The sequence below is a fragment of the Mytilus trossulus genome, chromosome 13 (genome assembly GCF_036588685.1).
Source record: "Mytilus trossulus isolate FHL-02 chromosome 13, PNRI_Mtr1.1.1.hap1, whole genome shotgun sequence".
Taxonomy (NCBI): Eukaryota; Metazoa; Mollusca; class Bivalvia; order Mytilida; family Mytilidae; genus Mytilus; species Mytilus trossulus.
In genome coordinates, this window is record NC_086385.1 from 40,223,569 (window position 1) to 40,295,657 (window position 72,089).

Below are 72,089 nucleotides of genomic sequence, written 5' to 3' on the forward strand. Positions count from 1 at the left end.
TTTGTGTTAGTAGTCCGACGACTTGGTTGTCTCCAGTTTGCTTAAATTATAATGTTTTTAAATTTTGAAGAATATATCTGTTTTATTTATTATCAAGTAAACTATTAATATTATTAAATATGCTTCGTGATATGATTGTTTCTAATACTTATTCAATTTTGATCATTAGAACGAGTGTTATGATAATTTATTTCGTTATTACTATAATATAGACTTTTCTGTTTGATAATTTTTCGATAATCTTTAGCTTTTCGAGTCTATGAAGTATCTTGTCATCTCATTTGATATACATATCCGCTTTTATCTGAAAATTCAAATCAAATCTCCCTTTTCAATATCAATAGTTCTCACGAACAAAGAATATTAATGTACAATTCCATCGGACGCTAAAACTTCACCAAATGTATTTTCCCTAAATGACGGAACAGTGAGGCATTCTAGGAAAAAATATTATCATACAAATTGATACCATTATATACTATATTTATTTTTATATTATTTCCTGGTACTTCCAATGATTCTTTACGTATCCGTTGCATGTTCAATCAATATTTTTATGAAAATTTAATGTGCTGTCCAGGTGAACCGTCATTCAAGGACTATAGAACTGTTTTGCATTTGGCTTTATGTGTGATACCAAAATACTACTTGAGTAGATAGCTTGACTATTTTTGATGAAACGCTCAAATGAATGTAATTCTTTCGGCTTTTATAGTCAGTAATCCACCTCATTCGTGTTGCAGAACCATTTTTTATTTAGCGAAAACCTTTAAAAAATTTAACGAAGTAATTAAACCCACAATTGATCACCCCTCGAATTTACAAAGGTGCATATCTAGTCAATATGCAACACGTTGAAATGGCTGGTATAAAAAAAGTTATGTTATCTTTCAAATAAGGAACATAATGAAGTTTTTCATGTAAAAAAATCTAAAAAGTTGTTCCCATTTTTTCCTGGTCTCTTATTCATGGAACAAAAGGTCCCTAGTTTACTGCATGCGTTTAATGTCATATACACACTATTAGACTGTATAGCGTAATATGTTGCTCAAACCAGTTTGTGAAATCCCATATTTATAATTGTTTGCAGTCATCTGATTTATAGACTAGTACTGTGTCTCTTTAATAACGCCACAAAGTGTAATATTGTTACAATTTATCCTTAAATTTCTGAACGTCTCCATTTTTGAAAAATGCATCAATCTTTTTAAAGAAAATTCTAAAGTTTGTGCCTAAAAAATTGAAAACAAGTGATAGGGAGCGTAATGACATCACAATATTGTGTTTGAAAAAAAAAACCATACTGGGAAAAATCTGTTCAAACGCAGATGTTTTCATTAATGATGCTTATTGCTATTTCAAAAAATATTAAATCGTCATTTTGACTTATATATCATATTTTAATCAACGACAGAAAATATTAAAAGAGATCATTTTGTATTTGGACGATTTCCTGAATTTAAGAAATGTAAAAAAAACGTTGTCTGTCGACAGAGGACACACGCAAAAAAGTCAAAAATGACACAAGTTCAAAGTAGCTTGACAGAAATTTTAACCACAGTGATACTCAATATTTTTGATTGAACATTTTAATGTCTTTTATAAGTAATGTCAGCGGTGAAATAATGACTACTTAGCTGATAATAATTCCGGGAATTAGTCGCCATCAGGCAGCATAGATTTCCATCAAAATCTAGAAACAATACGATTGTCTGAAATCAAGTATTTAAAATGAGGAATGTTAATTTTTACGGAACTTTAATTCAAGTGTTTAAATATTTTTATAAAATAAACATTGTTTTACGCGATGCCTATATGTAGAAAGCCATTGATCATAAGTAAAATTTTGTTACTTTGTTATTTTGTGGTTTGAAATATTTATCATAACGTTAGGTTTTAGACGAGTGATATAACCAACCTACAAAATATTTAAATATTGTCACCAGTTCAATCTTACTGCCGTTGTTGACTATATATTTGTTATAAAAATTGCAAATTGAAGATTGATATACTTGTTTATCAATAACACTGTCATTTTAAATTGTTGCCCTGCATAACAAAATGCATTCTGGTAGAAAAAAGGAAGAACAACTTTATTTCATGGCACATTTGAATTACCATTTATAAATGTACTTTATAAAAGCGTCTTGTACTTATATTTGTCAATTCATTGCAAACAACAAGCAATGGATTGCCCGAACAGTTTAAATAATCTTTAATTTGGAGAACAAAAAAGGATATTTTACCGTATAATTATTTATGTTAGTTTAAAAGACATAACCATGGATTCAATCATAAAAAGTTTTCTTGAATCTTTGCTGGTTTGTTTTTAAATAAATATATTTGTTAAAAGCTGGTGACAGGGGAGCGATGAAATATTGAAATGTTGAAAACAAACATGACAAATTTAAAATATAGATTAATAGTAAGTTTTTGATTGCCGATAAGACAGGGGAACGATGAAATATTGTAATGTGGAAAACAAACATGACAAATCTAAATATAGATTAATATCATGTGTTTTGATCGCCGATGAGACAATTTTCCGGCTACCAAAAATAAAATGTCGCAGAAATGATCAAATATGGGTTAACAAGTTTTAACGTATCCACAAAATTGGGTGGTTGACAATACTCAATAAACATTTTATTATCGTTCAAAATGGTTGTGAATTGTTTAAAGAAACGGTAATTATTGCACAATCATTAAGGTAGTGCTTGATGCAAATTGCCTGATATATATTTCATATATACCCTTATTTGGGAGTCAACATTTCTTCGACCATCAACCAGGATGTCCACTATTATTACAAGACATGCATAGTGTATTTAATATCAATGTGTTCTCTTCCTAAACATGCATGATTTATTTTTAGTTTTAACTCTAATTTAATTTAACAGAAAACTCGTACAACAATAAAAAAAAAATTGGCGAGCCAGACGCATGTCTTGTAATATGAATTAGCATAACAATGGCTATGCCGAAGTCGTTGCTCTTGACACTTAATTGTAACTATATTCGAGTTACGCAACTTTACATAAGACCTGGTTAAACTGCTTTATGGTATCTTTTAAATGACGTGACTATCATGTTAGAACTTATACTTACATTTTGAAGGTCTAAATATTGGGCAAATGCATCTATCATTCTAAAGAAAAGGCATATTGGTGTTTTTGAATCATTGTAATAGAATGCATAATCTAATTGCTAAAATGTTGTAAATAGTGCACATGCTCATTAGGGAAGTCGCTTATATACTTAAGGTTGTTAAATTATAACATGTGGGTATCTGTACGCTGAAAGCAGTTATTTTTTTCCGGGTTTTCGTATCTCTCATGTTACTTCTATAACCGTATGTCGTTATCATTATTGTGTGCCTAAATTTAAAAAAAAAAATAGTGATAAGGAAGCGTTATGACATCATAACATTGTGTTTGAAAAAAGACATACTAGGACACATCTGTTAAAACGTAGGTACTCAAGTAATTACAATTTCAACAGATATTAAATTGTTAAACAGTTTTCATGTGAATGTTGTATTTCAACTCTTTCTGTATTATGTGTTATATTTATTTTCGCAGCTACAGTGTTGCATAATCGGGTGCATAATTGAAATTTAAGCTGAAATATCAGTCATTACAACTTACATTATCATATTTTAATGAACGACAGGAAAATTTAAATATAAAGTTTTCATTTGGGTCGATTTCCCGGTTTTTTGGAAATGTAAAAGCAACTTTGGTTGTAGAAAGAGTACACAAGCAAACTAATCAAACCTTCACAAATTCAACAAGGCTTGTGTTAATGTTAACCACAGTTTTATACTTATATTTTTATTTATGGACCTTTTTGGTGCTAATTATCTCATATAATTAACAAATGATTAATGTCAGTGGAAACATACTGACTACTCGGCTAATTATCGGGAACTAGTCGCCATCTGCTATAAATGTTTTCCGTCAAATGGTCGTAACAATATGACTGTTTGAATACCAGTATTCGAAATGACAAATGTTAAACCATACATAATTTAAATCGAAGAGTTCGATATTCCTTTTTTAATAAACATTTTGTATTTTAGGTAATACTTATATGTAGAAAACCATTCATCATATAAGTCATTTTTTACCTTGTTATTTTGATGTTTGAAATATATATTTAACGTTAGGTTTTACACACGTGATAAAATGAACCTACAAAATGTGTAAATATCGTTACGAATTCAATTTTGACTATATATTTGTTATAAAAGTTTTAAATTTACGATTTATTTACGTCTTTACCAATAACATTGTCATTTTGAATTGTCGATTTGTATAACAAAAATGCATTCAAGTAGAAACATAGTAGACCGACTTTATTCCATGGTACATTGGGTTTATCATTTATAAAATATACTTTATCAAATCGTCTTGCACATTATTTTTGTCAATTCATTGCATGCAACAAGCAATGGATTGCCCGTACACTTTAAATTATGTTCAATTTGGAAAACCAAAAGGGATCACCATACAATCATTATTTTTAGTTCAAAAGATATAAACACGGGTTTAATCATAAAACGTTTTCATATCTTTGATCTTATTTTTAATATATATTTTTGTTTAAGCTGCTGACAGGGGGCGATTAAAAAACGTAACGCTGAAAAATAAAAATGATAAATTTGTATATAGATTATAATGTGGTTGGATTGCCGATGAGACAACTTTCCAGCTACCAAAAATCAAATGACGCAAAAATGACCAAAAATGAATTTACAATTATGACGTATCTGCAAAACTGGCTGTTTGTTATTAATCAACCGACATTGTATTCTCATTCATAATGGTTGTGCACTATTTAAAGGGACGGTAATTAGGGCAGACTCAGTAAGGGGACGAGCGATTCAAATTCCCCTTTATAAATCATATAATTATATTGACTGTAAACAGTCAATTTGATAAGATAAATAATGCACACAAAATTACATTCATTTCTGATTAAACTGCAGGATTAAATGCAAAATATTACGAAAACAGACATACACAAATGTTTAACAGAAGACCACAGTGGTATAATTATTTTTTTGGAATTAAAGTAACCAATGTCTATTCCATCAGTAAATTCAGTAAAATCAGATGATGGAAAGGCTCTCCTGTAACATATTGCATTTGAATTACCCATGATTTCTTGTACATCAGATACAACCATTAGAACTAAAGTATTCATTTTAATAGCTTACACTAACACACCACAAAGCTTTTACAAACGTGATTTATTGTCAGCTTCTAAAACATGTTTTACAGATGATAGCGGAGGTGTTTCGTTTGTCGTTACTACAATCCTATTCCCTTTTCACTAATGTGACCTACAGAATTAGGCTGATAACCGGATTTGTACTTACATATAGAATCGACGGATGCAACATTTGGTGCAGATTCTGCTTTTCCTTCAAGAACCCTTCAGATCACCTCTGGTTTGGTGGGATTCGTGTTTCTAATTTTTCATTTTTTTTTGTTTTGTTTTGTTTTGTGTACTATTGTTTGTCTTTGTGTCTTTTTAATTTCTGGTTTATATTCGATTTATGAGTTTGAATGTTACTCTGGTATTATTTAACTCTCTTTTCTTAAATACCGTTAAAAAACATTCTTACATTTCAAGTATTTGTAATAAATCCCTGTATTTCAGGTTAGTGTAAAGATACCAATTACAAGTCTGCGTTTCTATAATAGCTATACGATCACTATTAATTAAGTGAGAGTCGTATCATTTACTAGATTAAAAGGTGCGAAATATCATCGATTTTATAAATAAGATAACTAGGTTTTGCATACCGATTCTGTCTGTTAATTGGTAATGGTATTCTTCGTATTTTATGAGTAACAAAGGAATACTGTGACATAACAAGGTTTAATCCGAAGCACATAAACTCAGAAAAAGTTCGTTTTAACGTTATTTTTCAGACAAATTGATTGACTGAATATTTTCAAAATAGATTATTGGATTTACTATCTGTGTCGTTCTGTATGAACCTGAATGCTTTCACATTATTGAATGTGTTTAAAGCTGTGTTGTATTTAATAGATATTGGAAGATGTGGTGTGAGTGCCAATGCGACAACTCTCCAATCAAACAACAATTTAAAAAAAGTAAATAATTATAGGTCAATGTACGGCCTTCAACACGGAGCCTTTGCTCACACCGAATAACAAGCTATTAAGGGCCCAAAAATTACTAGTGTGAAACCATTCCAACGGGAAGACCAACGGTCTAATCTATATAAAAAACGAGAAAGCATGTTTAAATTTTCTTGATTTATTTTGTTCTCAACATTTCATGACCTACAAATTAATACTTTTGTCTTTACTTGTAACATGTTTTGAATTGATCGTCGTGTTTGAATTGTATGGTACAATTCACAATGTCATCATATTTGAGAGATTTCATTAAAAGATAAGACCCTTAGTTGACAGTATGAAGGTTCTTAATATTTTGTAAATAAAGATATCTCAAGCATATGTTTATTTACCGGAAGTGTGGTTTGTAACCATACACTTCCTTTTGTTTTCATTTGTGTCAGCTGTATAACGAATTTCTCATACAGAATACTTTGCTTGCTAAGTTTTATATAAAAATAAAGCAAGAAATACAATCCGACTATAATAGTAATCAACGACCGCGGTATTTAGAACAAAACCTGACGTCACGAATCAGGTCAAAACCAAAATCTGACATCAATATGCAATCTATTGACCACATCCAAATCTATAGAGGTCATCATGAGACGGCTTTAAACCAATCATACTATAATCCTGTATCAAAAGTTCGATAAGTATTAAAGTTTGCATATGGTCTTGATACCTATCCGTCATCACGGTTAAATATATGTATACCAACGGCATCATACGCCAAACACGAGAAATGGCGATTATATGCAAAATAAATAAAGACTCACCTTATTTATGTTTGTCGCATTTAACGAAGAATGTCACGTGCTTGTGTTCTATTCAATGTCTATATGTTTTCTTGAAAGTTATTTCCCGTTCGAAATTTTTGTATTCATATGACTTTAAGGAATAAGAAAAGGACCATGTTTCACTTAATTGTTCACAGTCATTTATCGCCAAAATAGCAAGAAACAAAAAAAAAGCAATTATTTCCGTTACATTTGTTTTAAAGCAGATGGAGCTAGAACTATTATACATTGTTTTACAAATATATTGACTAAAACGCATTTGATTACCTGTTAGTTGTTTAAGAAAAACAACCAGTAGGCGTCGGTTCTGATTTGAGAAATACTTGAAATAACACTTGCAAGAATTAATGTATGCACCGTTTTATAAAAAAAAAAGTTAAACTAAAAATATACTGAACTCCGAGGACAATTCAGAACGGCAATGGCTTGATCGAACGGCAAAATCAAAGCTCAAACACATCAGACGAACGGACAGCAACTGACATATTTCTGATTTGTAACGTGCATTTTCTCATGTAGAAAATGATGAATTGAACCTGTTTGTATAGCTAGTTTGTACTTATTACATTTTTTGGAATAATTTAGATGAAACATTCTTAATGGAAAATAAATAAATTTGGTGTTTTTACTGTCTTCTGATTGGTTAAACTTATTAGTTTTATTTTCAATGTTGTCAATTTCGATGGCGACACGCCCACTAGCTCTGACATTGTGTATTCATACGCCAACATGTGTGTTCGTTGTTATTGTAAATATTACCAATATAGAAAAGTTCTTTGAGCCTTATTTTTGATAAAAAATTATTTATAATGAATGGCAATAATATATTTTGATTTTATTGAACCATAAAACGAATGTTTGACTCTTCACATTTTACATAATCCGCTTCGCGGATTATTCAATGTGAAGAGTCAAAAATTAGTTTTATGGTTCAATAAATTCAAAATAGATAATAGCCATTCATTAAATAATATTTTATAAAGGTCTTGCCTCTAAATATTTACTTTGCTGAAGGGGATTGAAAACTTAGTACATTTACCAAAGATATCTGGAAAACTCGTATTTTGTCCTAGTAAACTGACCACTGACGATCAAATCAAAAACGTTTTAAACATGCCAAATAAAATGAAAAGAGCATTTCGGGCTCAAAATTTATAAGGTTTCGCCAAATACAGCTAAGGGCATTTAATCCTAGGGCTGGATTATTCTAATCATTTTGTCAAAGTTTTGTAAAGAGTTGATTTAGTCATATAATTTTTCATAATGAACAATTCAGTTATATTTTTTTCATAAGCAATTTGTTCAATAAAAAAATACAAATGTACAAAAAGGAAAATGCTACATCTTTTATGTCAGTGTTTATGTAGGTTCTGTTCCAAGGTCTGTGCGATACAGTGTCGTCCTCAAACACACTACTGAAACCATAACATATCTATTTTTTACAGGAAGAAAATACCAAGATGGAATTTTATAACAATACAACGAAACATATGAATAACAGCAATGGAACAAGTTACAAATCAGAGCAGTACAAGGTTAGTTCAAACGAATATCAATAGTTTGTTCAAACACCCAAAAAATGTTTTAAACAAAACAAAATCTACAAAAGTTTCAATACTGTTAACATGGTTAAAACAAAAAATTGACTCCTCCGATGAGTTAATAATTAAGATATACCTGTATCGTGTTTTAAGCTTTAAGGACACCCATCGGTAGTTTTACTGTCGCAAATTAAGTTAACTTGGTGACGCGTAGGATAGACAGGTAAACGGGTATTTGAGTCAATAAAACTATCGATCGACGTCCGCAAAGCTTCTGACATGTCTGATACAATACAGTTATCTCTTTTTTTAATGCAAAACAAGTTCATAATTCAACTTCAATCATTATTTCAGTGTGACATCTTCATTACAGAAAATTCCGCGAAAAAATGTTTCTACACTAGCTGATGAGGTCATAGGTATGCTTCCGGCGTCAAACATAAACAACGGGCGTTTTCTGGCTTCTGTGTCGCTCAGAATGTAATAAAATTTTATAAAAAGAAGATTTTTAGGTGCAGCATGTGATTTCTTTTGGCTTATTGTTGTAGAAACTACATGTCAATACATTCAGCAATTCAAAATGACGGCTTCATTATTTCCAAAAAAGTAGATAGAAAATTTTACGTTAACTGTCATCAAAAAGAAGTTTCTACTTATTAACCTTGAATATTATTATTAAAAAAAATTCAAAGAGAGTCAAATAATCGAAATTGCCTGTTGTCTATTAATGTCCGAATGTCTACTAACATGATCAACACGACGATGTGTAACAAGATCTTCTAAATCCCTCAACATGCTCAAGGCACAGGAGGTTTCCGCTGTTTCGTGGTGGGCTTCACATTGCTATATATTTAGTTTTCTATCTTGAGTTATGTAGATTATTTTTTGCTTTCGATCATTTTTCTTATTCTCTAGCTGTCAACCAAGGCGTGATTCACCATCTTTTTAATAAAAAATGTCTGTACCAAGTCAGAAGGATGACAGTTGATATCCATTCGTTTGATTTGTTTGATTTTTTTTTATTTTGTCATTCAATTTCGGACTCTCAGTTTTGACTTTCGGTATGTTCATTGGTTTACTTTTTATTGTCTCTTGAATGCACATTATTCACTTAAACAATAAATCCAATACTGTTTCAAACATTATTGATTTTCTGTGTGCTTAAAAAAGATGTAAAAAAACGATTAATATGTTAAAATGATACAGTATAAGTTTAGCAATGACTTAATAGAGATATGTGAATTATTTGTTTTTTGCGGTTTTGGGGTACTCCTTTAGCTTTTATTTTTTTTATGGATTATATATTATATTTGATCTTGATTTTCAGCTATTTACAAATGTATATCAATGTATTCCTACGATATAGGTCACTACACTGATGTTACTTAAAGAAATCATCAATCAGTCAAACAAACAAAACGTCAGTTTGCCGTATAACTGTTTCTGTAAGTTTATCTTGTTCACGTATGGAACGACAAGTATCACTCCATCACTTGTTTTAATAAATGTCATTGAAAGATAGGGAACTGGTTTTCTTAAATTTAAAAGAGATCGATAGCTTTTCCATTGAATTATTAACCGATTATCCCAGATACGGAACATTTTAAACATTTAAGGAATGACTGTTATTAGTTTCTGTCTAAGAAAAAATGCCTTAAAAAATATAGTGCACATTGCATAACATTGCAGCGAAGAACAATTATTACAGCCATTTTTTTATAATTCTATTAAAAATTCTAATTTTAACCAGAGTAAATCATGTTCAACGTTGTTTAAATCACTATCACATGAGTAAATTGTGTATAAGAGCTGCATGATAGACTAAACACCGACTTCAAAAATGTGGTGTTCACTGAATAAGCAACGTAGAACAAATATTAAATTCATTTTTTATAATTCAATTATAAATTCCAATTCAAACCGGAGTAAATCATGCAAAACGTTAGTTAGGTCACGGTCGCATGACTAAATTATGTCTATGAGCTGATAGACCAAACACTGTTAGCCAATTAGCAGACTTATGTTGTTGTGATTTAAAACACATTGTTTTTGTGGTGTTGTATTGTACTTATAATTTTGAATTCAATTCATAATGGGAATCAATAATAACCAAAAAAAAAAAAAAAAATACTAAATAGTACATAATTCTCAAATCTTTACAAATGCAGACGTAAGGGAAATCAAATTTTATAAAACTTTGAAACGCAACCAAACTATCTTTTAAGTGATGCATGTTCAACACTTGTATTGAATTTCTACAAAACGTTGTCATTGACAAGATTGATTATTGCTTTGCAACAAATAACAAACTATCACGAAATTATCAGACATTCTGTTTTAATCATCCAACTTTGATTGAAATTGTTACAGTATTACAAACTGAATAGTTTTTCTGTTTTTTTTTAAATTTATTTATTAACAATTAGTCCATGTAGATTTGCCTTTTTTTATCATTATGAGATGAATATAATACATTTATTAATTTTTGAACATGCAATCGTTTTTTTGGGAATACATGCTAAATATTTGCCAGAACAGTTAATTTCTTAGGCTAATGTTGTTTACCTTGAACAAAAAAAAAATACGGAGAATGACGTTTTCAAAAGTCAAGTATTAATAACTTCGTGACAATTGTGTTTTTTTTTTTACCAAATTTTAAATATTTGTTTTTTAATTAATTCGTTTTAAAAAATCTATAATTTCGTGAATACTAAAAGCTGAATAATTCTAATTTTGAGACCAACCGCATTACCGTTTATCATATTTATCAGATTGATATATATTTATCCGAATGAATCAAAACGTAAACAATATATACGTCAATGACGATCAATCCATCAATCCATTAATACTAACATCCTAACATATTTAGAGGTCAAACACAATCACCACATACCTGTTTCTATTGCCGGTTAAGGTTAAGATTGGTGCCTAATAAAACCCCTAAACCCATTGTATTGTTATTTATCTGTCCTACGTCAGAAGCCTGTTATTTAGTTGTTGTCGTTAGTTGTTGTGGTTCATATGTTTTTATTGTTTCTTGGTTTCTCTCTTGATTATACTGTTTGTTTTCCTTTCTTACACCAGTCATCCAGAGACCTTTATGTCATGCTGTTCTGTGTGTATACGTAGTTTTTTTTTTTTTGCTTTTTGATGTTCATGTTGTTCCTTTGTTTTCATCGTACGGTTAATATGTTTTTATGGGTTTCGGTTTGTAACCCGAGCGGTTTTTTTCTCAACCGATTTATTTTTAACTTTTGATCAACGGTATTTTACTGTTGATTTTATGTATATCAGTATGTTTAAATCTTCCTCTCCCCATTTATCTTCGATTTAATTTCACAGGGCTTCACCAACATATATTATTGATATCAATTCTTCAAATTACTTACGAACAAGTACGGTATAATGAAAGGCAACCAATCAGAAGGTTATTCACTACGTATTTGCACAACAACATAGAGTAAACTATAGCGTTTTTAAATGTCATTCCTCTAAATTCAAAAGAGACTTATGTGATCTTCGGTGAAATTGAATAAATCAATAATTTAAAATTGACACTTTAAGCTGGAAGAGTATAAGATACGGACAAAAATAAGCTAAAACATTGAGAGGTCAAGGAAATTACATTCAGCGATTACACTTAAAACCGGCGCATTGTTATAATGTGATTAATGCAAGGATGAAACATATATTCATGGACAAGAAGCATCAGTGGGCTCGATTAAGTAATAGTTTCAAGTAACTAACTTGAGTACATGTATTCACTTCAAACAAACAAAACTAATACACACACGGCCAATGTTAAGCTCATTATTTTTTATTAATCTCCTTTTCTGGTATCAACTATTTAATTTTTCATCCGACCAGTTGTACCTTACATTTTGATAGTCAATACTTATTTCTTCCATCTGCCTATTACATTATTGACGATGAAAAGAGACACCTGTATTTATAATCAAATATTTTAATGTTTTAACCTTTTTTTTCAGTTTATATATTATGTTGGACGGCGATATTTAGAGATGCATATTTACAGTTTTATGTCGATATAAAAGCCGGATTGATTTACAATCTGTTGTATACATTTGCACCATTGAACAGTTTTGCAAACCCGTTAGTGTTTTTGATATTTAATTTCAAGATGTTTCGATCAAAAACGAAAAAAAACGGATTCTCAATTAATACACATGAATACAGTGAAAACGTCATTAGGTTCAAAACGTCATCATTAAAAGTTACATTTGAGTGAATTGTCATTTTACCAGGTTATATTTGAGTGAAACGACATCTTTAAAAAAAGATAGATTTAGGTGAAGTGTCTATTTAGCAATTAGGTAACTTTAAGGGAAAATGATCAACACGGAGTAATCTTGAAATAGTCATCTTTAAAAGTAATATTCGAGTGAAGTGACTATTTAGAATTCATGCATTAAGAAAGTGATTTACATCAATAAGGCCTTATTATTTCAACTGTGTTACTGTGGATACGTTTTTATTCGTTGGATACTAATTTTCGAGCATTTCGTTGGTACAGTGAATAACGATATTAATTTTTAACGAATGACAAATTTTCTATAGGCTTGTATGAAAACTTCGGCAAAACCAAAAATATAATATTACGAAAATGTACGGTTTCCCTAATCTACGAAAATTAGTACCCATGAACTCACATTATTTGACTCAAAGCTGAAGGGTCTATATTATTAAACTCATAAGTCGATCATTAACTAACAAGGTTTGGCAATAATAGATAAAAAAAACCAAACAAAAACAACCAGTCTCATGCAAAACAAAATAGAACAATAACTGAGATACACGAGTCCCTACAAACAACCGCTGGTGATCACAGGTGCTTTCGAAGACCTAGCATATCATAACTTTTCTACGCTCGATATTAAATGAATAGTATAGTGGTTATAATCGTGCGGCATGTTTTTAAAAGGAATTAGATAAAAGTGACAAAACATATCACTATAGATCATGGAGTTATCTCACGTTTTAGAAATGTTATGGTTAATATTATTTAAACATGGTTAAAGTGTACATCAACATAGGAGATGTTTACGTATACTTTTGTGTAACTTGCAGCTTGAACCAAAAAAAAAAAATGTAATATGTTTGTCCTTTAAACACCTTTTTGTAAATTTAAGCCGTAGTGAAACTTTCTTATTTCAGTACTAGATTGTCTGCACTACACGCAAGAAATTTGTGTCAACAATAACATTATTCAAGTTATAATATATCACTGTATATGGGAAATTGATATGTTTATGAATTTTAAAAGTCCGCCATCTTGATAAAGTTTAGGTTTTTTCACTTCAAACTACAATTTCCATGTTCTCGCACCCGATTGGAAGCGAAACAACCTTGTTTAAATTAATATAACAAATGAGATTACTGTCCACCAGAGACAAAATGATGTTTAAGCATCCTTATGCCACAACTCGTCCTATGAGTGATAAGTATATCGTGTAGCAAGTCACTAAATGCCCTTAAATGATTTAATTGATTTAAACTAGAAAAACCACAAACATGTGTCATTTAAAAAGATGAATGCAAGCAAATCTTGAATATATCAACAGACAATAAAAGATATACAGGCTATGCAAATACAGATTGCGACCGGATATAACCTGATTCACAAGCGTACAGCCCACTCGGACCTACATGGGACTGTGAAGCATAAGCATGATAATGTCCCTAAAACGGATAGACCATCAAATAAACACAGTTCGCACAAAAACCATCATAAAAACTTAAGATACAAAGTACAGATTTGAGAGTAGTCACAAATACTGCAAGCTACCGTCATAGAGAGAAAAAAAACAACACTAAGAAAATGTAGCAAAGACGTGCATCATTTATACTATACTAGTTCAATTGCTATAATGTAGGGAGCATATCACCATAAGTGTTCATTTGTGTTCAAAAGGATAACTACAAAGCGATAAGTCGAAGGAAAAAGAAGTATAATCCTCTATAGGTTCCTCAACACATAAGGTATGAACACGGGATTTCAAACTTGTTCTATCTTTCGCAATCTTTCTATCCGATTCCAGATGTCACCATGTTTTTGTGTGTCTCTGCTGCTATATCTCTCTCTTCTATCATGCTTTATTGTCCCTTGTGGTTTCAATGTAAGCACGTTTGTTTACTAAAATAACAAATATAGAAGAATTCGATGGAAGCGTATGGAAAAAAGTTAAAATCACAAAAATACTGAACTTAGAGGAACATCAAAAATGAAACTATCATTCAAATGGAAATACATATTAACTTCATTAATCATGGCGTATTACATTATCATTTTGATACCTTTGATAACTTTAGCGTCATTGCAGAATTCCGTTTATGAAAAAAAAAACATGTATTGCTTTTCGTTATTCCCTATATAACATATAAATTATGGAATAGCAAACAAATGCATCTGTAGTTTACTGTTTGGCATTTATAGAAGCTTCAAATAATTACTGTTTAATCGTATGATCTTAACAACAGGTTAAACATAAAGAATCATTTCATAACATAACAGTATTCACAGAAACAACTGGGTCACAGAAACAACTGGGATACCAATACTTCCATAGGACTCTGATCCATATGTATTGTATTTTCGATTATATTATCATCTTGTTTGGTTTCAGATGACTAGTATGAAAGCACTGATTCACAATCTGCAAAAGATGAGAAATAAAAATCAATCAATCTGACACAAAAAATGTAGTCTTAAAGTATCAAGAGCTCTTTTAATTAAAATAAATTATCTTGACAGTATTGCACTAAAAGATGGAAATTAATTTTTACATGTTGGCAATTTTGGTTTTCCTCTTGAAGCGTGTATTTCTTATGATGTCTTTTTTTTCTTTTTCTGATGTCAGACATTATATGATAATCGTATGATAATGTATTTGTACGGTGCGGAACGGGTATTATACACGAATGCCATTAAACAAATAATAATACAGAACCAAATTTGCAAATGTAATAAAAAATAACCTCTAATGTTTTTCAATAAAGGCTGAGAGAATAGTACTACTTGTATCAACAAAGTGTTACTATCATTGTAATTAATACCACCAATGTAGGTATGATATGTACACATCAATACAATCGACTGGGATTCATGCAGAGGATTAATACATTTGAAAGCAACCTTAGAGTGTTTGCCGAAGATAAAAAAAGGCTGACATTAATTTCCTGTTATTTGTGTTTGTAGTTATTGCAGCCTATACACTTTGTAAATAATTCGTTTGATGGATTTAAAAGAAATAAACAAGTGATTTTATATAAAAAAAAAAAAAACAGTATAACACTGATAGTACATTTGATCTTATGTCCCTGCTCATTTTGTTAATCCAAAATATATATTTCCCTCATTAGTTATATAACAACTTCTATTAGAGGCGGTATTTGCTAACTGTTGTTGATGATGAACATTTGCATCGTTTCTTTAGAAGTTATCAGATTTGTTGATTGCAGTGTTAATTGATGTAATGCTGTCAGTTATCAAAGGGTTATTATTGCATAAAATGCTCTAAATATACGTCAGATTGCAATATTTATCTACAAAAAGATGGAAAATTGCTAACATAACAAAATCAAACGAATATATCTAGAAAGATAAAAAATACAAGTTTAATTACAGTTAAAATATTTGACAATTTGATCAAAGTATGAATAATATTTAGAGAATAAAAACTTATACTTTCAAATTGTTTTGTTTTTTTTGTTGATTCGTACAAGCACAATGTATCATAATTTCTTTACTATAGTTCGGATAAAACATGTATAAAAAAGTGTTGTACATTTACTCAAAATGATGTTCGAAATAATGATTGCATTATTTCTATAATAACATCTGTTCATTATTTTTAATTATATAAATGTTAAATGCCTGCAGAAACTATGATGTTGGTTGATGAATAATTAACTAAAATGTGTTATGAGTTAAATTGTATTAAATCTGTTTTAAAATGCTTTTTTTGAGATGAAAGATGTTTTATGAAGTAGGATAATGATAAACACATTTTATCAATGTTAATAGACTTAACCATGCTTGAAAATAACGGGGATCCCTCTGTTACTGTTGCCTTTTTCAAAAGTTATCTCGTTCAAATGTAAAATGACAATCAAAATTAAATTTTAATACATAATGTAGACAAATTTCTGTTGGGAGCACCTATTGAAGTTTATTCCTATGACAATATATTAAAATAAATAAAAAAAACAATCAATAAGAGAGTAAATCTCATATCCCTTATAACCCACTTCTGGTATATGACAGTAGTATTATCTTTGATGATAAAGAGTTTTGTCAGAGGATAACAACTAACATGTAATGCTAGCTGTGACGTCAGACATAAAATAAGTAATAATATTTGTTCACGATGATTTGCTTCTTTAGTTGTCAATATTATTCTTAGCGTTAAGAAATATTTGTGAAATGGAAGATGAACAGCTAAATTCGTTACACTCGCTCGCAATTCGTCTGTAGTTACTGCAATTAGAGCTTAAGGCGTGATTCAGTAATTGAAACAGTTTGTTGATCACATTTCAGTTCCTTTATGTTGTCCTTTTGATTTGTCATTTGAGTTTCTTCCTACATTGAAGACCCATTGGAGGCCTTGGGCTGTTGTCTGCTCTATGGTCTGGTTGTTGTCGCTTTGACACGTTCCCTTTTTCCTTTCTCAATTTTATAGTGTAATCAAATAATCTCTGTGAACATAGTCAAGTTATCACACACTAAAACAAACATAACGAGACTAGCAAATTTCGGTCACAGAAACGTGGTCTAAAAGTCCATGATTCATATCCCATTTAATGTACTTTTCATAGGATCATAGTGCATTAAATGTTGAATATAATGCTTTACGTTTCTTGAAGGATCTTCAGACGAAAATATGTTATCAGATTAATGTTATAAAACAAAATTCACGCAATTAAATGATTGTATAATCTTTAAAGCACGTGTTACTCGAGGGAACTATCAGAGAAAGGTGTTTGTGGTAATTTTTGTCAATTATTTATAGTTGATGAATTTAAAACAGAATGTTTGATAACTGAAATCATGTTCAGGCGTTGTCCTCTCTTCGTTTTTAGTTGATCTAATTAAGGAGAATACGAAATGTAATATAGTAGATTTGCCTTTTTGTTGATATCCCATTCCAACTATATAAGATATATACTATCAGTAAAAATAGACAGACTTGGACATCTTACAATATCATTATCTGACCATTTTTCAAAGCGGTATACAGTCTTTTTGATATCGGCAAACATATTGATATCATAACATGATTACAAAAACATTGATAATGATCAAGACTTTTATGAATGGACACACATCAATGTTGTTATCACATAATTTGTATGGCTTATAATTGAATTACTTGACTTCATTTTTTAGTTAACCGTTCAATCCAGAAAAGGTGGCATCCTCGTGTTTCATGGAAGAAAGCGTTACACCACTGTAACGTCAACAATGACTGTACAGACACATATCAATAGTAAACGATTAATACGACATTCAAGGTCATGTATTTCCTATCATAATTTTTTCGGTAAAAGGTTGCTGCTAACAAAAAGTTATTATACCATGAGTTCTTAATCGTGAAGTTGAAGTTACCCCTTCGAAAATTTTAAGAACGCTACCACGAGTTAATATAGAATATCCAATTAACAGATGATATGTCCAAATTTAGAAAGTACAATCCCGTTCCCTTTTTTCAGGAATGTGACCTATCAATTCAGACTATCTACTTTTATTAAACAATATGTATTTTAAAATTGTTATGACTGTCTTTATATGCAAACAGATTAAACGATGGTATTAAAATAAAGCCCCTCATTGGGTTGTTCAAAAGATCCTCGTAGGCTGTTCAAAAGATCCTCATTAGGCTGTTCAAAAGATCCTCATTAGGCTGTTCAAAAGATCCTCATTGGGCTGTTTATAAGATCCCATAACCACAAATTGTTGGGCAATATAATCACATTATCATTAATTATTGATATAATCAAAACAATCAAATAATGAAAAAAAAGTTATGTATAGATAAATAAACTTGAAACATATGGTCAAGTTATCACACACTATAACAAACAGATCTCAGATCTGTTCATTGTGTCTTTTTGTGTCGGGATGTATTAGTACCCGGCCACGTCTACTTATATTTTTGTTCATCTGATGAGTTAAGCCTTTTTTAACAGATTTTTATAGTTCGTTCTTATGTTGTACTGGTATACCACTGTCCCAGGTTAGGGGGAGGGTTGGGATCCCGCTAACATGTGTAACTCTGCCACATTATTTATGTGTGTGCATGTCCCAAGTCAGGAGCCTATTAATTCAGTGGTTGTCGTTTGTTTAGGTGTTACATATTTTTTTCGTTTTTTTTTAAAATAAATAAGTCCGTTAGTTTTCTCGTTTGAATTGTTTTACATTGTCTTATCGAGGCCTTTTAAAGCTGACTATGCAGTATGGGCTTTGCTCATTATTGAAAGCCGTGCGGGGCCTATAATTGTTAATGTCTGTTTCATTTTGGTCTTTTGTGGATAGTGGTCTCATTGACAATCATACCACATCTTCTTTTTTTATATAACGCGGCTCACACATTTCGGTCACAGAAACATGGTCTAAAAGTACATGATGCATATCACTTTCAATGTATTTTTCCAAAGAACAAAGTACAAATGCATTAAATCTTAAATATAACGCTTTACGTTTCTAGAAGGATCTTCAGACGAAAATCTGTTATCAATTAAATGTTATAACAGAGATTAAAGCAAAGACAATGATTGTATAATATTAAAAGCATGTGTTACTCGAGGGATATATCAGAGCAAGGTATTTGTGGTAATTTTTGTCAATTATTTATAGCTGATGAATTTGAAACAGAATTTTCGATGACTGAAATCATGTTCAGGCGTTTTCTACACATCATTTGTATTTAATCTAATTAAGGAGAATACGAAATGTTATATTTTATATTTGCCTTTTTGTTGACTTCCTATTCCAACTGAATCATGTATATAACATCAGTAGAAATAGACAGACTTGGACATATTACAAAAGCATTATCTGACCTTTGTGCAAAGCGGTAGACATTATTCTTGATGTCGGGAAACATATTGATAATATAAGATGATTACAAATACATTGGTAACGATCAAGTTTTTAGTGAATGGACAAAAATCCATGTTCTTATCACAAAATTTTTATGGCTTATAATTGAATTACTTGACTTCAGTTTTTAGTTAACCGTTCAATCAAGAAAAAGTGACATCCTCGGGTTTCATGGTAGAAAGCGTTGCAATACTGTGACGTCAACAACGACTGCACAGACACGTGTCGATAATAAGCGAGTAATACGACATTCAAGGTCTTGTATTTTCTATCATAATTTCTACGGTAAAAGGTTGTTGCTCACAAGAAAGTTAAGAAATCTAAAAAGTGAAGGAGAAATTACCCGTTCGTAAATTTTAAGGACGCTACCACGAGTTAATATATGGCATATCCAATCCAAAGATGATATGTTCCTAATTTGCAAAGTATAATACCGTTCCCTTTTTTCATGAATGTAACCTTTTAAAGATTTGAACTATCTACTGAGTTTGTAATAATATTAGCAACACGACGGGTGTCACATACGGAGCAGAATATACGTACCTTTACGGACCACCTGAGACCATCCCAAGTTTTTGGTGGGGTTCGTTTCATTTAGTCTTTAGTTTTCTATGTTGTGTCTTGTGTACTATGGTGTGCATGTTTGTCATTTTCTTTTTTAGCCATGACGTTCTCAGTTTATTTTCGATCTATGAGTTCGAATTGTATATGTTGCCTCTCTTTTGATGTCAACACCGTTATCAAAATAATAATTGTATTTAACTTTATTCAAGTTTATTATCAGTCGATTATCGAATGAATGACAAACACAATTAGTGACAAGTTTGGAACACTGATTCTTAAAAGCAAAAAAAAACACACTAGGAACTAGACAAAATAAAAAAATACTAATATGCATTGCGACAAAATGCGTTTAAGAACGCATTGCAAGATACCAAAATACATACAATGGTTTATTATATTTATTCTGCCTTCGTGCAGACATATTTGTCGATAGTGACAGTTATGCATATACTCTAAAGCAAGAACAAACACATCTCTGGTGACGAAAGACAAAAGTCTTTTCAAACTTATCAATCAAAACGAACCTGCTATATAGTCATTTTAAAATTTAAAAGCAAACAAAACATCGAACACAATATACAACAAAGAAAACTGAACTAAGTGATCGCAGTTGCGTCATAACAGTAAGTAAACCCTGTTCCACACGTGTTCCCCGTCTATTGCTCATGTACGACACTATTGTACCAAGCGTAATGCGATAGTGACACTGATTTGTTATAAATTAAGGCGACCTTATCTTCAAGTGAAGTTCTTTGATACAAGGAAACCACGTGGATACATCTCTGAGGTATATTGATGTAAATTTTTCTACATCACCACAAATTGGTCGACCAATGATATTTGTTTGCGTCTTTAGTCGCAATACACATGATATCGCAGTCTTATACTTCATTTTACATGAAGGGAGAGGGTTGCAATCTTATAAAAATAAAAAAAAATAACCCCGCTGCATTTTTGAACTTTTCCCAAGTCAGGAGCCTTTGTCATTTCTTAGTCTTTTATAATGGATAATTTTGAATAATTTAGAGTTTAGTATGACGTCTAGTATCACTGCATTAGTATACATACTTGTTTATGAGTCAGTTGAAGACTGCTACGGGTGCAGGAGTTGTTTATCGTTGCAATGAAGAACCATTCGTGGCCTTTGGTTGTTGTCTCCTCTATGGTTGGGTTGTTGTCTCTTTGACACATTCCCCATGTCCATTATTATTTTTTTAAGACAAAATGAAAATTGTTAGATGAGCAATTTGACAATATTCCTTTCCTTTATTAGCATTTGCAAGCAATATGTAATACTTGTGTTACATGAGTTATCAGATTTTTATCCTTTGGTTTGTTATTACAATCCCTTCACTCCGACATTATCCTTCTGTTTATTTACACATGCTCGTAGACGGTAATAATCAATTACATTATAGCAATATTACAATTCAATAGTATACTCAATACAAATGGCAGACTTGTAAATAAAAATAGCAAGTAATATACCAATATTTGATGAGTTAAATATTATGACCGTTAATACAAATCTCGTTTAAAATAATGAATACTATATATCATTGAAATAATTGAATATCACTCAACCTAAAATCACTAAAATTGATAAGGTGTTCAAAGATCTTGAAAGGAAAGAAAGATTACAAAAAAGTTTTCGTTTTATTTTGTTCAAAACGCAGGTATCATCAAAACCTATATGACAAATGTTCGTTTTCTACCCATGAATATATGAAATGCAAACTAACACTTTTATAACGCGAGAGTACTTCACGATCTGCAGTGCGTTTCTTTTTTACTGTTTATTTAATTTTCTTCCAAGAAAATGGCATACGAATAGAACCTATATTCATTCAATGTCGAATGCTGTAGTGCACTTCTTTTTCACTTTGAATTCAAATTTCTTCCACGAACTTCCCACACAAGCAAAACCGCAATTCATTTGATGTCAAGCGTTTGATAATAATGATATCTTAACTTTTCGAAAGCACCTGTTAGTACATCCGGTTGTTTGGTGAGATTTGTGGTAATATGTTTTCATAAATATTTCAATGTTATGTTTAAAAGACTGATTGCTTTTTTTCGTCGTTTTCGTTTTTATTTGTTATAGCCATTACTGATTGACTATTGAGTATATTCCTGTAGATCCTTCAGCCTTCAGGTTGGAATCACTTATGTTCGTAGGTACTAATTTTCGCGAATAAAAGAACCCTGCCATGTTCGTGAATATTTGATGTTGCGCTTTATCCAATGTTTGCATACAGGTCTATAGGAAATTTGGCATTCATTGACATTTCAATTTTGTGGTTCAACTATACCCACGAAATACACGACAATTGGCATCTGACAAATGATAATGTATTCACAGTAACAAAAATTGAATATGTTAAGGTTTCTTCATGAATATCACTTTTAAATGGACCTTTCCCGTTAAGATGACGTTTTGAACCTATTGAAGTCTTCACTGTATTCACCTTCCTCTAAAGTTGCAAGATGGCTAAATAAACACTTCAATCAAATATTACTTTTAAAGATGACGTTTCACTCACATGTAACTTTTAATGATGACGTTTTGAACATAATGACGTTTTCAATGTATTCATGTGCATTACATGATAATCCGTCTTTTTCTTATTTGATCGAAACATTTTGAAATTAAATATCAAAAACACTAATGGATTGGCAAAACTGTTCAATGGTGCAAATGTATACAACACATTATATATCAATCCGGCTTTTATATTGGCGTAAAACTGTAAATATGCACCCACATATATTGGTGTCCAACATAATATATACACTGAAAAAAAATAAAAATAGAAGGTTAAATCCTTAAATAATTTGATTCTAGATAAGGGCGTCGTTTTTCATTGTAGAAATGTTTACGAAAAAAATAAAAGCGAACAGATTTGACTATCCAAATGTTTAGTACACCTTTAAAGTTGAAAGATTAAATACTTGATAACAGAATCATTTTGGTTTATTTTGTGTTAATAACATTTGCAAATGAACATAGTATTTGTTTGCAAATGGTTACATAAGGTAATTGTTTGTTTTGTATTTGAACCAGCATCAGAAAAGAATCGTACACTGTTCCACATTGGATGATACAGGTTTAAAATGACACATTAAATCGAATACTGATCATATTGGATTTAAAGAATCAAGAAAGTATTTACAACTGAATCTTAAGTAATTGTGTGTCGCATGCCCAAATAAATTAGTTTAGTGTCATGTAATATTTTGTATGTAACGCTGTCATTTTAAGTAACATGGGCTGTTACCACTGTTATGTAGTTTGTGAAGTGTGAGAGAAATAAAGTATGTAACATAACTTGAATGGGTAATGCATTTAGTGTCTATTCAACCACGTGATTACCATGAAGGGATTGTTAACATATTCACTTGAAAAAGTGATCAGTTTACCTGTGTAGACGGCATAATTTATATCACACAATCAGAAATTGTACTTAATTGGAGCTGGCAATCAGTAATTTGAATCATTCTTGTGTACAGTGTTATTTATTACTTTATATTTGCATCTCTTTTTTTGTTTATTATTTATGGAGTTTGTGTTGGTTTTTTTAAAACGTTCTCGTTTGAACCTTTTATGACTGTTTGCTTTATTTGCACAATAATGTTGATAATATGGAATATTGTGCGAGAATCATACACGTGACAAGGTTTAATCCATCATTTTGAACAGAAGAAATTAGCTGTACCAATTCATGAATATTAAAATTGTGTTTTTTGCGCATTTTGCCATTACATAAAGGAGTTTTCATTTTGATATTAGTTCAGTATTTTTGTTATTTTATTTTTTGTTATATTGATATCAAAAGATTGTATTGTACCCGCCGTATGAGCATTCGTCTTTTTTTTTGTCGATGTATGTTGGGTTCTATTTGTGGGTTTGATTTTTTTATAGGTCTATCATTTTAAAATAAACATTGAAAATTGGAAGGTCCTACAATTACACTACAGCAATATCAAATCTTAGATGTCAATGTATAACTTACCACATACTACAACTAATAGTAGCTTTATCGTCTTGATTTTTGCATTTGAAATCACTCTATCCTTAGGAATTATTTCATCTGTAGAAACTATAAAAATCAAAATATTCAGTAAATTAGAGACCGAGTTATGCACATTTCAAATCTTAATTACAAATAACTTGGCTGCCTAATTGAAACACTTCAAATCATGAAATATTTTTTTTAACTTTTTGCCCCGAAACCACATTACGATGATAAATCCGATATCACTTTTTTATCATATATTAAGTACAAAATACAGCTGTTTTGTATATATAATAAAGATTCGTTTTTCCAGTCTGTATCACCTACCCTGTATCGCATACCCCGTATCGCATAGCTAAACCCGTATCACATACCCCGTATCGCATTGTATAACCCGTATCGCATACCTGTCGTCACGTCATAATTCGAATGACGTCAAAGTTTGACCTATGACGTCCAGTTGCTGTATTTGCAATCCTTGCATATGAAAAAATGAGTTCCCACTAAAACAAATGTCCTATCATTCAACTAAAGCCGATATTTTTCCGAAAAATATTTCCCAGTAACTTTACGAGCGACTTTCATAGAAACAATAAGATGTAGAAATATCTGAAGTTCTAATTTTCGTGAAGTATGTTTTCATTACCTGATGGATTAAACACAAAAATTAATATAAAATTTTATTTTGATTTGGTTAGAAATACAGAGCAAACTTTTCAAGGAATATTTGTCTTGCTCTTCGTTCACCTCGTCAGAAAATTAAAATTAAAATGATCAAGAAAAATAAAATCGTCAAGTAAACAATAAAACTTTAAACATGTCTACATGTTTGATAAATATTAATTTTAGTTGAAATTATAGGACAGTATCGTTATTGGATGCATTTAAAACATATACATGGTTTTCAAAGTATATTGAGAATGGTATAAGGTTATATTGGACATAACGATGTGGATATTAAACAAAGAAGTAAGTCTTTAAAAAAACGTAATAAGTCGGCTGGAAAAATACAAGAAAATCATAAAGTTCTTTTCTAGCTTATAACTTCAGACGATTTAAAAAAAATTGATATCTCATGAATCTGATTCTATTAAAATATAATGATAAACAAAATACCACATGACAAAATCCGTATCGCATGCTGTATCACCACTCGACCAATATCAGCCCTTGGGACATTCGGCGATTGGGACTGATATTGGTTATTCGTGGTGATACAGCATGCGATACGGATTTTGCCATGTATTATTCTCTATTTATTCGATGATAAGAGTTTATATTGGATCAATTTCCCTCAAACGCAAGTCCTCTTTCAAATGGCATAGGCTCATGTACTTAGACTTTGTTTAAAGTTGCAATGTGTATCATGTGTATGGGTAAAAAATCAAGACACTTTGAAAAAGATTGTTGTTATATTTTAATCCCTATCATCGTCTAGGACAAACTTATAATATATGTATGTACCGAGCATCATAATGTCTGCATAATTATACAACAAGATATTAGATGTGAGTTTCAGAATACAGCTTTTTACCGCTCGTGCACAAAACGGCTTCATATTGAGTAGAATAACTTGTATTTAACAATACAAATCTATAATTATACTGTTTTATACACTTTACTAAGTTTGTGTCAATTCAACGTATTTCAGGTCATGTTTGTAAAGCCATGATATGCACTTAGATGATTTGCTGAGCAGAGTCGAACGGAAGATAGGGATTTCAATAACATATTTTGATTTACTGACTTCGTCAAGGTTTGTGGATGAATAATATCGAACAATTTGCTTGTGATAGTAAAAATGTTTGTTATACTATTACGTATGAAAGTAAGTGTACTCTGTGAATCAACAAATTAGAATGATAAATCAATTAAAGATAACTATTTACCTGTATCGCTTCTGTTTGCCGGAATAAATCCACATGTTTCCCGTCTTCGGATTGTAATTATTATACCAGCATGACAAATGACGTTAATAATGACTGGAATTATTATCATAAGTGTGGTATCAATATAAAGCATTGCCTGAAAAATAAATGAAATCCTTCAGATATATGCCAAATAGTTCAAATACGCTATATATACGTAAACGAATCTTAAAGATAAATATAATTCAGCAAAAGGTAAAAAGTTGCAGTTGCATTGCAACTACGGTAGTCTATCTTTGCTTTTATCCACTTAATTTGAACTTTGGTGGATAACTTTTCTTTTATTTGCTTATACATAGTTTTTTGTTTTTCTTTCATATACATGCAAATAGACATTACATACTTTTTAATTCATTTCATGTCGCTCTATAGTTTTGGTATATGGTAAAGATTATATTTGCATTGTCTGGACCAGACACAAATTCCAGTTTATTTCAAATATCCAGCCGGAGGAAATTAAGTATCGTCTTTCGGAAATTTAAAATTGTGTTAAGATTTCATTTAAGCAAAGGTAAAAAAACAATAAAAAAAATTGCATAAAGTAAAAAAGAATAAGGTTTTCTTCTTTGCAAGAAGAAGCTTTCAACATTTGCAAGAAATGGAGAAGATTATGAGGTTCTAACAAAACAATTTGTAAAATGCAATGACCTGCCTCAAAGTAACCACATAGTCAGTTCACAAAAGACAACAACTAACAGATTAAATGCAATTAAAACAACTCGATTCCAATCAGTCATGTTTTTCTCTTAAACTTACCTCCCTGTATGGAATAAAATGAACACAAAATGTCTTCTCCCTCTTCCCGAAGTCAGTGTGAACAACGTACTGCACAGCAAGAACTGATCCAGTAATCCATGCTATTGATACCAAACCAAATCGATACTTTTGTCCTTTAGAGGCTGCAGATAAAGGTCTCACAATAACGTATAGTCTATCTATAGACATTACAACTATTGCATATATAGATACATAGGCTGACCACTGTGAGAAAAATGCGTACACTATATAGCAAACATATTTATTCCAAGGAACTCCAAATTTGTTGAAAACCAACTCCGGGAAAACGTAAAAGAGTCCAAGACAGAGATCTACAAATACAAAATTGTTTCAATTAAAAAAATATATGTCAAAAGCTTTGCAGGGAAGATTGATATTGACTATGGATTTCATTTTTCTCTAGACGATAAACAGCTAGCATCATCATCCTTCTTTTTATAGTATATTTTAACAGTGCACAATGTCAATTATAGCGAATGACATGAATGACGTCTATCAACCAAATTAGTCAAGAATGTAGTTATTAATATTCTGTGATTCGAATACGTTGTATATTTATAAGTTGAACTAGGTTTTAGAAACGGCGCGTACTCTTGAATATGTCCTCTCTTTCACTTGTCATTATTTTTTTAAATTGGTAAGTGATGTATAGTATCTTTCAGATGAGTACAGGTCTTACAAACCGATGCAAACAGAGTGGTACTTTTAATGGTATCATAGCTGGTTTTATAGTTTACACGCACTTTTCGCCAATGTCAAAGGTTAAAAAAGAATTGAGAGCTCAAATTAATGTTTAGCCCTTTCATACTTTAAACACTTGCCAATGCTTTGTTGTCGTAAGTGTCTGATATAATTGGTTTACAAGTAATGTTATAAAGTTGAACTATTGTAACATAAACTGACAATGCCATAATTTACGATATATATATTCTCTTTAGTATCCGACAATGTACCACTTTTGATGTTCCCTATTAGTTTTTGTAAAATTGACATTTTTTTTAAATAAGGTGCGGAAATTATCTTTGTTTCAAATAAACAAGTACATAGCATGAGTTTCGTTTGATTCTGCCTTGTTCTACAGAAAGAAATAATCACATAGCATATTATTTAATATCTAAAAACAAATCATGATTGGAAGTTTACCAATCAAATGATCAGCACTTTTAACATGTGTACAAGCTTTGGTAATCCAGTAATCTGAAGGTTTCGAAATATACCTTAACACCCTTCACCCTTTCCCCCAAAAAAGTTGCTTTGAAATACCAAAGATGTATGCGTATGACCCAGACATGTATTACTGCAATGACTTTTAGATTTGTTTTTACCTAAAACTTTCAAGTTAAGGGTAATATTTTAATTGACTTTTTTTTAAAGCAACTGAATGTGACGTATTAGAAGTTGGTGGTATTACACTTCAAACGGTGAACTGTGGCTAACAACGTTTCCATATGATTTTTGTCATTGAAATCATACCCCTTTCTTTATTGTATTTACCCTTAATTCAACTTGACATTTTATGATATGATGCAGGTATTTTTGGAAAATGAAATGGTGGATCGATTGAAATGAATGCTTTTAAATGTTATCTGATACCATATTATTATGACAATTTGTACCAGTAATAGTTGAAACTAGAATTCAAGCGATAATTGAATATCAATGGTTACATTTCATCAATATCTTTAAACAAATACACCAATTATAAAAACAACGGATCATTAAGAACCGTATAAACTGCAAAAAGATCTAAAGCATTACTAATTGTTTGAATTAATCAATAACCGCAAAATTGATACAAAGAAACTTAAAGACGAAAAGTTCTTGACACGAAATACTGCCATTCACATTTAAACATATAGCGACGTAACTTCACTAGAAATCAACAAATGGCCTTTATAAATAAATAAAATGTAAAGCATGCTTTTATAACTATGAAGAGATATAAATTTAAATATCCATACATTTTCTGAAATCTTATCCTAAAATATTCGATTCTTCCGGAGTAAGTGAGATCACACCCATTTTTTGGAGGTTTTCGTGATGATTAGTCTTGATTTTTCATTTGTGTTTTGTGATTCTGTGTTTAATTTGGTTTTCAATGTCTTCGATTGTCTCTATAGTGTCGTTTGACTCCTGAGTACACAACTAAAACAAACAAACTCACAACAGACCTCCGAGAGCAGATCTTGCGCAACATGTTTCATCCGTCGACTGGTAATTGATGAGCTCATAAGGCATCATTTGGAAAAGGAGCACAAAATAATAGTTATACCTGATATTGCAAGATTTGTAACAAAAAATCCCATTCTCGTCTTCTTCTTCCGTGTTAGTAACAACACGATAACAAGTGCATTGAATGCTATTATACCAAGGAAAATCAGAAATGATATCCATTTTAAAATCACCTACAACACAAAATAGAATTATAGTGTTTACCGATATAACATTGGTGTACACCTATTATATACTTCATACCTTACGCTGTTTGTTATTTGAGGAATTGGTGTTTAAAAATCAACTTAGTTAAGCACTGCGGAATTAATTCGAACGTTTGGAATGTTGATTTATAGAGTTATTTATTGTTTGGACAAGTATTTGTTTAATGACCTATTTTCGACCTAGATGTCACAGTTTTTGTGTGTTTAAAGTTTGTCCATCAACACACTATAACTTAGTTTTAATTCAACAATATATAGAGGCAGGGACGCATGTTAAACGACAGTAAATGTGTTCTAAAATAATATAATTATTAAAGTTGCGAATGTACAAAAGTACTGATCTTGATACATACTAAAAAGTCAAAAAAGAAGTTATAAATATTATCTTGTTTTAGAAATATTCTCCTTATTACATTTGTTCAATTTTTTAGGCTATCAAATGTTCTATTTTGGCAAGCATTTATTATTTATTCCGAAAAAATCAAGACTGCATGTTCAAAATATTAATATTTGATCATGACAAAATAAATAGAAGGCAAATCGATAGATCGTTAATAAATGGAACAAAGAACATTATAAATAAAGAATCAGTTTGTAACATTGTAACGATATTTTGTTAAGGATGATAAAACAAAACAGCATTTCCAATCATTTCTTTCTATCCGATTCCAGATGTCACCATGTTTTTGTGTGTCTCTGCTGCTATATCTCTCTCTTCTATCATGCTTTATTGTCCCTTGTGGTTTCAATGTAAGCACGTTTGTTTACTAAAATAACGAATATAGAAGAAATCGATGGAAGCGTATGGAAAAAAGTTAAAATCACAAAAATACTGAACTTTGAGGAACATCAAAAATGAAACTATCATTCAAATGGAAATACATATTAACTTCATTAATCATGGCGTATTTCATTATCATTTTGATACCTTTGATAACTTTAGTGTCATTGCAGAATTCCGTTTATGAAAAAAAAACATGTATTGCTTTTCGTTATTCCCTATATAACATATAAATTATGGAATAGCAAACAAATGCATCTGTATTTTACTGTTTGGCATTTATAGAAGCTTCAAATAATTACTGTTTAATCTTATGATCTTAACAACAGGTTAAACATAAAGAATCATTTTATAACATTACAGTATTCGTGGAACAACTGGGTCACAGAAACAACTGGGATACCAATACTTCCATAGGACTCTGATCCATATGTATTGTATTTTCGATTATATTATCATCTTGTTTGGTTTCAGATGACTAGTATGAAAGCACTGATTCACAATCTGCAAAAAAGGAGAAATAAAAATCAATCAATCTGACACAAAAAATGTAGTCTAAAAGTATCAAGAGCTATTTTAATTAAAATAAATGATCTTGACTGTATTGCACTAAAAGATGGAAATTAATTTTTACATGTTGGCAATTTTGGTTTTCCTCTTGAAGCGTGTATTTCTTATGTTGTCTTTTATTCTTTTTCTGATGTCAGACATTATATGATAATCGTATGATAATGTATTTGTACGGTGTGGAACGGGTATAATACACGAATGCCATTAAACAAATAATAATACAGAACCAAATGTGCAAATGTAATAGAAAATAACCTCTAATGTCTTTCGATAAAGGCTGAGAGAATAGTACTACCTGTATCAACAAAGTGTTACTATCATTGTAATAAATACCACCAATGTAGGAATGATATGTACACATCAATACAATCGACTGGGATTCATGCAGAGGATTAATACATTTGAAAGCAACCTTAGAGTGTTTGCCGAAGATAAAAAAAAAGGCTGACATTAATTTCCTGTTATATGTGTTTGTAGTTATTGCAGCCTATAAACTTTGTAAATAATTCGTTTGATGGATTTAAAAGAAATAAACAAGTGCTTTTATATAAACAAATTAAACAGTATAACACTGATAGTACATTTGATCTTATGTCCCTGCTCATTTTGTAAATCCAAAATATATATTACCCCCATTAGTTATATAACAACTTATATTAGAGGCGGCATTTGTTAACTGTTGTTGATGATAAACATTTGCATCGTTTCTTTAGAAGTTATCAGATTTGTTGATTGCAGTGTTAATTGATGTAATGCTGTCAGTTATAAAAGGGTTATTATTGCATAAGATGCTCTACATAGACGTCAGATTGCAATATTTATCTACAAAAAGATGGAAAATTGCTAACATAACAAAATCAAACGAATATATCTAGAAAGATAAAAAAATACAAGTTTAATTACAGTTAAAATATTTGACAATTTGATCAAAGTATGAACAATATTTAGAGAATAAAAACTTATACTTTCAAATTGTTTTTTTTTTGTTGATTCGTACAAGCACAATGTATCATAATTTCTTTACTATAGTTCGGATAAAACATGTATAAAAAAAAGTGTTGTACATTTACTCAAAATGATGTTCGAAATAATGATTGCATTTTTTCTATAATAACATCTGTTCATTATTTTTAATTATATAAATGTTAAATGCCTGCAGAAACTATGATGTTGGTTGATGAATAATTAACTAAAATGTGTTATGAGTTAAATATTATTATATCTGTTTTAAAATGCTTGTTTTGAGTTGAAAGATTTTTTATGAAGCGGGATAATGATAAACACATTTTATCAATGTTAATAGACTTAACCATGTAACCATTGCAAAATAAGTGAACGCTTGATTTAAGCTGGAAAATCCGAATGCCGACTTGTAGTTATATCATCTCACCATAACGGGGATCCCTCTTTTACTTTTGCCTTTTTCAAAAGTTATCTCGTGCAAATGTAAAATGACAATCAAAATTAATTTTAATTCATAATGTAGACAAATTTCTGTTGGGCACACCTATTGAAGTTTATTCCTATTGACAATATATTAAAATAAATAAAAAAAAACAATCAATAAGAGAGTAAATCTTATATCCCTTATTACCCACTGCTGGTCTATGACAGTAGTATTATCTTTGATGATAAAGAGTTTTGTCAGAGGATAACAACTAACATGTAATGCTAGCTTTGACGTCAGACATATAACAAGTAATAATATTTTTTCACGATGATTTGCTTCTTAAGTTGTAAATATTATTCTTAGCGTTAAGAAATATTTGTGAAATGGAAGATGAACAGCTAAATTCGTTACACTCGCTCGCAATTCGTCTGTAGTTACTGCAATTAGAGCTTGAGGCGTGATTCAGTAATTGAAACAGTTTGTTGATCTTATTTCAGTTCCTTTATTTTGTCCTTTTGATTTGTCATTTGAGTTTCTTCCTACATTGAAGACCCATTGGAGGCCTTGGACTGTTGTCTGCTCTATGGTCGGGTTGTTGTCGCTTTGACACGTTCCCTATTTCCTTTCTCAATTTTATAGTGTAATCAAATAATCTCTATGAACATGGTCAAGTTATCACACACTAAAACAAACATAACGAGACTAGCAAATTTCGGTCACAGAAAAGTGGTCTAAAAGTCCATGATTCATATCCCATGTAATGTACTTTTCATAGGATCATAGTGCATGTGCATTAAATATTAAATATAACGCTTTACGTTTCTTGAAGGATCTTCAGACGAAAATATGTTATCAGATTAATGTTATAAAAAAAAATCACGCAATTAAATGATTGTATAATCTTTAAAGCACGTGTTACTCGAGGGAGATATCAGAGAAAGGTGTATGTGGTACTTTTTGTCAATTATTTATAGTTGATGAATTTAAAACAGAAATTTTGATAACTGAAATCATGTTCAGTCGTTGTCTTCTCTTCGTTTTTAGTTGATCTAATTGAGGAGAATACGAAATGTAATATAGTAGATTTGCCTTTTTGTTGATATCCCATTCCAACTATATAAGATATATACCATCAGTAAAAATAGACAGACTTGGACATCTTACAATATCATTATCTGACCATTTTTCAAAGCGGTATACAGTCTTTTTGATATCGGCAAACATATTGATATCATAACATGATTACAAAAACATTGATAATGATCAAGACTTTTATGAATGGACACACATCAATGTTGTTATCACATAATTTGTATGGCTTATAATTGAATTACTTGACTTCATTTTTTAGTTAACCGTTCAATCCAGAAAAGGTGGCATCCTCGTGTTTCATGGAAGAAAACGTTACACCACTGTAACGTCATGAATGACTGTACAGACACATATCAATAGTAAACGATTAATACGACATTCAAGGTCATGTATTTCCTATCATATTTTTTTCGGTAAAAGGTTGCTGCTAACAAGAAGTTATTATACCATGAGTTCTAAATCGTGAAGTTGAAGTTACCCCTTCGAAAATTTTAAGAACGCTACCACGAGTTAATATAGAATATCCAATTTACAGATGATATGTCCAAATTCCCGTTCCCTTTTTTCAGGAATGTGACCTATCAATTCAGACTATCTTCTTTTATTAAACAATATGTATTTTAAAATTGTTATGACTGTCTTTATATGCAAACAGATTAAACGATGGTATTAAAATAAATCCCCTCATTGGGTTGTTCAAAAGATCCTCGTTAGGCTGTTCAAAAGATCCTCATTAGGCTGTTCAAAAGATCCTCATTGGGCTGTTTAAAAGATCCTATAACCACAAATTGTTGGCAATATAATCACATTATCATTAATTATTGATATAATCAAAACAATCAAATAATGAAAAACAAAGTTATGTATAGATAAATAAACTTGAAACATATGGTCAAGTTATCACACACTATAACAAACAGATCTCAGATCTGTTCATTGTGTCTATTTGTGTCGGGATGTATTAGTACCCGGCCACGTCTACTTATATTTTTGTTCATCTGATGAGTTAATTTTTTTTTAACAGATTTTTAAAGTTCGTTCTTATGTTGTACTGTTATACCACTGTCCCAGGTTAGGGGGAAAGTTGGGATCCCGCTAACATGTTTAACTCTGCCACATTATTTATGTGTGTGCATGTCCCAAGGAGCCTGTTAATTCAGTGGTTGTCGTTTGTTTAGGTGTTACATACTTTTTTCGTTTTTTTTTTAAATAAATAAGTCCGTTAGTTTTCTCGTTTGAATTGTTTTACATTGTCTTATCGAGGCCTTTTAAAGCTGACTATGCAGTATGGGCTTTGCTCATTGTTGAAGGCCGTGCGGGGCCTATAATTGTTAATGTCTGTTTCATTTTGGTCTTTTGTGGATAGTTGTCTCATTGGCAATCATACCACATGTTGTATTTTATATATACGTTTTTTATTATAATATGAATTTTGGAAAGAGAACAACTATGTTGATTTTTTTTCCTTTAGAGAAAGAACATTCAAAAATTGATCATCAGAAAACAGTTATTACTTTTCTACAGTTGAATAGTCAACATTTGTACGCTTCCAAATCAAACCAAATCTGCATTGATACCAGGATCATCACGTGTAAATCAGACAGGTGTATCTTAATCACACGACTAAAAAAAAATAACTAAAAGGATATATAAAATCGAAAAATTCCTTATCAATTCGCAAAAGTAAAAGCTCGAACACACCAAACGTGTGAAAACAACTGTCATATCCCTGGTACAGGCATTTCTATGTTGTAGAAAATGGTGATTTAAACATAGTTTTATAGCTAGGTAACCTTTCACTTGTACCACAGTAGAATTATTTTCTATCATATTAACAATACAATTCCTCAGCGATGCTTATATACCAGTTACAAAGGCGAAACGTATTACACAAATTGTTACCAATGCTTAACTGAAAATATATTTACCTTTTAATATAGGGAAATATCATAAAATATTTTTATATAACGCGGCTCACACATTTCGGTCACAGAAACATGGTCTAAAAGTACATGATGCATATCACTTTCAATGTATTTTTCCAAAGAACAAAGTACAAATGCATTAAATCTTAAATATGACGCTTTACGTTTCTTGAAGGATCTTCAGACGAAAATCTGTTATCAATTAAATGTTATATCAGAGATTAAAGCAAAGACAAATGATTGTATAATCTTAAAAGCATGTGTTACTCGAGGGATATATCAGAGAAAGGTATTTGTGGTAATTTTTGTCAATTATTTATAGCTGATGAATTTGAAACAGAATTTTCGATGACTGAAATCATGTTCAGGCGTTTTCTACACATCATTTGTATTTAATCTAATTAAGGAGAATACGAAATGTTATATTTTATATTTGCCTTTTTGTTGACTTCCTATTCCAACTGAATCATGTATATAACATCAGTAGAAATAGACAGACTTGGAAATCTTACAATAGCATTATCTGACCATTGTGCAGAGCGGTAGACATTCTTCTTGATGTCGGGAAACATATTGATAATATAACATGATTACAAATACATTGGTAACAATCAAGTTTTTAGTGAATTGACAAAAATCCATGTTCTTATGACAACATTTTTATGGCTTATAATTGAATTACTTGACTTCAGTTTTTAGTTAACCGTTCAATCAAGAAAAAGTGACATCCTCGGGTTTCATGGTAGAAAGCGTTTCAATACTGTGACGTCAACAACGACTGCACAGACACGTGTCGATAATAAACGAGTAATACGACATTCAAGGTCTTGTATTTTCTATCATAATTTCTTCGGTAAAAGGTTGCTGCTCACAAGAAAGTTAAGAAATCTAAATAGTGAAGGAGAAATTACCCGTTCGTAAATTTTAAGGACGCTACCACGAGTTAATATATGGCATATCCAATCCACAGATGATATGTTCCTAATTTGCAAAGTATAATACCGTTCCCTTTTTTCATGAATGTAACCTTTTAAAGATATGAACTATCTACTGAGTTTGTAATAATATTAGCAACACGACGGGTGTCACATACGGAGCAGAATATACGTACCTTTACGGACCACCTGAGATCACCCCAAGTTTTTGGTTGGGTTCGTTTCATTTAGTCTTTAGTTTTCTATGTTGTGTCTTGTGTACTATGGTGTGCATGTTTGTCAATTTCTTTTTTAGCCATGACGTTCTCAGTTTATTTTCGATCTATGAGTTCGAGTTGTATATGTTGCCTCTCTTTTGATGTCAACACCGTTATCAACATAATAATTGTATTTAACTTTATTCAAGTTTATTATCAGTCGATTATCGAATGAATGACAAACACAATTAGTGACAAGTTTGGAACACTGATTCTTAAAAGCAAAAAAAAACACTAGAAACTAGACAAAATAAAAAAATACTAATATGCATTGCGACAAAATGCGTTTAAGAACGCATTGCAAGATACCAAAATACATACAATGGTTTATTATATTTATTCTGCCTTCGTGCATACATATTTGTCGATAGTGACAGTTATGCATATACTTTAAAGCAAGAACAAACACATCTCTGGTGACGAAAGACAAAAGTCTTTTCAAACTTATCGATCAAAACGAACTGACCTGCTATATAGTCATTTTAAAATTCAAAAGCAAACAAAACATCGAACACAATATACAACAAAGAAAACTGAACTAAGTGATCGCAGTTGCGTCATAACAGTAAGTAAAACCTGTTCCACACGTGTTCCCCGTCTATTGCTCATGTACGATACTATTGTACCAAGCGTAATGCGATAGTGACACTGATTTGTTATAAATTAAGGCGACCTTATCTTCAAGTGAAGTTCTTTGATACAAGGAAACCACGTGGATACATCTCTGAGGTATATTGATGAGACATGTAAATTTTTCTACATCGCCACAAATTGGTCGACCAATGATATGTGTTTGCGTCTTTAGTCGCAATACACATGATATCGCAGTCTTATACTTCATTTTACATGAAGGGAGAGGGTTGCAATCTTATAAAAAAAAAAATAACCCCGCTGCATTTTTTAGCTTTTCCCAAGTCAGGAGCCTTTGTCATTTCTTAGTATTTTATAATTGATAATTTTGGTTTCTTTTGAATAATTTGGAGTTTAGTATGACGTCTAGTATCACTGCATTAGTATACATACTTGTTTATGAGTCAGTTGAAGACTGCTACGGGTGCAGGAGTTGTTTATTGTTGCAATGAAGAACCATTCGTGGCCTTTGGTTGTTGTCTCCTCTATGGTTGGGTTGTTGTCTCTTTGACACATTCCCCGTTTCCATTATTATTTTTTTAAGACAAAATGAAAATTGTTAGATGAGCAATTTGATAATATTCCTTTCCTTTATTAGCATTTGCAAGCAATATGTAATACTTGTGTTACATGAGTTATCAGATTTTTATCCTTTGATTTGTTATTACAATCCCTTCACTCCGACATTTTCCTTCTGTTTATTTACACATGCTCGTAGACGGTAATAATCAATTACATTATAGCAATATTACAATTCAATATTATACTCAATACAAATGGCAGACTTGTAAATAAAAATAGCAAGTAATATACCAATATTTGATGAGTTAAATATTATGACTGTTAATACAAATCTCGTTTAAAATAATGAATACAATATATCATTGAAATTATTGAATATCACTCCACCTAAAATCACTAAAATTGATAAAGTGTTTAAAGATCTTGAAAGGATAGAAAGATTACAAAAAAGTTTTGTTTTATTTTGTTCAAAACGCAGGTATCATCAAAACCTATTTGACAAATGTTCGTTTTCTACCCATGAGTATATGAAATGCAAACTAACATTTTTATAACGTTTTTTTATTTTTTTTAGTACTTCACGATCTGCAGTGCGTTTCTTTTTTACTGTTTATTTAATTTTCTTCCAAGAACATGGCATACGAATAGAACCTCTATTCATTCAATATCGAATGCTGTAGTGCACTTCTTTTTCACTTTGAATTCAATTTTCTTCCACGAACTTCCCACACAAGCAAAACCGCAATTCATTTGATGTCAAGCGTTTGACATTAATGATATCTTAACTTTTCGAAAGCACCTGTTATTACATCCGGTTGTTTAGTGAGATCTGTGGTAATATGTTTCCATAAATATTTCAATGTTATGTTTAAAAGACTGATTGTTTTTTTCGTCGTTTTCGTTTTTATTTGTTATAGCCATTACTGATTGACTATTGAGTTTGTTCCTGTAGATCCTTCAGCCTTCAGGTTGGAATCACTTATGTTTGTAGGTACTAATTTTCGCGAATAAAAGAACCCTGCCATGTTCTTGAATATTTGAAGTTGCGCTTTATCCAATGTTTGCATACAGGAAATTTGGCATTCATTGACATTTCGATTTCGTGGTTCAACTATACCCACGAAATACACGACAATTGGCATCTGACAAATGATAATGTATTCACAGTAACAAAAATGGAGTATGTTAAGGTTTCTTCATGAAAATCACTTTTAAATGGACCTTTCACTCTAAGATGACGTTTTAAACCTATTGCTTCACTGTATTCAACTTCCTCTAAAGTTGCAAGATGGCTAAATAAACACTTCAATCAAATTTCACCTTTAAAGATGACGTTTCACTCACATGTAACTTTTAATGATGACGTTTTGAACATAATGACGTTTTCAATGTATTCATGTGCATTAAATGAGAATCCGTCTTTTTCTTATTTGATCGAAACATTTTGAAATTAAATATCAAAAACACTAATGGATTGGCAAAACTGTTCAATGGTGCAAATGTATACAACACATTATATATCAATCCGGCTTTTATATTGGCGTAAAACTGTAAATATGCACCCACATATATTGGCGTCCAACATAATATATACACTGAAACAAATGAAAATAGAAGGTTAAATCCTTAAATAATTTGATTCTAGGTAAGGGCGTCGTTTTTCATTGTAGATATGTTTACGAAGAAAATAAAAGCGAGCAGATTTGACTATCAAAATGTTAAGTACACTTTTCAAGATGAAAGAATAAATACTTGATAACAGAATCATTTTGGTTTATTTTGTGTTAATAACATTTGCAAATGAACATAGTATTTGTTTGCAAATGGTTACATAAGGTAATTGTTTGTTTTGTGTTTGAACCAGCATCATAAAAGAATCGTACACTGTTTCACATTGGATGATACAGGTTTAAAATGACACGTTAAATCGAATACTGATCATATTAGATTTAAAGAATCAAGAAATTGTTTACAACTGAATCTTAAGTAATTGTGTGTCGCATGCCCAAATATATTAGTTTAGTGTCATGTAATATTTTGTATGTAACGCTGTCATTTTGAGTAACATGGGCTGTTACCACTGTTATGTAGTTTGTGTAGTGTGAGAGAAATAAAGTATGTAACATAACTTGAATGGGTAATGCATTTAGTGTCTATTCAACCACATGATTACCATGTATGGATTGTTAACATATTCACTTGAAAAAGTGATCAGTTTACCTGTGTAGACGGCATTATTTATATCACAAAATCAGAAATTGTACTTAATTGGAGCTGGCAATCAGTCATTTGAATCATTCTTGTGTACAGTGTTATGTATTACTTTATATTTGCATCTCTGTTTTTGTTTATTATTTATGAAGTTTGTGTTGGTTTTTTTTAAAACGTTCTCGTTTGAACCTTCTAAGACTGTTTGCTTTATTTGCACAATAATGTTGATAATATGGAATATTGTGCGAGAATAATACACGTGACAAGGTTTAATCCATCATTTTTAACATAAGAAATTAGCTGTACCAATTCATATTAAAATTTTGTTTTTTGCGCATTTTGCCATTTAATAAAGGAGTTTTCATTTTGATATTAGTTCAGTATTTTTGTTATTCTATTTTTTGTTATATTGATATCAAAAGATTGTATTGTACCCGCCGTATGAGCATTCGTCTTATGTTTGTCGATGTATGTTGAGTTCTATTTGTGGGTTTGATTTTTGCAATTGGTTTTTATAGGTCTGTCATTTTAAAATAAACATTGAAAATTGGTAAGTCCTAAAATTACACTACAGCAATATCAAATCTGAGATGTCAATGTATAACTTACCACATACTACAACTAATAGTAGCTTTATCGTCTTAATTTTTGCATTTGAAATCACTCTAGCCTTAGGAATTATTTCATCTGTAGAAACTATAAAAAATAAAATATTTAGTAAATTAGCGAGCGAGTACTGCACATTTCAAATCTTAATTACAAATAACTTGGCTGCCTAATTGAAACACTTCAAATCACAATATATTTTTTTTTAACTATTTGCCCCGAAACCACATTACGATGATCAATCCGATAACACTTTTTATCATATATTTAGTACAAAATACAGCTGTTTTGTATTTATAATAAAGGTTCGTTTTTCCAGTCTGTATCACCTACCCTGTATCGCATACCCCGTATTGCATAGCTAAACCCGTATCGCATACCCCGTATCGCATACCTGGCGTTACGTCATAATTCGAATGACGTCAACGTTTGACCTATAACGTCCAGTTGCTGTATTTGCAATCTTTGCATATGAAAAAATGAGTTCCCACTAAAACAAATGTCCTATCATTTCAACTAAAGCCGATATTTTTCCAAAAAAATATTTCCCAGTAACTTTACACGCGACTTTTATAGAAACAATAAGATGTAGAAATATCTGAAGTTTTAATTTCGTGAAGTATGTTTTCATTACCTGATGGATTAGACACAAAAATTAATGCAAATTTTATTTTGATTTGGTTAGAAATAGTAAGCAAACTTTTCAAGGAATATATTTCTTGCCCTTCGTTCACCTCGTCAGAAAATTAAAATTAAAATGATCAAGAAAAATATAATCGTCAAGTAAACAATAAAACTTTAAACATGTCTACATTCTTGATAAATATTAATTTTAGTTGAAATTATAAGACAGTATCGTTAGTGGGTGCATTTAATACATATACATGTACATGGTTTTAAAAGTATATTGAGAATATTGTAAGGTTATATTGGACATTACGATGTGGATATTAAACACAGAAGTAAGTCTTTAAAACTACGTAATAAGTCGGCTGGAAAAATACAAGAAAATCATAAAGTTCTTTTCTAGCTTATAACTTCAGACGATTTAAAAAAAAATTATATCCAATGAATCTGATTCTATTAAAATATTATGATAAACAGAATACTACATGACAAAATCCGTATCGCATGTTGTATCACCACTCGACCAATACCAGCCCTTGGGACCTTCGGCGATCGGGACTGATATTGGTTATTCGTGGTGATACAGCATGCGATACGGATTTTGCCATGTATTATTCTCTATTTATTCGATGATAAGAGTTTATATTGGATCAATTTCCCTCAAACGCAAGTCCTCTTTCAAATGACATAGGCTCGTGCACTTAGACTTTGTTTAAAGTTGCAATTTTTATCATGTTTATGGGTAAAAAATCAAGACACTTTGAAAAATATTGTTGTTATATTTTAACCCCTATCATCGTCTAGGACAAACTTATAATATATTTATGTACCGAGCATCATAATGTCTGCATAATTCTACTACAAGATATCAGATTTTAGTTTCAGAATACAGCTTTTTACCGATCGTGCGCAAAACGGCTTTATATTGAGTAGAGTAACTTGTATTTAACAATACTGTTTTAAACAATTTACTAAATTTGTCTCAATTCAACGTATTTCAGGTCATGTTTGTAAAGCCATAATATGCACTTAGATAATTTGATGAGCAGAGTCAAATGGAAGATAGGGACTTCAATAACATATTTTGATTTACTGACTTCGTCAAAGTGTGTGGATGAATAATATCGAACAATTTGCTTGTGATAGTAATGATTTTTGTTATACTATTACGTATGAAAGTAAGTGTACTCTGTGAATCAACAAATTAGAATGACAAATCAATTTAAAGATAACTTCTTACCTGTATCGCTTCTGTTTGCCGGAATAAATCCACATGTTTCCCGTCTTCGGATTGTAATTATTATACCAGCATAACAAATGACGTTAATAATGACTGGAATTATTATCATAAGTGTGGTATCAATATAAAGCATTGCCTGAAAAATAAATGAAATCCTTTAGATATATGCCAAACAGTTCAAATACGCTTTATATATGTAAACGAACCTTAAAGATAAATATAATTCAGAAATGGGTGTCTATAAATGCTTGTATCCACACAATTTGTACTGTGGTGGATAACTTTTCTTTTATTTGATTATATATAGTTTTTTGTTTTTCTTTCATATACATGCAAATAGGCATTTCATACTTTTTAAATTTAGTTCATGTCGCTCTTTCGTTTTGGGTATATGGTAAAGATTATAATTACATTGTCTGGACCATACACAAAAACCAGTTTATTTCAAATATCCAGCCGAAGGAAATTAAGTATCGTCTTTTGGAAATTTAAAATTGTGTTAAGATTTCATTTAAGCAAAGGTAAAAAAACAATAAAAAAAATTGCATAAAGTAAAACAGAATAAGGTTTTCTTCTTTGCAAGAAGAAGCTTTCAACATTTGCAAGAAGTCGAGAAGATTATGAGGTTCTAACAAAATAATTTGTGAAATGCAATGACATGCCTCAAAGTAACCACATAGTCAGTTCACAAAAGACAACAACTAACAGATTAAATGAAATTAAAACAACTCGATTCCAATCAGTCATGTTTTTCTCTTAAACTTACCTCCCTGTATGGAATGAAATGAACACAAAATGTCTTCTCCCTCTTCCCGAAGTCAGTGTGAACAACGTACTGCACAGCAAGAACTGATCCAGTAATCCATGCTATTGATGCCAAACCAAATCGATACTTTTGTCCTTTAGATGCTGCAGATAAAGGTCTCACAATAACGTATAGTCTATCTATAGACATTACAACTATTGCATATATAGATACATAGGCTGACCACTGTGAGAAAAATGCGTACACTATATAGCAAACATATTTATTCCAAGGAACTCCAAATTTGTTGAAAACCAACTCCGGGAAAACGTAAAAGATTCCAAGACAGAGATCTACAAATACAAAATTGTTTCAATTAAAAAAAAATATGTCAAAAGCTTTGCAGGGAAGATTAATATTGACTATGGATTTCATTTTTCTCTAGACGATGAACAGCTAGCATCATCATCGTTCTTTTTATAGTATAGTTTAACAGTGCACAATGTCAATTATAGCGAATGACATGAATGACGTCTATCAACCAAATTAGTCAAGAATGTAGTTATTCATATTCTGTGATTCGAATACGTCGTATATTCATAAGTTGAACTAGGTTTTAAAAATGGCGCGTACTCTTGAATATGTCCTCTCGTTCACTTGTCATTATTTTTAAAATTGGTAAGTGATGTATAGTATCTTTCAGATGAGTACAGGTCTTACAAACCGATGCAAACAGATTGGTACTGTTAATGGTATCATAGCTTGTTTTATAGTTTACACGCTCTTTTCGCCAATGTCAAAGGTTAAAAAAGAATTGAGAGCTCAAATTAATGTTTAGCCCTTTCATACTTTAAACACTTGCCAATGCTTTGTTGTCGTAAGTGTCTGATATAATTGGTTTACAAGTAATGTTATAAAGTTGAACTATTGTAACATAAACTGACAATGCCATACTTTACGATATATATATTCTCTTTAGTATCCGACAATGTACCACTTTTGATGTTCCCTATTAGTTTTTGTAAAATTGACATTTTTTTTAAATAAGGTGCGGAAATTATCTTTGTTTCAAATAAACAAGTACATAGCATGAGTTTCGAATGATTCTGTCTTGTTCTACAGAAAGAAATAATCACATAGCATATTATTTAATATATAAGAACAAATCATGATTGGAAGTTTACCAATCAAATGATCAGCACTTTTAACCTTTGTACAAGCTTTGATAATCCAGTAATCTGAAGGTTTCGAAATATACTTTAACACCCTTCACCCTTTCCCCAAAAAAAGTTGCTTTGAAATACCAAAGATGTATGCATATGACCAAGACATGTATTACTGCAATGACTTGTAGATTTGTTTTTACCTAAAACTTTCAAGTTAAGGGGAATATTTTAATTGACTCTTTTTTAAAGCAACTGAATGTGACGTATTAAAAGTTGGTGGTATTACACTTCAAACGGTGAACTGTGGCTAACAACTTTTCCATCTGATTTTTGTCATTGAAATCATACCCCTTTCTTTATTGTATTTACCCTTAACATGTTAATTCAACTTGACATTTTATGATATTATGCAGGTATTTCTGGAAAATGAAATGGTGGCACGATTGAAACGTATGCTTTCAAATGTTATCTGATACAATATTATAATGACAATTTGTACCAGTAATAGTTGAAACTAGAATTCAAGCGATAATTGAATATCAATGGTCACATTTCATCAATATCTTTAAACAAATACACCAATTATAAAAACAACGGATCCTTAAGAACCGTATAAACTGCAAAAAGATCTATAGCATTACTAATTGTTTGAATTAATCAACAGCCGCAATACAAAATTGATACAAAGAAACTTAAAGACGAAAAGTTCTTGACACGAAATACTGCCATTCACATTAAAACATAGAAATCAACATATGGCCTTCATAAATAAATAAAATGTAAAACATGTTTTTAAAACTATGAAGAGATATAAATTTTAATATCCATACATTTTCTGAAATCTTATCCTAAAATATTCGATTCTTCCGGAGTAAGTGAGATCACACCCATTTTTTGGAGGTTTTCGTGATGATTAGTCTTGATTTTTCATTTGTGTTTTGTGATTCTGTGTTTAATTTGGTTTTCAATGTCTTCGATTGTCTCTATAGTGTCGTTTGACTCCTGAGTACACAACTAAAACAAACAAACTCACAACAGACCTCCGAGAGCAGATCTTGCGCAACATGTTTCATCCGTCGACTGGTAATTGATGAGCTCATAAGGCATCATTTGGAAAAGGAGCACAAAATAATAGTTATACCTGATATTGCAAGATTTGTAACAAAAAATCCCATTCTCGTCTTCTTCTTCCGTGTTAGTAACAACACGATAACAAGTGCATTGAATGCTATTATACCAAGGAAAATCAGAAATGATATCCATTTTAAAATCACCTACAACACAACATAGAATTATAGTGTTTACCGATATAACATTGGTGTACACCTATTACATAGTTAATTCACATATTATATACTTCATACCTTACGCTGTTTGTTGTTTGAGGAATTGGTGTTTAAAAATCAACTTAGTTAAACACTGCGGAATTAATTCGAACGTTTGGAATGTTGATTTATAGAGTTATTTATTTTTTGGACAATTATTTGTTTAATGACCTATTTTCAACCTAGGTGTCACAGGTTTTGTGTGTTAAAAGTTTGACCATCAACACACTATAACTTAGTTTTAATTCAACAAGATATACAGGCAGGGACGCATGTTAAACGACAGTAAATGTGTTCTAAAATAATATAATTATTAAAGTTGCGAATGTACAAAAGTACTGATCTTTATGCATACAAAAAAGTCAAAAAGAAGTTATAAATATTATCTTGTTTTAGAAATATTCTCCTTATTACATTTGTTCAATTTTTTAGGCTATCAAAGGTTCTATTCTGGCAAGCATTTATTATTTCTTCCGAAAAAATCAAGACTGCATGTTCAAAATATTAATATTTAATAATGAAAAAATAAATAGAAGGCAAATCGATAGATCGTTAATAAATGGAACAAAGAACATTATAAATAAAGAATCAGTTTGTAATATTGTAACGATATTTTTTACTCTTTGAGTAGGTTTGTTTTGTTCATACATCGTTGACTATGTAATGGAATTTGATGCAACTGTCATACAAGTGAGAGGTTTAGCTAGCTATAAAACCAGGTTCAATCCACCATTTTCTACATTAGAAAATGCCTGTACCAAGTCAGGAATATGACAGTTGTTATCCATTCGTTTGATGTGTTTGGACTTTTGACTTTGCCTTTTGATTTTGGATTTTCCTTTTTGAATTTTCCTCGGAGTTCGGTATTTTTGTGTTTTTACTTTTTATTAAGGATGATCAAACAAAACAGCATTTCCAATCATTTCGTGATAGGGTGTCTTTTGATTTAAGGCAATAATCAGTCTTTTCAACTCAATATGTTGGAAGAAAGTGTGGTTGTGTTTCCGAATTTCATCGAATTTGATTTCCGTTACGTCTCCATGCATACAGGTTTTACAAATATCAAATATGCAGTATTGCTTCTTTTTAAAAAGAAAATATCATTGGTACCGATTGGTTAGAATTTTGAATTTAGAGTCAAAACACCACAAAAATAATGTGTGACATATTCTATTTCTTAAATCACAATTTTTAAAGTGTACATCATCTGAGTTAATCGGTTTATAATTTAATAAAAAAAAAAATACTATCACTTTTATATTTCAAAAATCAGTTCCCATTGCTTGCCTCAGTTAATTATGTTAATAAAAAGTTTTATTGCGGTTTTTTTTTATTTCATTTCCCTTAGTCTGTATTTGTACATATTTTACAATAATTTAAAATTTAGTATTGCTTTCTTTTTTGTTGTTATTAGCATCCAAAATACGAAAAAAATTACTACAAAATCACATCATCACTAAATGACATAGTTCTGTTTTAGGTTAATCGGTTTATAATGCAATGGAACAGTAGTAATCGATCACTTTTCGCATTAAGACCATCAGTTTCTTTCTTTTCATTGACATTAGGTCGTTCCATATGTGAAAAATTTAAACTAACAGACAAACATATATGTCAAATTGAAATATTTTTAGATTGATTGATGATTTATATTAGCTGAATCAGTGTAATGAGCTATGTGGCGGCGAAAAACTGATATATTTGTATTGCCAAAAAATACAGATCTCTATTTTAGTTGCGACATCTACTAAGTCACGCCCAAACTCCTAATATATTAGTTTTCAACGCATTAGAAGTTGTTTTTCATGAGAGTCAGTAAAGTGATCGAAATATAACAATAATCACAATTCAACATTGAAAACTTTTATACATAGCAATACGAGCGAGTCCGACCAGTTTGCACCTTTAATTGATATTTTTCCTTTAGTATCCGTATTTTTAAAAAGAAATTATATATTGCTGTTACACCAACGTTCAGAGACACACCAATTGTAAAAAAAAACACAAAAACGTTCGAAAAAAAGTGCATGGGGGCGTCTACCAGGTCTGCCTAAAATGATCGTGTAAAAGCTCTTGGAATTGATGATGCTCGAATAAGTGTTCCTTAAGTCATGGTTCGATTTAATGTGCATAGGTCAACATTTCAGAGACTAACAAGCAGATATCTACAAATTACAACTGAACAGGATAGGTCGAAATCTCATAGAACACAGTGAGGAGCGCAACCTTCGCTTTACGTCAAAACGTGACAGGTTTATTCTGAAACAGAAGTTGTACATTGAACAAGGGAAGCTGTTGGGGTGTTTGCAAGTCCATCATTAATGCAAGTGGAGTATGGATGAGACATAGATTTTGAATATTGCTATATCCATGTTCGCCCTTTGACCCTACTGCGTTCCATAATAACAAATTCCTAGTGATAAACATACATGTTACTTCTGACATGTCATAATTCCAATTTCTGATTATTTAAATTATATGACGTTATGATTTTGTAATAAATAAAATTTTATTTTTTTGTTGCTCAACTTTTTTTGGATCAGTATAGTTTAAAACTTTTTTGAAAAAAAGATATCGATGCTCGTTAACTAACCTTGTAATGCTCAGGTGTATTACTTGTCCCATTGCTGTGTTTAATATTTGTCGCTGTATTGTTATAATATTCCATACTGGTATGTCTTCCTGTAAAAAAAAAAAGTTATGCTATGTTTTTGTTTTGCTTCCTGATTAACGACACAGTACAGTGTATCACAAAGACCTAACAACAGGAACTACACGAAAACCAACAAATATAATGCATAGTTAATCTTGCTGACCATTTATACGATTTGCATGTTTAGAGTTCAGACAGTGCAATTAATTGGTATAATTGACCTCTTTATAGTACAGGCTTGACACTTTCTGCAGTGATTATGTAGACATTCCGTTTGAAAATACTTTTAAAAGAGGTTTCAGTACCAAGGTAAATGCTTTCTTTTGGAGAAAAAAAAATGTTTGATCAGGCTAATTCAATTTGGATCTAGCATTCAGGATCATTTTTATTCTTAGTCGAACTATTGGCGCCTATTTCAAATTTGGCAGCCATTTTGGATTTTTTAAAGATTTGTCCATTTCTGAATATGTTTAAGTATCATAACTGCATGATAACTACCACTTTTAAAAGGAGTATGCATTTACTATAGAAATGTATTTTACCAATATATTGATTAAATCTCTTGACTATTGGGAGTCATTTAGTGTTTGGCAGCCATTATTGACATTCTTTTATATGGCTTCATCACCTAAAATATGTTTAAGCATCATCACTATATCTGTACAAAATTGTATGCTTTTACTATGAAGGGATCAGCCAAACCTACATATTGAACAAAGCCTCTTGACGAATGCCGGACATTTTGAATTTGGGCTGCCATTATTGATTTTTTCAGATAACTCCCTATCCAAAAAAGTTTATTATCATCATATCTAACAATGTGCAAAGTGTCATGGTTTAAGCATAAAGTGATCAAATGTGCCAACATTTTGAAGTTACATTTGTAGATGCTGGACGGTCATCATGTACTCGCAAACACGATGCAAATTTATTTAATATTAAAAACCATTATGGGATAGAAGTGAAATTTTCCGGTAAACATGAAATCATTTAAAATGTTGTAATATTGTTAGGTAAAGTAACATCAATTTATTTTTTTAGATGTTCTCCCTAGATTTGTATAAAATTTCTAGTTTTGTCTGCTTTAAAACAGATGCTATGGAAATAAATGTTTTATTTTCTCATTTTGTTTCATGCTACGTTTGCTGAAGTGATAAACGACTACAAACAATACGGATGAAACACGATCATTTTCTTAATCATTGATGTCATATGAATGAAACATCTTCGAACGAAAACTAACTTTTAAGTTAAAAAGAAAGTCATTCAATAAAACCCAATCACAAAACATTATTTGATAAATTCAACAAAGGTAAAAAAAAAAGCAGTCTACAATTGCATAGCCATTGAAACATGTAAGCGCCAATTTATCATACCTTAAGTACAATTAGACGTTATGAATGGTTTAACGTGGTCACGTGGGTTTGTTATGGGTCAGCAGATTTCAGATGGGGTTAATGACCTCAGGTTTACTAGAAATTGTAAGTCATTGGTTAATATTATTGTAAATCTTGCTCATTGTCATACGAACTTAGTAACAAAAGTCCCATTTGCGATAATTATGTCAAACAGCTGAAATAAATCTTACAAAAAGAGCTTACACAGTAAGCTACCGTATGTACGGTGAATCAACATATTCTTGAGGACTATGTATTCAAATAAACTCATCATATATACCATTATTATATTTTGTATCAGAGCACGACGCGCGTTTCCTCTACACGAGACTCATCGGTGAAACTGGAATCAGAAAAAGTAAAAAAAAAAGGCCAAATAAAGTACGAACAAGGCCAAAGTTGAAGAGCATTGAGAACCAAAATTCCTAAACGTTTTACTAAACACATGTTATGTAATCTATACCTAAGGTAGACAACACTTGTTAGTAAAGCATGTGCTGCTGATACCGTCAAAGTAGGATCTTATATCTTATTTAACTTTTCAAGTATGCTTTTATTTTTGATATAGCAATTTAACATGGCGCTCAATTCAAAACACTTCATGTCATGCTCTATGCTTATTTTAACATTGGTAGGCATTATATTTGTCGATATTTTACACTGAGCGTTAGGTGTAATGCAAAGGTAGAAAACAAACTGGAGGAAAATGTGTACATCGCAAGATTTTATGTTTAAAATGTTGAAATTTATATTTATACAATAATTCCAAACCTCGTTGGTACTTTAAATAACAGGTGAATATTGGTGTCGAAAAATACGGGAAATACCAACCTTGTTTATCTCCCTTTATTTCCTTCTCGCTAATAGTACAAATACAGTATTTTTATAGGTCGAAGCGTACGAAAATACCGTTAAAATGTTTAGCTGTTCCCGTTTCCTACCCGAGGAGTCTGTACATTACATTTCTTGTTTGATATGTTTAAAAAAAAATGAGCAGGGTAAATATATGTTGTTCGATATAACATATATTATACAAACTTATGTAAGCTACTTGAATGTATATATTTTATATGATAACAATGGAAATAACTTTAAAATAAACAGTAAATTTGTTTGCATGTGTCAACTAAATAGTTTGTGCTCATTAGAACACGGCTGTGTTTACACGTCATATTAGAATAAGTAATAGAGCATAGAGCACAAAACAAAACGTTTAAATACAACAATGTAAAAGCATCCATTTTTATACACTTCGGTGTTGACATGAACATCAATTATATGGTCATTTTTTTAAATTCCTGTTTACAACACTTTTATTTTTCTTCGGAAAACTAAGGATTTGCTCATCCCAAGCATAGATTACCTTAGCCGTATTTGGCACACATTTTGGAAATTTTGGATCTTCAATGCTCTTCAACTTTCTACTTGTCTGGCTTTATAAATATTTTGATATGAACGTCACTGAAGAGTCTAATGTATACGAAACGCATGTATGGCGTACCAAATTATAATTCTGGTACCGTTGATTAATTATTATATAGAATGACAATAAAAGCAAATACAAATATCCTTTTTTTTTTAAATATTCAGTGTACAATAAGTCTGAAAACGAACAGTAAATGAACTGTTGTTCTAAATTGATTGGTTTTGGATCAAACATTGTTATACCACAGTATTCCTTTGTTACTCTTTCAAATACGACGAATATCATTAAGAATTAACAGACAGAATCGGTATGCAAAACCTAGTTAAGTTATATAGAAAATCGATATTCCATTTCCACCTTTTATTCTGGTAAATAAATTTATAATGGTCTTGTAGCTATTATAGAATCACAAACTTGTAATTGGTGTCTCTTAACCAACAGACATACCAGGATTTATTACAAGTACTTGTGATCGAACTTAAAATAAATATGACACATACATTAACTACTAAATTGTAAGTTACGTATGCATGTAATACATTAGTATATAATAAAAGAAAGTCGAAAAATATCAGAGACACATTCAAACTCCAAAATCGAATATAAACTGACAACGAAACAAAACATAGGATATTGAAGAAAAAGTAACATGAATGCCACCAAAATATGGTTTGAGCTCATATGTTCCAGACGAGTAAGTATGCATTGATCGTCATGTTATCTGTTATGTTGTACATCTTTATGATTTTTGGGAATCCCTCTATACGTGTTAACCTATATAACAATTTCTTCGTTATTTGATCTTTAGTAGCCGGAAAGTTGTCCCACCGGCAATCAAAACACATACTTATGATTTATATTAAGGGTTGATTTCTGTTTTAACATTTTAATACCTAATCGGTCCCCTGTCGCCTACTGAAAAACGATATATATTAAAAGTAATAGCAAAAATTCAAGAAAACGTGTTATGACTTAATCAATAGTTCTAACTTTTGAACTAAAATATCAGTCTTCGGTGACATACGGTGTTGAATTGAGCATAATATTAACAATCAATCACGAGTCATATGCAATAATATGATATGATTATGTTTACGAATTACATTGAAATAAGTTACAAACACAGATACAAAACATCGTATGAATAGTAGACCTAATGGACCGTGGAGAAAATTTAAGATGTTATGTCATTCCTCTTTTACTTTTGTGCATTTTGAGTCAAAAATGCAACAATTTATTTTGCCAAAGTCTTTGGTAAACAAGTATATTATCTTTATTTTAAAATTTATTAATACAATCATTTAGTCAAATATGGCATTGTAATTGAACTTATAACGATACATGTATTTACACATCTTGTTAAGCTATTAGTATTGCCTTGTCTTACTTATCTGTCGGTATTTACTTGAAACATTTAAATAATAAAGGAACAATTTGACTTATGATGACGGGCTTTCTACACATTCGCATCAGGTAAAAAAAAATAATGATATTCCAACGTTGTACATATAAAAAAGAAGAAATTGTATGATTGCCAACTGTCAACAAAAGACCAAAATGACACAGAAATTAAAACTATAGGTCACCATACAGCCTTCAACAATGATTAAAACCAATACCGAATAGTCAACTATAAATATAAGGCCCAGAAATGACAATGTAAAACTATTCAAACGAGAAAACTAACAGTCTTCTTCATATATAAAAATTAACGAAAAACAAGTAACACATAAACAAACGACAAACACTAAATTACAGGCTCCTGATTTGGGACAGACACAAATATACATCTGCCAGTTAGTTACTTGTTTGAAACTTCACGGTACAGGTATATATATTTCACACAAAATAATGAAGACACAATGTGACTAATGATGAGTTTTACTCATACATGTAGGCATTAAGTAAAACAAAAATATGAAAATACTGATTCTTATTTCGAATACTGGATTTCAAATGGTCCTCTTGTTTCGAGTATCGGACGGATACCGTTGCTTGCTGGTGGGTAATATCCTTTGGTATCATCTGTTCAGTAGTCAATACTGTGCTACTGACATTAGTTATAAAAACACAAAAGTTAATAAATAAACAATATTGAATAAAACTGTTGCTAAAATCCTTCAAGGTAGGTAGATATTGTGTGGTTCTGACCAGTTTGCATATATCCTCTTTAGAAATAAAACCTTGCTTTCAATCGCTTCTAATACGAAACATTATGTGTTTTTTTTTCCTTTCGCTGATTCAATTTCAATTATGGTCCGATTTTAATACCAGCTAGCCGTCACACTAAACAAAACAGAATCAAAATATATAGTTCAAATACAGCAACCGAATGAAAATCAGATAAATTAAACAACTTGATATATTTTGAAATCGCTAAATTAATCACTAGAAGTAGCAACGGACGTTTAAAGATTATTCATTGAATGTTTGTGATTGAAAACACAGTACTGTGTTAGCTTAAATCCTTATAACTAATTTTTAGAAATTACAGAAAAAAGATAATGATAATGACATACGGTGAAAGAAGTGATATGACAGAAACCAAAAAATTTTGAAAAATGGAAAATCGATGTTTAAAAGAAATTAGTTCCGGTTATCTCAAAGTTAATATTGAAATTAAATCATAAGTTTCTTCCTACTGATGCAATACATAAATGGTCTCTATATATTTTTGAGTAAAATAAGGGGGATAATCTGCTACTTCCGTCAAAGTAAATGTCTCTCCCGGTCTCATTTGATAGCTTTTGTTACACTGATTCAAAAAATATATAGTTTTTATATATATTTGCCTGTAAATAAGGAGATAAGTGGCCACTTTCGGTTAATTGAACTTCACTTGTAGTATTATGTGATGATTTAATCTATTTATATTACAAAATATATAGATTCCGAGATTATTTTTCATGAAAAGAGGGCAAAAATGGCTACCTCCGGTTTTCTCCAGGTCTTTTCCTGTTGTCACTTTTCAAAGCCATAGGTCACCCAACCTTTTGAATAAAAAATGTAGGTCATATGTCTTTATAATGAAACAAGTTGAAGGAAAAATCAATTAACCTTATAATTAAACATTACAAGGACACTAACTCCTATAAGATGCCGTTGGATTGGTTCAGACAAAATGTTATATATCTTCATAACAATAAAGCAAACATTTTCCATTGTTTTTTATATTTATTTAAGGTATATAAAGGCAACAGCAGTATACCGCTGTTCAAAACTCATATATTGATGGATAAAAAACTAAATCGGGGTAACAAACTAAAATTGAGGGAAACGCATTCAATATAAGAGGAGAACAACGACACAACATCACAATGTAACACACAAATAAACGGACAAAGCATTAGACACAACCCTATGAGAATAACAAATATAACATCAAAACCAAATACATGAATTTGGGATAGATAAGTACCGTGACACGTCTTATATAACTCCTGTTATATTTCATCGAAACGCTTCGATCCAAATTAGCCAAACATTTCTGGGGATGTAACGAACAATATGTAAAATAATTTTGTAGATATCTGTACTTGTTACGAAGGAGACGCACACAGATGATACACAGTGAAAAGGGAGATCACTTTTACAAAGAAAATGATTCGGCTTAGCGGAGTTAAATTTAAAAGTGCATAAACAATACGATACAATATGGGAAATATCTAAGCTACATAATGCGAACAAAATTTGTCATAAAAAAGAGATAGTAATCATAATAATCAGAGGAAGTCTTTCCAAAGAAAAGTGCAAAGATCTTATAATAAGAAGAACACAAAAAAATGTTTTCAACCTTGGATTGAAGATAAATAACAAATTATACGATGTCGTATGTTGTAACACACGTCAATTGTAATCACTGTGTTCGGTAAAAAATTGTTATGAAGAAGATAAGCATTTGAAAGCGTAAACTTTGGAGATACCAAGATGGTAAACCAAAAAAAAAACTAGTTTAGAAAAAGATATAAGCGACTTCCCTCATAGAATATGTACTTTTTACAATATTTTACCAATCGACTTATTTAAAAAAAAAAACTGTGCAATGAGAACTTATTCAGACAATTCAATATGCATTCATGTTTGTATAATAGATGCATTTATCAAAAAAATGAACTTTTAGAAAATCTCAGTATACTGTTTCAGAGACGAACATATCAGATTACTCAGATTTGTCTTCCACAAATATAGATCAATTGTAATATAGTTACGGTTAGAAGAAAGGGGCAGTGATATTGCAACAAACATTGTTCAGTTAATAATAATATAAGAGTCTATAAATCATAGGTATGCATCAATTATAGATTTGGATTTTAACAAACTTGTTAACACAACACATTACGCTTTACAGTGTAAAATTGTTGATGTGCTATTAAACTAACGAACTGGAAAAAAAGGAACAACTTTTAGAAAATGTTCCTTTAAGTTCCAAAATTAAAAGATGATACATTGTTTTTTGTAAACAAGCCATATCGATATGGTGCATATGAACTAGATGTATGTCTAGCTCACAAAATTATAAATCTTGTTTTATGAATTCGATGTGTGATCAATTCTAAAATTAAATTGGTTAAACATTCAAAGGTTTGTCTGAAATAGTACTTCTTAAACAGAGAAAAATTACATAAGATGTATATTACATTATAATACGTTATTCTGATTGGCTAACTGCACATCACATTTTATTCCTCATGCAATTGCATTACACAATAACATTTATCATTCATGATGACACGAGGTGTCGCAATAAAGTGCACAGGTGAATTAAAAAAAAACTTGATTGTATTTTCATGATCCTAGCTAAAATTTGTATTTATAAGTATTGAATGTTCTTTTTTGTAGTTTTATATGGTTGTAAAAGCGTTAACCGTTAACATTTTTTTAATGCTTCCTCGCTCCATACAAACTGTTCGTTGGTCAACGCTTTAACACCCAAATATATTTACAAAAAGAAGCATTCATTTCTTAAACGAGATGGACTACTGACGATAAAAGCTAAATTAAGTACGTTCATTTGAGTTTTATTATCATACAAAAATTATCAATATACTCAAATAGTCGTTTGGTAACATACGTAAATAAGATGCAAAACAGTTATAAAACAGTAGCAACAGTTGAACGGGACAGTATGTTGAAATGTTGCTTGTATTCGAAGTTTCAGATACAAATGAACATTATCACTAAAACATCCGGAGTTTAAAACAAAACACAAAGTTATAATTTAGAAAAGTGTAAATGATAGTAATAACGAAACAAATCATCAAACAAGTGTTATTGACAATCGTTCTAATAGTCATAATTTAAATAAGAATAACGTTTATAAATCAACAGATCAAGAAAAATATACGAGAAAATAGTAGCAAACCGATATATATTCCAAAATTTATAAACATAATATACAATAAACAAACTGACCTGGTTGGATAAAATCAAGTCGTCATTCAAAGCGAGAGGAACAATCATAAAACGACTATCTTATGTTGTATTTTAAAATCTTCTGCTTCTAACACACTAATGCAACGTCTATTATACTTGTGGTATGAGTCAATATTGATCGATATAACTGACTTGAAAGAAAAATTAAATCCACCTACAAAACAAACCAAATACATTATTATTTCCCATAGGCTAATTTGTCACTTCTTTCCCAATTTTAAAAATGTTACTTGTAACAATAGAAACAATAAAAACAAAGGTTTTGAGGATCACATATCATCATTGGTGTTACGTCACCTAATTTCTTTTTATTGACCTTAGTTTTATGTTTCTAGATTTGCACGTTTCGGTCTGTAAAACTGTGCACTGGATTTAATTAATAAAAAAACTGGTGAAATCATATTAAAATACTGTTTTCTAATAACATATCCTATAGACAAAACAACGATATTGGAATATAAAATAGCAAGTAACTTAAATAAAGCAACACGAACGTCTGTGACACATACAAAGTTTAATTATAACAAAGATGTGGTATGATTGCCAATGAGAGAACTGTTAACGAGAGACCAAAATGAAACACACATTAACAACTTTAGGTCATTGTACGGCCTTCAACAACGAACAAAGCCCATACCACAAAGTCAGCTATAAGAGGCCCCGATATGACAATGTGAAACAATTCAAATGAGAAAACTAACGGCCTTATTTTTATAAAAAAAGATGAACATAAAACAAATACGTAACACATAAAGTTTGCTATTTCACAATGGCACTCAGTTTTCTTTGAAATTACTCTCGTATTGCTTATGTACTGTTTATTTTTGTAATACAATTACATAGTATGTAGACAAATATTAACTGCTCTTTTTTTCACCATTGTATTTTTCAATTTGAAAAACAAACTACAATATTTACTTCCAAAAGTAGTCTAAAAGAACATGCAAACAAAATGCAACTTATCACAGATGAACTTATATTCATTATGTTCAAACATGTAAAGAATTTCAAATAGTCTCATTGATGCCAAAGCAAAAACAGAATCTCAATAAAACAATTCAAACAGATATGACGAAGACATAATTGTCTGATTACATTTATTTATGATAATGCTTCCTGACTTTTGCTCTGGCAAAAATAATCACGAATGTAATACCTTCTCATGTTAAAACTACAATAAAGTAAAGCCTGCATCAATTATTTCTCAAATTTAAATCAATGTTTGCCATATATACTTGTATTTTTTTTGGTCATCCTGTGATCACTCATAGCTTGCTGTATGATTGTTTTCTAACATTTTAAGGTGTATTTGCGTTTATTTCATCTACAAACAGTTGTCACCGATTATTTGTCACTTTCGTAACTTAAATCGTAAACAGTTATAACGTCGAACAAACATTACTGAACATAAGCTTTATTTGTTATTAAAATTACATTATAGCTCATGCTGATAAATAGTCATCCGAACTGATTATATTGAATCATGTAGGGTATTTAAAAAACTACTGTTGAATGAAAGCGGACTGTTCATATAAATGTAGAATTGCTTTGGTCAAATAAGGATATAAATTCTGAAATTATTTGTAATATAAATCAAATATAAAACCCCTCATTGTCACGTTTTATACCCGTTTGATTGTTTTTTTTTTTTTTTTTATTGTATAGCACATAGTCTCAATACTGTGTGAATCTTAAGATCACTGTCAAATTGTAAAATCCCATGTGAGGAACTGATTCTTTTTCATTAGCATTTGTTTTCAATTTCCTCTTTGGAGATAAAAGACACAATAAATTGTCGTTCGACAATATTTTTATTTTTTTTATTTTTACAATAATTTTCCAATCCTAAACTAGTAAAAAATAAGGATTTTTTGTTTATTAAGTATCAACATCTTGAAACAACGTACTCACCTGTACTACAGTGTATATCGTATTTAGATACAAACCATTTTTCTCCGAAAGATTAATATTATTCTAAATATTGTCTTTATTTTCTTAATTTGATCATCACTGGTTATTCTTCTAAAGACTAAAAGCATCATTCGTTTTAACATTTAATCCTGATACCTTTGATGACGTTATTTTTATTATTTAATTTTATTTATTAATGCCTAAACCGGCGAAGATATGATGTGTTTCTAGTTTTGTTTCAAATATTGAGCATATTTGTAACAACGTCTACGATGTGTTTTGTTTTACATTTAACAGTTTATCAAATGAATTTTAGTTGATAATTTTGAAAATAATGTATTATATTTCAAGCTTTATCTGCTGAAACAGATGTTATCACCAAAGTGATAAACAAGTGCGGACAATTAACATGAAATTTGATCTTTTTCTTATTCATTGATGCCATATGGGATGAAACATCTTCAAATAGAAAAAAAAACATTGAATCAATGTAGACAGTGCACAGAACCAATCAAAACACTTTTTTTGATGCATGCGATAAACAGAGATAAGGGACGTATACAATTTCCTCTTAAAGCTGATGTGTTCCAATCAGTTTTAGTTTGTAACCCGTTATATTTTTTTTCGAAATCGATTAATGACTTTTGAACAGTGCTATAGTACAGCTGCCTTAATTCATATTTCTTAAACGCAATTGCTCGTGTTGTGAGGATATTATGTCGTTAGAAATGACAAAATATAATCAATAAAGATGACGGATAATTATTCAAGTCATATTCAAACACTAAAACGCAGTTTACCTCGGAATAATTATGAATCTTTTGTTGTTTCTAAACCATCATGTTGTAACCGCTATGGATTTGTATTGGGTCCCTGACTAGGATTACTGACATACCAGGTCCCACACATCAATTAAACTGCTTGAGAGATTTTGTCTTTATCATGTAAAAATCAAGCACAGTCGAATATTATACAATAAGGAAATATATGAGAAATACATCACACGTAGTATGCCGACATCTGGTATTAGAATGATGCGTATGTTTTTGATGCGCAGACCGTATGAGTGAACCATTATTTATAACCAATATACGCAATAGTACACGAGGATTCAAAAGTACGACCATTTTCGTCTATAGGATTCACACATTGCGTTGAACTTAGAACACATTAAAATGCAAAAAAAATACAAATTAATAGAGCATAAAGCATTGCAAAACCTCAATTTTTTTAAAAAGGCTATGAATACATTAAACAAAGTAAAAGGATTTAGGTTTATACGTAACGACAAAGATAACAAATACATTTATCTGTTTTTAAATTATCCAGTGTACAATAAGTCTGACAACAAACGTAACAACTAACTTTTTTTTCTAAATTGATGGGCTTCGGTTCAAAAATTTTAACGTCACGGTTTTCCTTTGTTACTCGTTAAATACAACGATTTCCATAACGAATTGATAGACAGAATCGGTATAACTAGTTAACTTATTTATAAAATCGATATTTCATTTACACTCTTAAGTCTGGTAAATTATACGACTCTGAATTGATTAAAAGTAATATTGTAGCTTTTATGAAGACACCAACTTGTAGTTGAGTTCTATAAACCAAAATGAATAACGAGATTTATTACAATTACTTATTATCAAGTTCAAAATAAGTATAACTAATACGGCAACCGCTAAATTGTAAGTATGGATGTTCTTTAACAGTAAATAAGAAAAATGTTCTAAACTGAAATTCTCTGATCAAATGGCAAAATCAAAAGCTCGATTGTATCAAACAAATGTTTATGAAGGTACTTTCATCAATCAGCTTCTTATTGAGTGTACACAAATGTATTCTTTTCTGAACTATTTTGGCGTTCGTAAATAAATAAAAATCCGGGTATTTTTGATAACTATTTCTTAAAAACAAATCACAACCATCATGAACAATTATTGAACTATCCGTAACTGTACTGTAAATCAACTCATTTTTCTAATACGCTTATACGTGTTAACCTATAATTGTTAAGTTCGACATTATTTGATGGTTGGTGATCGGAAAGTTGTCCCATTGTCAATCATAACACATACTTTTGATTTATATCTATAATTGACACTTTGGTTTTCACCGTTACCATATTTAATCGCCCCCTTGTCGCAAGCCTTATAAAAAGATATATGTATATATATTAAAATAATAGGAAACAAATAAGAAAACGTGTTATGATTGAATCAATTGTAATACCTTTGAATCTAATAAATAATAAGACGCTTATATAACCCTTTGTGTATTATGAATATGAAAAGGACAGACAATCACTTACTCTTCATAAGAACTTCAAAACAAAGAGTGTAAAGTATATAATTTACATATCAATCATTTACGAACGTGGATATGTAACATTGAAACAAATGTTAACACGTTAGGCTTTCGTGTAAAGTTAAGAAGTTTGGTCGTTCCTTTTCTACTCAGATGCATTTTGTTCTTCAATGGAACCATTTGAAATACTAACAAGTTTGATAATCACGCATTTAAATCTTTTAATCTGCAATTGAAATAATAGTAATCAAACAAACAATGTCATTATACTTGAACTCGTAATGATATTTGTATATCTTGTAAGCCCATTTTATTCCCTTGTGTGAATCAAAACGTTTTATATATTCCAAACAACAAAGTATTAAAATTTTGACTTATGATAAATGAGTTCATACACATAATGAAATTATAAAAAAAGAATATAAACAAAGAATGTCAAACTCTTCAATTTGAATGTCGTATTTATTAAAATACTCCAAACTTAAAACATTGATTTTAAATTTCTAAAGACCAGAAAATGTCTTCAGATACAAATAATGTGCAAGTTATATAATGACTTATTGCACATATCAAGTTTCGATTTAGCTGTAGATTAAACCGTTAGCTATCTATCGAACTATATAACACGCAATACAAATAAACAGTTCAAATACAGCAACCAAAGGAGAATCAGATTAACTGTTACAAAACTTGATATATTTTGAAATTGCATTAGTCTGCATTAGTATCAATATTAAGATAATGGCATACAGTGATAGAATTGACATGAGATATATTTAACCTTGGGAAAAAACATATCTTCAACAAATATGTTTCAAGCTGATATCTATGTAGTCATTGCAACTTTTATTTTAACGTTAATCACTTAACTGTTGATAGAAAAAATTAACTGATTATATTATCTTTTATTCTCTATTACAAGTAAATGGAAATAACTGTTTTCTGTAACAATAGGTATAAAGAAGATAAGCATATGAAAACATATAATTGAAAATACTAACATGTTATAATTGAACAATCTGGTTTACAAAAAGATATTAGCGAGTTCACTGATAAGATATTGCAATTTTCACAATATTTAAAAAAAAATCGATAGCGTTATATAAATCAGTGAAAGTAATTAATCCACACAAAAAATAACAAATGAATTTACCGTTATACCGGATAACAGAGAAATACATTAAACCACAAATCAAATTCGGAACACGCTTAGATAACCCGTGATTCGGTTTTTATCCCCAACATCTATCAGATAGTTACAATATATATATATAAAGTTCATATTCAGAGTTATAATTGTAAAATTATAGAGAATTAATGTATTTAATGATAAACAATGTATAACGACAAATAATATATAAACTAACAAAATTATAAAAAAATACTACCTGAAGATACCTTATGGTCTTAAGGTACTAACAAACAGGGATCTTTACTGAAATAGCTGTACCAGTGAAGAAATCTGTTAACAGCATGTGATATATTGTTGTTGAATAAAAAAAAAAAAAAAATATATATAAATTATTCAGAAATACCAATATGTATTTTTGTGTATGATAGATGATTTGACAAAAAAAGCAAAATGGTAGATTTCTTAGTTGAATTTACCAGACAAATATCTTGTCAGTATCTAAACAGATTTGAAAAAAAATAAGCAAACCAAAGAAAAAAAAATAGAACAAATTCTGATGAAACGTTCCCGGAATTAACTGATTATTTGAAGTTTGTTTTTGACTCTTGAAATAATCATTCTAAAGTATGAGAAAAAAACATCAAATAATGTAAAAATTAAATGCTTAAAAAATGCAAAGATCTCATTTATTACCGGGAAGGGGATACATCATTTACAAAGATTTTCGATTATTGTGCTGTCTTATTTTGTTTTACGCGTTCGTTTTTATTCTGTGGGTAGTAGCAACTTCGGTGTTACATGCAAATCAGTTATATATTTTTTTGTAATTTACTATTTGCAAAAGTAAGAATTATTTCTAATACTAAGGAGTTACATATACCAAGCATGAATATATTTGTCGTATTTGAAACAACTCTTTATCATGATTTGTCATCAATGCACCTCATCTTTAAACTTTAATTTATTTACTATTTTGATCTGAGCGTCGCTGGTGAGTCTTATGTAGAGTAAACGCCCGCATGGTGTATTGAATTATGAGCTTGGTACCTTTGACAAACTATTAGCATGTGGAAATGTCTTATTGTAATGTTTGTTGGTGTATTTCTCTGTCAAGCATGTTCTTGTATTTATTATCACTCTTTTCCTGTCATGTGATGTTGCTGTTTTAGTGTTTTATCTAAAATTACAATGTAAACGTTAAGTTTGGCTACTTGCAAAACCAAGTTCAACCAACAATTTTGGTAACTGTTATCTAATAGTTCGTTTCTGTGTATTTTGTATGCTTATGTTTCTGTTGTGTCGTTTTTCTTCTTTGATAACTTATGTGTTTCCCTCAGTTTTTTTGTAACCTAGATCTGTTTTTTTTCAATCGATGATGAATTTGGAAAAGTGGTGAATTACTGTTGTCTTTATTGGTGTTATCTGTTCACATTCTATATATACAGATTTAAATCATATCACCTGAGATCACCTCTAGTATTTGGTGGGGTTCGTATTGTTTTTCTGTTTGTCTTTTTCATTTTTAGCCATGGCTTTGTCAGTTTGTTTTAGATTTATGAGTTTGACTGTCCCTTTGGTATTTTTCGTCCCTATTCTATAAACCATATATCTACTATAATTTCACCTTATTACCTAGTTGGATAAACACCAACATACGCTTCTTGTATATAATTTTGCCGTTTGCCGTTTGTGACCTATGCGATATACTGACGAACTGAACATTTTCACTAAGTGATTCATGAATATCAGAGTACGGTTACCATTATGACGCAACATTTATCGATCTTTTGTAAACAATGCTATTCACTTATTTTGATAGTTGTTTTCATTACCGAATGGCAACATTTTTGCATCACTGTAGTAGCTTTGCCTTAATTAAGACTTTCAGAAATTATATAAATGTAAGTTATAAAAGGGGGACGAAAGATACCAGAGGGACAGTCAAACTCAAAAATCGAAAATAAACTGACAGCGCCTGCCCAAAAATTAGAGAAATCAAACAGACAATCAATAGAACACATGACACAACATGGAAAACTTAAGAATAAGAAACACGAAACCCACCAAAAACTAGGGGTGATCGCAGGTGCCCCGGAAGGGTAAACAGATACTGCTCCAAATGTTAAACCCGTTGTGTTGCTTATGTTATAAAAAATCCGTTGGATAGTCTAATTGGTAGGTCACATTCATGAAAAGGAAGGATATTGTAGTTACGATGTAAGGAACATATCCGATATCATTATATGATAACATGACATGATGCTGACGTCATATAAGATTAAAAAATATCAATTCAAGGAGATTCGCTACTAAGTTTTTAAATAACAAGCCTTTTATAACACTAGTATATATTGACAAAAAAAGGCAAAAACATATACATGTGTCAATGTACTTGAGTTCAATATATAAGCAATTGAAATTTTAACAGGAAAATATTCTCTATAAATTATTTAAAGCTTTGTCATTGAAAAGTTTAATTTTTCAAAACTATTCAAAAATAACAAAGATGTTATGAGACTTTTACAGATGGCTTATGATTGTACATGATTTATTAAATTACAAATGACGGTAAAAAAACTAATTTTTTAAAGTATTCAAATGTGGATAAAACCAGAGGATTCCGAAAAACTGACAAAAATCACAAAACAAGACACGCGAAAATCTTTAGGTAAAACTTAAGCAAAGATACATTGTTTAAAATAAAGTGAACAGAGCACTGACATCGCTCAACCAAAATTTTGGTTAAATGAGAGAATAGCCTATAAGTTAGACATGTCAGATGTACGCACAGATGAAAAAAAGTGGGATCAGTCGAGAACAGGTTAAAGCAACATATTTACATTATAATGCAATAATTTACACCAAATTCAATATTCATATAATATTTAACTCGTTCAGAAAATAAGGGTCCGTTTTAATAATAAGTAAGAGGCACAACAATAGGAATAATCTTTAATAGAACCTTTTTTAATGTTTTCAAAGATACTGCTTTATTAGCCCAACTTATGTTTTACATATAAACTAGACGTTGTTCTTTAACTCACAAAATGATAGATCTATCTTATGAGTTCGATGAACGCTCAACTATGGTTTTACTTCATTACAAAAATACAAAGGTTTTCTCTGAAAATGATACTTTTCAACACAAATGACGTGTTATACTGACGATAAAAGTCAAATTTGATACAATCCCTAAATACTACTAAAACTGTAACACGGACTGTTGATCAGTCTTTGGTAGTATTTGAGACTGGTGAATCAGTAATACGTATGTTTATTAATTGTGTAGTGTATATTATAACGTGTTCGTTAACATCAAGAGCTTCACTAATAAACTGAGATGCAATGTGTTTGAAAAAATACTTTGTTGTAATTGAAGATTAATATAAGGTATTAGCGTTAATTTGAATTTTTATTGTTCATCGAAGCTAGCCTGTATTAAAAGTTTTTTTTTTCGATTTTTAGAAGAAAAAAAACATTTCCAACATAGGAGCCGACAACAGGCTTCCTACTCTTCAAAGTCGTGCGATATATAGAATAATTATTATACAAATATAATGGTATTATCCATTAAAATAATAAATAAACAAAAATATATATAAAAAAATATTGTGTATAAGCAGATCACGAAGCATATGATTATCGTACTTTTTAATAAGTTGAACAGATACATTCTGCAAATTTTAAAAACATGATATGATAAACAAACTGACCTGTTATTCAAAGTAAGATGAAAATCCATGAGACCACTATCTTCTGATGTATCGTTCAGACTTCTACTAACACTCTTCAACGTCTATTATACATGTGATAGTGATTCAACATTGATCGATATAACTCACATGAAAGAAAATAAAATCCACTTAAAAACAAACAAACTACATAATTATTCCAAAAAGGGAATTTGACAAGTTTTTTCCACTTTAATGTTACGTGTAACAACAACAATATACCTTTTTCGTGATTATGTCATATGCAATTGCTGTTGCGTCACCTTATGTATATTTATTGACTTTAGTTTTTCTATTCTTTTTCTAGATTCGGTAAATCGTAAGGAATTCAATGAAAAATTAACATGCCAAATTGTATCAAAATTATGTTTACTCATGACATTTCCTATAGACACAACGATGTAATTGGAAAATGATAAATATAAAAACTGAAATAAAGCAGCACGAATGTCTATGACACAAAAACAGATCAAGTTTGCTATTTTACAATGAAACTTTTCTTTTTAATAAGTGGTGCTGGTACTGCTTATGCACAGTTAAAGTAATTTTCGTTAATTAAAGTGATTGTTATGTTCGAAATAAATTTTAACGAATATAAGACAAAGGAAAAGCTCATACGAAAAGTGCATTGAACACGGCAATATTAAATACAGTTATTAAACATTCTTTCTGATGATATTTCTCTATGTTAAAAGGCTACTTTCTCTTCAATTAATTATTGCGCACAAACTTTGTGGTTTATTTTGTCTTTTTAACATTATATAAGCGTCACTAAATGAGTTTTAGTGTCTAAATGTGGGAAATATTAGTATAATCTCATACAAGTGAGACGATTAGCTAGCTTTACAACTTTGTTTAATACAGCAATTGCTACGAAAGGAAAAGCCTATACCAGGAATATGACATTTGTTTCCATTTGTGTCTTTTTATCTTTCATATTTTTCATTTCAAATTCCATAGTCACTTTCCAATTTAAATTGACCTTTGAGTTCTTTATTATTGTTATTTGTCAATTTTGTACACAAAACACATGATTGTCGTACAAAATGTAATGCTTGATATATCGGTGGTTGTATTGATTGATTTGAATTTGTTCAAAGTTGACTGTTCATATGTAGTGAAGGAATAAATGACTTTTGCTAATACATTTTGAACGTTTTTGTCTATAATTTGAAAAAAAGGTGTTTGGTTTTTAAATATGTAATAATCAAAACGTATGTATATGGTTCGAACAACTTCTATATTATAAGTAATTATTCAATAAACATGCAAACTACAGTATTAAACTCCAAATGTATACAAAAAGACCATAATTGACACAGATGACCACGATCATTATATTAATTGTGTTCAGTTAAGTGAATCTTGAGTTTTTAACATACCCTTATTGGAACTGAAACAATTGAATAAGATATGACAAAGGCATAATGTTTTTGTTATCTTGCTTTCAGACTGTAACTGTACTTTCTTCAAGCGTAGAAACGGCAGACTGTCTCTTAAGATTATCTGGTTTTGTTTCATTACCTCTTCTCTAATCAAAACATGTTTTGTTGATTTATTGTTGTATAACTGGATTTTCTTTCTTGTTGTCTAATTCGTGATTGTCCCGTTTTGGTCATCGCTTTACAACACACGTTTAAATTCCCTGTATCAACAGTTTACTATTCTCTTTTCAAGAATTATAAAAATAAAATAAATAATATTTTTAACGCTATTAAGTGCATGTTATGATCGAAGCATTTCTTTATGTTTAATTTAAAACAACTTTTTTTCTCTTTCTAATTAATAGATATGATAACTGTACTGTGTAAACAAATTACCTCCAAATCTTTTCTGAAAGAACATATTTGACAACAAAACTTAAGAAATATGAAGACCAGACAAATCTTCATTATGTACAGTAATATAAATAATACGTATTGAGCATATTACGACATGGCTTATTCGAATTGAATTTATATATGCCCAAGTCATACATAACAGACATGTAAACAGGCTGTCAGTGATACAATTAAATACAGATATGAGGAAGACATACTTTTCTGATTACCATTATTCTTAAGAGCCAGTCTGTGATAAAACCATGCAAAATGGTCCAAATCCAAAATATTCCAATCAGACAGATATTTTGTATTTTAGATACCTTATATGTAATAACTATTTGTGCAAAATATTTTGAAAAAATATTCAGCCATTATTTGTGTATGCCGAACATTCGATAATTGTCCATTTCTGTACTGACAAAAGGCAATTTTAAGCCTATTTTAGGGTATTTTGACCTGATTTTTTTCTGTTTTATAGAAAAATTACAGCTAAATGATAACAAATATCTTAACAAACAACTAAAAATGAAAGGAAATTAGGATAATTCAAAAAGTTGTGACATTTCTCAATACCCCTACTGACAGGTTGAAATTGCATGGTTTTGAAAAAGGGCCGATTCTGCAAAATTTGTATATTTTTAAAGGCTTGAATCTTGTAAGGTCATATTTTATTTTCAATAAAATGTAATATTTCATGAAGCTTATTTATTTATCTACAAAATGCAAGAAAACAGTGCTCGGCAAATGATCCCTTCTTACGATAAAATAATAATTAAAGATAGGCATGATGGCAATTTTGCCGATTTTTTTTTTTTTTTATCTGTTTCAATAGAAACTTTTCAAAAGTATGTGACAGTCAAAATATAAGAAAAATAATGAATGAACTAATGTTTACTGGTTATATCAATTGAATAAACCAAGTTTTACTTAGTTTACATTAGAAAATATACTAAAGGAGTAAACCCGGAAAGACCCCTTTTTTGCCTTTTATGCCCCTAAACTGAGCATTTTTACAATATGTTTAATATATAAACTTATTCAAAAGAAAATTACTTTAGCAACTTTAAAATGGGCTGTTTTATTTACAATAATATGCACACTCATCAGGTAATATCATCATGAGTTCTTCATAATTTTAGCATTTTTTAATATTCTAGTTTTTAAACACTTTTTGTCTAAATTCAAAGGGGCCACAATTGAGTTCAGTCTCAAATGTTTAAAACATGTTGTATTTGATCATTATTCATAAACCGGTTTAACATATAAAAGATAGAGACTCAACATGAATGCAGCCCCTTACAATTTAGACAAAAAACTATCGTAAAAGTACTAAAAATTCGAAACCCTTCTCCTTCAGATGAAATTGGGGGAATTTCTATTCTAAAATAGTATGAAAATGTAGACAAAATTGTACAAACTGCGCAACCTTGTACATTCAAGTTATCTGTTACTAGAAAAGAGGAAGATCTAATAGTTTTGTGAATATCATAGAATTGTCCCTCTTACCTAGAAAAGTGCTATATTTTGTATATTGTGATAAAGCTTTATGCAAAATATAAAGAGACAACTCCGAATAGTTCCTGATAAAACTGCAACTGAAATTTTGTGACGCTGACATGAACCAGTTAGTAATCCCTATGTCAATTCTGGGAGAACAGTGGACATAACAGTAATGTTAAGTTTCCTCCAAGAATATAATCTCTAGCAATTTGAGGCTTGGGAATAAAATAGACATGTAAGATACAGTTGGCCTATAACTAACAGCTGAGACAAACATCAATATTTCAATTTGCAATACAAATTATTTCATAACCACATGTAATAAAAACAAATATACACAGATAAATGGTTAAACAGTTGAGCATATATTGTCATTAAAATAGTTATGATTTTACTGTTTATAAAATATTATGGTGGTCTGCCGTAAAAAAAAGTGCAAAATGGTCTAAATACAAGTTTTTAGTCATGCATGAACATGATGAAGGTATTAGCAAAAAAGAGTAAAAGTTTTGACAGATCTGAAAAAAAATTACAAAATAAAGTCATCAATATCTATCTTAACTAAATATCAAACAATTTTGCAGCATCAGAGTGGAGAAAATTTTGTTAAAAACAAGCATTTTGTGAGTAATGCATGGCAATATATAGTCCCCAACCCGATACAAATTCCTTGTAATGGAACAAAATTTTAACTTGATCTATAATTTGACATGGTGTAAACAACATAAATTTGTTTTCAAGCATAATGAAAAAACTTGTTGAATTCTGACTATCTAAGTGAATTTCATATGTCCAAAGACCACAACTCTGCACACAAATATCAGACTGGAACAAAATTGAACCACTAAATACCAAAATCATCCAAAATTTCATTTTGTCTTGAAACTAGAGGCTCGAAAGAGCCTTTGTCGCTCACCTTGGTCTATGTGAATATTAAACAAAGGACACAGATGGATTCATGACAAAATTGTGTTTTGGTGATGGTGATGAGTTTGTAGAACTTACTTTACTAAACATTCTTGCTACTTACAATTATCTCTATCTATGATGAACTTGGCCCAGTAGTTTCAGTGAAAAATGCTAATAAAACTTTACAATTTTTTTGAAAATTTACTATAAAGGGCAATAACTCCTTAGGAGGTCAATTGACCATTTTGATCATGTTGACTTATTTGTTGGTCTAACTTTGCTGTACATTATTGCCTTTTACAGTTTATCTCTATCTACAATAATATTCAAGATTATAACAAAATACGGCAAAATTTCCTTAAAATTACCAATTGAGGGGCAGCAACTTAACAACCGGTTATCCGATTCATCTGAAAATTCCAGGGCAGATAGACAATTTCGCCTCCTGTCAGATTTGCTCTAAATGCTTTGGTTTTTGAGCAGCCAAAAACTGTATTTTATCCCTATGTTCTATTTTTAGCCATGGCAGCCATGTTGGTTGGTTGGCCGAGTCACCGGACACATTTTTCAAACAAGATACCCCAATGATGATTGTGTTCAAGTTTGGTTAAATTTGGCCCAGTAGTTTCAGAGTTGAAGATTTCGTAAAAGTTAACGACGACGGACGACGGACGCCAAGTGATGAGAAAAGCTTACTTGGCCCTTTGGGCCAGGTGAGCTAAAAATAAGTTATTTCCGTTTGAACAGAAATCTTCTAATAAATAAGTATTTCATAAAAATATTAATTCTAGAGAAAGGGCTTTAACTGAACAAAGAGAAAAGCTTAAAGCGTGAAAAATGAATTTGACCTGTAATTTGTCATGATAAATCAATAAACGAAATATCAAATCAAAATCTACAAGCACAAAAAAAGTCTGATTTGCCGAACTGACAGATAGACAGACCAACGTTAGGGGACTAAAAATCTAAATCTCAAAGTATCAACAAACAGGTAAGAGATGCTCTTTGGAGAGGGGACATTCAAGATAATCTTGGAAAAGCTTTCGATTTTTGAAGAAGTAGGGTCACCTCAACTGTCTCTCTTTTATCTAGATTTAATCTCAGATATAAATCAAAAACTGTTATATGGCACATTATATATGCACATATAAACTTTTTTCGTAGATAAAAAAAATGGCCACATTTTTTTTACATACGCTCTAAAAGACACAACTTTCTAATCTAGACACTCAATGAGTGATTGCCCCTATAATCGGTTTCATTCCAATCTAAAGTTTCAAAGAGGAAGATATTTTGAAGTACAATAATGTTCAAAACTCTGTTTCATATAACAAACTTTTTTAAAGACTGTCATCAATTGAAAGTATGTGAAAACCAGGTGCTTTGCAGGGCGCAGCTTTATACAACCGCAGTGGCAGGACCTTGAACGGTTAGAGCAAATTAAATTTGGTCACAAAGTTCAAGCTTGATGCTGTTTGAATTTGGATTGTAATTGAATTTAAAAAAAAAATAAAGGTTTTGTTACAAAATAAATGAGGTCAAAGATCAAACGAATCTATTGCACAATACTGTGCAATTGAGGAAATTTGAAATTTGAAAAATTTTGAAAAAAAAGAAATCCCGTAAAAAAATGTAAACAATTCCCCCCCCCCAAACTTATTGAAACCCCCTTTAAGCAATAACCCTTAAACTCATTCCCATCCTTTCCTTTGTAGTATGGAACCTTGTAGTACAATTACAGAGAGATCTATACACTTAACCCCAAGTTATTGTTTGGAAACTAAAAACATGCTTCTTTTGGCCCTTTTTTGGCCCCTAATTCTTACATTTTTTGGGCAATTAATCAAAAACCTAATCCCAGCTTCTCCTTTGTTATATGGAACATTGTGGTACAATTTTAGAGAGATCCAAGCAATTACACACAAGTTATTGTCTTGAAACTAGAAAATGCTTGTCTGTGGCCCCTTTTTGGCCCTTAATTCCTAACTTTGAACCCATAACACATTTAATGAATTCAAACCTTCTACTTGTGGTTTTAAACATTGTGGTACAATATCAGAGCAATTGAAATACTTATACACAAGTTATTATCCTTAAAATATAAATTGCTTGTTTTGGGCCCCTTTTGGGCCCTTTATTTCTAAACGGTTGGGACCATCGTTCCAAAAATTGATCCTAACCTTCCTTTTGTGGTATTGAACCTTCTGAAAAAAATCATAAAGATCTATACACTTAAACTAAAGTTATTGTCCGGAATATAAGTCTACTTTTGTCAGTTTTAGTAAAAATATTAAGGGTAAACAACTCTTACAATTAGTACATTTTATAGATATTTTGGCAGCATTGTTTACTAGAAAACTCTTAGAACTGATATGCACCTTTGAAAAAATTCTAAAAGTAAAAAAAAAAAAATTATCTTGAGGGAAAACACCTACTGAGTACATGTACATGTACTACATGCAAGTTATCTAATACATATGTTGCACGAACCTCTCTGGCAA

General features: G+C 30.5%; 1 protein-coding gene across 1 annotated transcript; it reads right to left on the reverse strand.

The window, feature by feature from the left end:
• Positions 1-21,451: 21,451 nt before the first annotated feature.
• On the reverse strand, positions 21,452-29,280 carry LOC134695063 (cardioacceleratory peptide receptor-like). The gene is made up of 5 exons (XM_063556238.1): positions 29,176-29,280; positions 26,883-27,214; positions 26,088-26,223; positions 24,196-24,282; positions 21,452-22,976 (listed from the first exon to the last, which is right to left on the reverse strand). Exons 1-5 carry the CDS (start codon positions 29,207-29,209, stop codon positions 22,735-22,737), a joined length of 831 nt encoding a protein of 276 aa, XP_063412308.1. The 5' UTR covers positions 29,210-29,280; the 3' UTR covers positions 21,452-22,734.
• Between the last annotated feature and the right edge of the window lie 42,809 nt (positions 29,281-72,089).

Excerpts from the sequence above, each read along its gene's own strand:
- LOC134695063 (XM_063556238.1), bottom strand. The coding sequence starts at position 29,209 with ATGGGATTTTTTGTTACAAATCTTGCAATATCAG. Across the intron at positions 26,224-26,882 it reads ATTTTATTCCATACAGGGAG|GCAATGCTTTATATTGATAC; the intron begins GTAAGTTTAAGA and ends TTTATTTTTCAG. Across the intron at positions 22,977-24,195 it reads ACTATTAGTTGTAGTATGTG|TGTATATATTATGTTGGACA; the intron begins GTAAGTTATACA and ends ATTTTTTTTCAG.